The 72,089-nt window shown below is 45.5% G+C and overlaps 1 long non-coding RNA gene across 3 annotated transcripts; it reads right to left on the bottom strand.

Moving 5' to 3' along the window:
• Nucleotides 1-46,256: 46,256 nt before the first annotated feature.
• On the bottom strand, nt 46,257-62,338 carry LOC123370319. 3 transcript variants are annotated; one of them, XR_006579370.1, is made up of 5 exons: nt 62,133-62,338; nt 53,113-53,213; nt 51,814-51,993; nt 47,297-47,516; nt 46,257-46,377 (listed from the first exon to the last, which is right to left on the bottom strand). It is a non-coding gene; the product is annotated as an uncharacterized LOC123370319 (long non-coding RNA). The 3 variants fall into 3 exon arrangements; XR_006579369.1 differs by lacking the exon at nt 46,257-46,377 and having other exon boundaries at nt 46,735-47,516; XR_006579371.1 differs by lacking the exons at nt 46,257-46,377; nt 53,113-53,213; nt 62,133-62,338 and adding an exon at nt 52,967-53,046 and having other exon boundaries at nt 46,735-47,516.
• Between the last annotated feature and the right edge of the window lie 9,751 nt (nt 62,339-72,089).

Genomic DNA, 72,089 nt, shown 5'->3' with positions numbered 1-72,089 from the left:
ACAGCACTTTATAATAAGAAGAGGTTACACTACAAAAACAAGAGCCATATTCACACCAATGCAGGGAGCTTTAGCTTCACATCTAACCTCCCGTTAGCGTTAATGGAAGTTACTGACCCTTGTGACTTTATGATGGAGTTTGTTCACCATCCCTCTAACTCTCTCTCTATATAAACATTCATATGATTTCTTAATCCCGTGCTCTGTTTATTGTTCGGCTTCCATGTCTTTTGCAAATTGGGAGCTCTTCATGCTATGGCTCAGTGCCCTGCCATCCTCCACACATTTCTGTGTTACCTGAAGTCAGGAAACCTCTCTCTAAAGAGAGGGAGCAGTGAAGCAAAATGACTATGCAGAGAGCAGAGTTGCAAGCCACTTCCTTGTTCAGTGTCTCTGCCTCCTTCCACTGCAGGATGTACAGCCTACCTGAGTGCATGTCTATCACAGCAGTGGGAATCTTTGCAGACTGTTATGAAACTTTATACAAATCTGATGACCCCCAGCGCCCTAACCATAAATTGAATTAGAAAGCATCTGTAAACCAGATTGATGTAAGTAGATTTCCTGAGGAAACTGCCTATGCTCTCTTTCTTTCTTTCTTCAACACTAGAGATCCCTCACCTGTGTCTATTTAACTCATCGCTTTCCTGTTAATTATTCACATCTTCCCAGAAAGTCACTATTTTCATGAAACCATAGTAATAACCTTCAACAAATAATAATCCAGTTTCCATTCTAGACTTTCAGTGAAGTGAAGATGTTAGGATGCTGATCTCACTGATGGATGCATCTCAAAGTTCTCGCCTCTAATTTCATTAAGCAAGGAAGATGCCTTTTATAAGTTTTGGGCTGGGCTGAGTTTCCAATGAATTTGCAAATAATTTGCTAAAGGGGAGGAAATGATAGATAACATATGAGCATCTTTGTTCTTATACCACCTTTATTATCGGAGGATCTGACGGGGAGTAGGGGGAAAGGGTGAGGACCATTTCAATATACACTGAAGGGAATAGGAGAACTTCTGTTGACTTTGATCGGTGTGGATCAAGGACCTAATGGCTAGTGACATTATAAGGCTAGTGCAGCTGTGAGATAATACTACCAGAACCCTGCAAAGGAACCACAAGCATGTGCTGTTCTGAGTAACATATATGCATCTGATGACGTGGGTTGTAGCCCACGAAAGCTTATGCTCAAATCAATTTGTTAGTTTCTAAGGTGCCACAAGTACTCCTGTTCTTTTTATATATGGCCTTGCAAATCTGACTGAAGGTCACAGAAATAGCCTGGGAGGAAGAGGGAGCAGGGTGGATCCTTCATCAGAGGGGATGAAACACTGTAGAAAGCCCATCTCCAATCTGAGTGATGCCCAGAAAGAACTGACCAGCACATGAGGTGCTACATTTGGGAAAAATTGAAAAAAGAGTGAAAGTATGGAAAATATCTTAGAAGCAGGGGCGGCTCCAGGCACCAGTGCACCAAGCGCGTGCCTGGGGCGGCAAGCCGCGGGAGGCGGCCTGCCAGTCGCCGTGAGGGCGGCAATCAGGCTGCCTTCGGCGGTGCACCTGCGGGAGGTCTGCCGGACCTGTGGTTTTGGCCGCAATTGGGCAGCGGGTATGCTGAAGGTGCGGGACTGGTGGACCTCCCGCAGGCATGCCGCCGAATCCGCGTTAACAGCAGACTTCCCACAGGCGTGCCACCAAAAGCAAAATACGTAGAGCCGCCCCTGCTTAGAAGTAGCAATGATTGCACTGCACAAGACTGCCACTTTACCTGGACATGGAATACGGGCAGAATAGAGGAGGTGGTGCTGCGGGCTAGTGGCTAGGGCACTGGGTTGTAGTCTCAACTCTGGCATTTGTTAAGTCCTTGGGGCAGCCGGTGTAGGAAACAATCACTTGAGGCCAGAGAGCAGACAGCTAACCAAAACCTTCATTTTATTTACAGAAACAGAGAGCTCACTCAGCCGGTTGAAACTGGCTGAGCTATCCCTTAATAGTCTAACTCAGTTGCCATAGTAACAAAACCCATGACAACCAAATACACAACAGCATTGAACTACTATGTGATCTTGGGCAAGTCACTTCCCTCTCTGTGCCTCTTCTGTGCCCTCTGCATAGACTCGATGCTTTTGGAGGCAGGGCTTGTGTCTTGCTATGTGTTTGTTCAGGGCCTAGCACGGGGCCTCATCTCTAGGCACTCCCATAATACAAAGAATTTATAATGGTAAAAGGGCAAAGGCCTAGCCATCCAGAAAGGAAGATATTTAAACACAGATTTTTTTCCTTCTGGGAGCAGCCTCCCATGGTAGAAACAGAGAATTGGCCCAAAGGCTTTTTCTTTAAGAAAGCGCTTCTGCCGTATTTGGTATTTTTACTCCAGCAGAGTTGAAAAGATTGGTAGGTCCCCCCTTCCCCTCCCATAATGGAATACACAACTTCAGTAATTCAGCCAGGGAGTGATTCCCTGACAAGATATTTGAATGCGGTGGCCTTGATCTGGAAGAGAACTTTTTAGTCCATCACGAATGGCTGAGAGCATATTAAACTGGATTTATCTTGCTGGATAAACATCATGGTGGAAAGTTAGAGGATTTATTCAGTAACATCCCCACCTCCACCCGCCGCCTCATGGGCTATTTAGCTTTACTACATTTGATACAGGCTGATTTCCCTTAGTAAGAAGGAGTCTAAAACAAAGACAGAAGAGGCCACAACCTTTGGTTCAAAGGGCAAGGGTTTGGTGTCATTTGCCCTATTTTTAAACAAGGCTCCCAGGCTGTACATAACAGTTACAAAATATAGAGATGAGCCAATAACATCGTTAAACTCTAATGTACAAACATCAACCAAAACTAAAACCCCAGACAAACAAAATTCAACCCCTGCTCCTTTGCCACTCATTCATTCACACACACGCCTGCAGTCTCACGCACTTACAGCACATCTACATTGTCCTTTATAAATTCCTCACATAGCATGTGGGATGCTTCAGTTTTCACATTATAAATGACATGCTCATGGGATGCGATTTCCAACACATCAGCATACCAGTCTTTCAGCACATCCACGATTCCACTTTCACAGGATTAATCTCTTTGCAGAGCCAAGGGCAATTGCATCTCATTTTTAAAAGGGCTTTGCTACATGATTTCTCATCAATACACGGGAGTACAAATACAGTCTTGACTCAGCCAATTATTTGATCCCATATTATATCTATACTTAAGCAGAAATTTCTAATATTAGGATGCTGCCAGATAACCTGCTTGCCTCCCACACAGACAGCCATCACCCCAGATTTCAACCCTCCTCACCCTTTGAATGATTTTCAAATGGCTGTAGTTTCATTTCAGGCACACTGCTGGATCCCGCAGTTTTATCCTATGTATTTGACCATTGGCTTTCATCAGAGCAGATTGTACATTTAACATTGTGAGATGGAAAAGCATAAGCAGAATAAGATCACCCAAGGATCATCATAGCTAGAGGCTTGGGGCCAAATTTTCAGAAGCGCTCAGCTCCCATTTAGGCATCAGAATAAATGGCCAGATTTTCAGGAGCGCTCAGCCAAATGGGTGCCGAGATTCTTTGAAAATCTGTCCCCACAGGCCTGATCCAAAGCCGGTTTACTTCAGCGAGCTTTGAACCAAGCTCTATGGTGGCAGAAGGGAGCCCTCAACAGGCAGATGCTGAAGGATGGCCCCAGGGTTAGGGCACTAACCTGGGCCATGGAAGACCTTGCCTGGAATCCCTGGGCTGCCATGGACTTCTTGGGTAACTTACTAGACCTCTGTGCCTCAGGTCTCCATCTGTCTGTCCCCTGGGGAGTACAGCACAGACCTGCCCAGAGGGGGTGGGGGGTGGATAGAGATATTAAAGATTGCGAGGTCCTCAAATACTACAGTGAGAGGGACAAGGTAAGTACCTAACATAGACAGGCTCCAGCAATCATAGTTCCTCATCTCACTCATATCATAGACATCTGTAAATAGCTACCTACCTATCTTCACTTATTTGTAAGCTTACAACACAGGCACACACCCACCCACCCATACACACTCCCAGCTATGTATCTTAGCCTTTATGAAAACTAAGGTAGGCAAGTAAATACGTGCACACATCTGAATTCCCAAGGCCTTTCTCCAAGCCTTTGCGGTGTTCTGCCAGTTAGGCTGCATAGTTAAAGGGTTTCCTCAATTTGAGCCTCCCAGACCTTTATAAGTGCCAGTCTAAGCTCTAGGCATGTTTTTGCTTTTAATGATGGTGAAGGCAGAGAGTCGAGACAAATACGAATGGGAGACTAGTTTTGAAGCTGAGAGAAACTAATTCTGTAACCAAGTACTTAGAATACAGGACTTTATACTACTGGAACCAGATGGTGAAGAGCATGCTAGAGATATTTCCCTGCAGGAACACTTGTGCATCTGGAATGAGACCGTGATCTTGTGGGCAGAGGAAGGGAACTGGGAATCAGGACTCCTGGTTTCTATTGCAAGCCCTATAAGGGAGTATGTTGAAAGCCGGAGACACCTATGTGACTGAGGTAGGAATTTCTGTGCCTCAGTTACCCCATCCGTGCAAAGGGGAGAACAACTCTTCCCCTGTGCAACTGACTGCGTGTTTGCAACGTGCTTTCAGATCCTCAGATGGGCAGGGCAAAGTGTTTATCTCAATGCCGTTTACACTCACTCCAGGCAATGAGCACTTGGTGCCTGATAGCACCTGGCTGGTTATTTCAGACCTGGCCTGTATCTATTATTAATATGCAATGGTAAACAGCTCTTTATTATTGTCCACCTCTGACCTCCCAGCCCCCTCCCCTCTGTTGCTCCTCACTGCCCCTGCCTGGAAATGTTGACAGTAATAAATGGCTGGCAAAGCAATTATACACATTAAGCTGAAAACTATGGAGCTGAGGTCAAAACTATTTTCTTTCTATAATTACATGGAGAGTAAATTCGTTTTGCCAGGAATAAAAGCAACACAGAAGGTCATGGCAAGTAGAAAGGAATCAGGTGGCCACTCGGCCTGCTTTGCAATGTAATCAGGATCTGAATCTGAAGCCATTACCTTCTCTGTGTTGCCTCACCGGCTTTTACACAGGCATTTAATTTGTAAATATTGCTTTAACATTTAGCGGGCCTGGGGAATTGAAATGGAACAGCACTTAAGCCAAGCTTTCCTGATGGTATGAGATCATCCTATTTAGCCCCATCAGGAGCTTCCTGTTGCAAAGGAGAAACAGGCCATCCTGAGAGTGATGAACTGCTGATGCATTTGAACGGGGTGGCTGGACAGCCTGGGTTTTCCAGAACAGAACCATTTAAATTAAGTAAGTAAATAAACCCATTGATTCATGTCCAAATATTGGTGACATCATAGTAGAATTTCGGAAGCCATCCTTAGACTGCTCAGCAGCTGTCCAGCCCAAGATCTGTCACACACCATCCATCCATCTCCTCGCTGGTTGTCCCACACAAAGATGACCTGCCACCATTCCACCCATAAGAACTTTCTCAAGGTGATTTCCACTTCTACGCCTAATGTGACCAAAGGGCTTAAGTTTGGGTCTGTGGATTTCCAGTATCAGGGCTGCTTCTCTCCAATAATATTTTTAACATAGGCATTCATCTTTTTTTCCACCCAGGAGATATGAGAGAGTCTTCACTAGCACCTCATTTCAAAATCTCCAGTTTTCTTCATGTCAGCAGCATTAACTTCCCATGAGTCACATCCATAAATTGCTAAGCAAAAAGTTGTGCTTTTCACTAGTTGCACCTCAACACATTTCCAGATGCCATGGTTTTTCTTAAGGGAGGCCACAGCTTAGCAAGCCATCCCTCGTCTTCTTTCAATTTCTTTGGCACAGCCTCCTTGGTTGGATATATATGATCCCAAATAATTAAATTAATCTACTGCTTCTACAGCTTGTCTGTTAATCGTGATGTCTGCATGTATGCTGCTTTTGTTAGTCGTGTCAATATACGTGCATTTTATTTTCATCACATTCAGGAAGAGTCCATACTCCTCACTAACCATTTTTACACACTCCAGCATTTGCTGCATTGTATCACTGGCTGTAGCAAAGAACGGTCTGCCACCAACATACCTGAGGCAGGTTCAGAGGTGTCCACCAATGGAAATCCTAGCTCCCTCCACTTTGTCAAAACCTTCCAAGGTTTGTCTCTTAATACATTCAATGAATATGTTAAAGAGGCTTGGGGGCAAAATACCTCCTTGTTTCACACCCTGCCCAGTGGAAAACCACACACTGTCACCTCCTGTTTGCACCATGGGCTGCTGGTGTTGGTGGAGACTTGCAATGAATTCAGTGATGTGCTTTGAAATCCTTATGTCTGCCAGTCTCTTCCAAAGATGGACATGCCCTGCCGCGCCCACTGATGGCTTGAATGTGGGCCAGGATCCTGCCAGGCCTTTACTTCTTGTGTCCTCATTGACACCTGGGATAAAATGCAGCACTCACTTTGCATGGGTGTGGATGGCTGCTCTGTGTCAATGGAAGGGGAGGAGCAGGCTCATTTGCTGAGACTTCGGGTTCAGAGAAAGCCTTTCTCCCCAGCCCATAAGCTCCAGATACCATGTGGGTAGTGCTAGCTCCCACACCCTAGGTGTAGCCATTACATTGAGTGGGGAGGCCCATTCCTTGATGAAACTGCCAGTAAGGGGACCAGTGATGATGGTGGTGTCTGGACATTCACCCCTGACCTGTGGCCACCAGCTTTTTTAATCTAGACCCCCAAGGAGCCATCAAATCAGGCACTGAGTTTTCCACTGCTGAGAGTTTTTCTGCATAGCCACAAACCAAGGCAAAATGGCTGTCCCAGAATTCTCAGCAGCCTCCCTTTAAATTTGTGGGTTGCCCAGATGTGGCCAGAAGGCAATTAAATGCTGCCTGTGACCAATATCCACTTTCAATGCTGCCGTTTGTGATCAGAGCTGGAATCGAGGAGGAGTAATGGATTCTGGGACCCAGTGGGGCAGGTTCATCTCCGATTGGCTTCAATTGCTTGACTTGTGCCTGCTCATGTCAGGGATGAATTTGGTACCAAGAACCGCATCTTGTTAATTGCAAGTACCTGAAAACTAAGCCATGTAACATAAATGCTGAGAGTCCTGAGGAGTTATTCATGGCACCTTCTGCATCAACTGATCTCTGCTACAGAAACTGGCTCCTGAGGGCAAAGCCCATTGACGCTGCTTTATTCTTGCATTGATGGGAACAGAGGATCTGTTATCTATTCCAGACATACTGGGGCTGGAACTCAGATAAGCAGTTCAGGTGCAAGCCAGTTTACTCTCTCAAATAGTAATTAAATTCATTAATCAACATCATCATGCTTTCTTGGCATGAGGCTATTATTTGCTTTCATCCAGGAAGTCTCTCCCTAGCTGGAGCACACGCTACAGTGCACTAGGGAGCAGGCAAGCATGGGAATGCGAAGGAACCCTGGAGCAGATGTGCTCTGTACCTCCACAGCGTGGATGCACTCTGGGGATTACACACATGGGTGCTCTCCGGGGCACATGCCATCTCAAGCAGCTGATTCATGCTTATACTGTGTCTTAGTGATGTGTGTGACATTCTATACCTTGGGGGAGCATCCTGTAACCCCCATATTCCTCATTTTTATATAATTGTGATCTTACATATAAAGCATGCTTTGTAAGGTATCGGGGGAAAGGTTATGATCTGCTGAAAGTCATTTCTCTATCCATATATGTATATCATTAATGCACATGAAGTTATGAGAATTGTGTTGTAGGGTTGTCACTGAAACATGCTGGAAATTGGGGAATCAGCCAGATATTAGCTCCCCAGAGGCAACAGGAAGGAAAGTAACCAACGCCTGGGAGGGGTGTCAAACAACCATCGGCAGCCATTGTCCAGCAAGGGAGGTACAATTCAATGACTCACCTGCATGAGGCCACACCAGGGGGATTGTGCAACCTTGTCTGGAGACTCAGCAATGCCCCCAGACATGCCTGGACTTGTGCTCACCAAGCACATGGGACTGAGGGTATAAAACAGAACACAGGGGCCCCATTCTGGGCTTTTCTCCTGCCCCCACCGATGCTGCAAGCAACAAGGACACTCTGAAGACACCATCTGAGGGGACTAGCCCAGATTTCAAGGGTGAAATTTGTGTACTATGAACTGCAATATCCAGTGGGGTGCGAAAAACTGCTTAATCTAGATGTTGCCCTGTCTAGTAGGGTTGAGAGTTTAGACTGCGTGCTTATATTTTATTTTATTTTGGTAACTAACTCTGACTTTTTGCCTATCGCTTATAATCACTTAAAAACTATCTTTTGTAGCCAATAAATTTCTTTTACTTTTTACCTTTACCAGCGAGTTTGTATGAAGTGCGTGGCAAATCTGCTCAGGTTGGCATTGATGAAGTGGCGAACCAATTAATGAATTTGCACTGCCCATCTTGAGCAGTGCAAGACGGTATATTCCTGAGGTACAGTGCTGGGAGCTGGGGGGATTTGGCTGGTGCCTTTCTCTGTGTGATTCATGAGTGGCTCTGGGAGCAGTGATGCATCTAGCTGGGTGTGGGGCTCCACATTCTGTTGTGCTGAGTGATCACAGCGCCCGGAGGGGTTTGCTGCTGGTCACTAGCAAGGCATTGTGAGAGACAGCCCAGGCTGGGGAGAGTTAAGGGGGCACAGCGGTCCCACAGTCCCAGGCTGCATGCCGGAGATCCCGTCACAATGTGTTATTAGTTAGTGCTGCATGCAGGGATTTAACCAGGGACCCTGCACTTCTGTTGGGCTTGCTTGATCCTAAAGGCCCTGCACAGAGTTCAGGATTTAGGTCCTCATGGGATACTCATTCTGTTGCATCTAGGTGGCCATAGAAGAAAACATTATACTCTATTCATGGGCTTCTTACATGCCACATGCGCTACAATACTAAGAGTACATTATGTGACTGGACAGGTTAATCCAAACCTCTAGCTTTAGTGCCTGCCTGCCTGTATGAGTGTAGGGGTGTGCTCTGACCTGGGTAGGGTGGCCATATTTACCAAAGTAAAACCGGGGCACTGCATGGGGCTTGCCTGAGGCGCCTGGCATCACTGCTCACCTGAGCGCCCCCCCCCCATGGGGTTGTCCCAAGCCACCTGGCATGGCAGCTCACCCAGACTCCGCACCACCTGGCACTGGTGTTGACTGTGCAAGCTCCACGCTGCCCAGGAGTGGGGCTGGGGCTGTCCCCCTGAGCCTCACGCCACCCCGGGTTGACAGCCTCAACCCTATACTATTGGAGGCCTGCACTGCCCAGGGCTCACAGCCCAAACCTTACCACCCAGAACCTTGTGTCACTACTGGCCTCCCCAAAAGTTCCGCTGCGCCCCCCAAGGGAACGCAACCCACATTTTTGGCCAAATTGGACATTTGTTCCATTTGCTCTTGCCAACTGATCACAGCAACTTGCAACTGGCAAGAGCAAATGGGACAAATGCCCATTTTTGCCAAAAAATCAGGACATCAGTACAGGGCTTAAAAAAGGGGGCTGTCCCGGCCAAAACGGGATGTATGATCACCCTACACCTGGAGCTCAGTGGGAGTTGTTCCGAGCTTTCAGGAAGACACAACTTTAAAAAGCCCAGTCTTACAAATGCTCTTTAGCTTATGCTCCAATACATCTGTTAGTCTATAAGGTGCCACAGGACTCTTTGTTGCTTTTTCCTAGTGCACATTTCTCTTTTGCTTTCAGGTCACTCCCTGGCCTCTCGAGCGAATGCCCAAGCTGTCTCATTGATTTGAGCACAAGCCAACATTGCAACAAGGTTGTTCAGGCTGAAATAAGGTTTATTAAACTGTAACAAGGTTTGTTACTCTGCTAATGCGCCGTATAAAAAAAGCTATGAAAATCAACTGCAGGGTGTAATGAGTAGCTCATTCCCCAACTTAAATATCTCGGCCATTTTATTACTGATTTTATTCTCCACAGTGAAAAGAAAAGAGCCCAAAGCCCACATTACCTGAAACATTTAGCTTTCTTGAAGTTGGGTTGGTTCTTTCGCTCTGGTCCTGTGACACAGAGATAAGTCTGGCTGCTGCCTGCAGTAGCTCTGCAAAGGTTTCAGGGATTTCAAGCATTTTTGTTCTAAAGAGGATTTTGGAGGAAAGCTGAGAACCTTGACCACTCTCAATCCCCCCAAAAGCTCAGATGGGAATGCGCTGAGGAGAGACAGAAGGCAGCTAGTCATACTGCTGATGGCATCATCGGAAGGTGCCCAGATATCACGGTGATGGAAGTAGTATTCCAATCTGAACAGAATGGAAGCAAAACTCTATTTACCCAGCTGTAATGCCTAGGAAGCGAAGCCCCACATTGCTGAGCATTATCCCGAACTCTCTGGCCAGTCCGATTCCGAGTCCCCGTTTACAGCTCTATCAAGGGATTCACGCCTCTCCAGTGACATTCATTTTTCACTGTATGAAGCTAATTCTAGCGCAGTCGCTGATTCTGCTTGTGTCTGACAAGGGCTGTGGTGTGCCTGCTGGCTGCCCAAATCATCCTCAAATGATTCCTCCAATCCTGCTCTGACAGCGTGTGCTTATTCCCAGCCCTCCCGTAAACTCCAAGGGAAAGACAAAAGCAGCACTAATGCTTATCTTGAGGACCCATCAGAAACCATGGAGGATTCTCTGCAGCTTGAGGTCTCCAAACCACAAATTGAGGACTTCAGTAACTCAGACATAGGTTAGGTATTTGTTATAGAAGTGGATGGGTGAGATTCTGTGGCCTGCATTGTGCAGGAAGTCAGACTAGATGATCATAATGGTCCCTTCTGACCTTAAAGTCTATGAGTCTATAACCAAAACCCTTAGCTCAATTTGAATATCTAAATACCTGTTAACTCCCCTTCAGCTGCAATGATGGAGGAGTAAAGAAGCTCTGGAAAATGCAATGCCGTGATTCACTGGGCCAGGCTCAAAGACTACACCCAACAGTTGGTTTGTGATTGTGTGTCTGACTCTGCCAGGGAGATGGCGTCTTATACATGACTTGTCTGACCAGCAGCCACCTCACAAGGACAGCCTTGGCTGCAGTTGTGAGTGTGCACACAAGTGTGTGTGTGAGTGTTGCCATGACAATGAATTACTGCAAGATACAGACTATCCTTGAGAGGAGGTTGCAGAAGAAAAGGAGAAATGGAAAGATCCAGGTACAATAGTGGCAATAGTCCACATTCCAGATGTCCAACGACAACCCATTGATCACGTTACTCTTCTGTCCATACAATGGGAGCTCTGCTCATGCAACACAGGTGGTACGCGATTTCCTTTTGTTTGTGGTCCTGGATTGACATCCCTTCTGCACAGTGCCCATGCCACCACGTCACTCAGACAGAAGCCCTCTCCTCTGTCCTCCCTTTGGGATGTCTCCGCAGTTGGTGTCAGCCTGTCTTTCATCTGCACGTTCCCTCGGGTTGACACCTGAGAGAGCGAGTTGCTTTCCCCCTCCTCAGATCAGTTCTCAGCTTTCAAATGCTCTTTCTGCCCACAGTTCATGCTCCACTGACTCTCAGGAAAGTGTTTAGTAAGAACAAGGAAACAGATGGTGTGGTACAAGGACTCTGATCCTAAGGCTGGGGAGCTGAGGTGACTTAACCAGGGTCACACAGGGAGTCAGTGACAGAGCAGGAACTTGAACCCTGGTCTCCTGAGTCCCCTGGACCTGAACCTCAAGAAGATCCTTTGCCCATTGTGTGGGCTGGTCAAGATGAAATTCAGACTCCTGAGGTCGGCCGCCGCAGGGAAGCATAGAGATACTAACAGTGCACCAGCTGCCAGTGGTGGGACCAGCCTAGTGCCACTGTGTGATGTGGCCGGTGCTGTGCACTGACTGGGAAGGCAGGAGAAAAAACAGTGCTTCTTGCAGCCGATGCCCAGCACGCTCCGACCACGGGGTACGTCTACACGGGGAGAAAAGCTGCACGGCATGGCTGAGGCTGACTTGGGCTCCAGGGGCTTGGGCTGCAGGGGTACAAATGGCTGGGCAGACGCTCAGGCTTGGGCTGGCGTCTGAGCTCTGGGATCCTCCACCCTCTCAGGTTCCCAGAGCTCAGCTCTAAACTGAGCCTGAATGCCTAACACTGCCATTTTTCAGACCTGCAGCCCGAGCCCCTGGAGCTCGAGTCAGCTGACCCGGGCCAGCTGCTGGTGTTTTATCCCCATGTAGACATACCTAAAAAAGCTTTGGCTTGAGCTGTGTTTGGAGCACTTGTTTCCTTTGCTGTGCGAGCCAGCAGACCTTTACGTCACTACTGTGAGAGGGAGAATCACAGGCAGTTGTGTGAGGAAGGGAGGGTCCCTATTACTCCTTTCCAGGCTGCTTCTTAATGCTCTTTGCTCTTTCCTTAGCACCAGGGTAATTTCTATTGTTACCTTTTAAAATTCAGGTGGGAGACTCCCCCCAGCAAGCAGGAAAGATGACCTGCCAAATAGGGATGTCTCTCTCTTGGACCATGGAGGTCAGGGTGTAAGGTCAAGGTGTGTGTGTGTGTGTGTGTGTGACCACATTAGCCCTGTAAAGCTTTCTCTCAAATCACCAAGCACCAAAGCCGATTGTTGCAAAAACATATTTAAAAAATAGTCATTTAATGTAACTAAAAAAAGCACTGTGCTATTTTCCAACAAAGTCAATACATTAACTTGGATTAAAACTGGGAGAGGCTGGGGGATGCTCGCGTGCGGCACATGGGCTGGATATTGCAAATTGTTTAATCTACCTGAAAAAGGGAATTTCCTTAGACTAGACAGGAGGGCTGGAAATACACAGGGATTAGGTGATGTATTAAAAGTGCATCTCCAGCCCTGTGAATAGCTGCCCATGGACTCTTTCATACCACTCTGCCAGGAAGGCTCATTTTGTTCAGGGAATTAGAAACTTAACGAGTTTTCCTGCCGGTATCTATGCCCCTAAAACAATAGCCTCAAAATAGCCTCTAATTCACGAACACCAAATCCACCACTAAGCAACATGAAAGGAACAGTCCCACACAGAGATGGGCCTGACCCAAGCCCCAGATTCAAATCCTATTAGCCAGCACCTAAGCTGGTGTAAATCAGTGTAGCTCTAGCAGGATCCAGAATTTTTCTTGGGCCTCTTTTCCAGTCCCAGTTCTAACCCCCAAGGGGAGTACAGATGGTATTGGATAGGAGTGAAAACCCTGGCCTGGATTTGCAATGCACTGCTCCAATGAGGCCACTGACTAAAGAGACTGCAAAACGATGGTAAATATTAACCGCATGTGGACTGTGGCTTCTGGTGGGGCCAACACAAATCACAGGTACTGTCGGGTCAGAGACTGAACTGCATGCCAGGGAAACGGGCATCAGCAGTATGGATGGAGGAGTGGGCACATGACAGCAGGATTTCTGGATCCCCAGTTGACTTACCTTATTAGTGATCATTGAAGGGGTTTGTCGAACTGACATCTGCTCCCCTCTACAAGTGACTCCTCCAGGGGAAAGGGAGATGTGGCCAGGGCTTGCTGCAAAATGAGTTATTCTGATCCATGATTTCCATTTCTAAAACACTGTTAGTGATGGTATCGGAGGTGAACTTGAGCTTTCAAGACCTGAACTGATTACATTTTTCCTGGGCATTATGACGGCCTCCTGGGGGAAAGTGTGTAATTGCTTTTTCCAGGGTCTTGCAGGTACTTTTGTTGCCCTCGCTGATATCTCTGCTTATTGGGCCTTTCCATCATCAGGCCAATGCTCCTGCTATACTGAAGAGACTTCTTCAAAGAAAACCTGTCAGCACTTTGTAGCAATTCTTTGCCCTTCTCTAATTCCTGTCACCAAACGATCTCAGAGAGCATCACAAACATTAATGACCTTGCACAGCCCACTCATAAACTGGTAATATCCCCATTTTATAGTCAGATACACTATCGAACAGCAAAGTTCAATAGCTTGTCCCGGGTAACATAACAAGCTAGTGACAGAACCAAGACTAGAACCAGTGCATCCTGGTACCCGATTTGGTTGTTCTAATAATTGGAAAACAGCTTTTCCGGGCTCTTTCCCAAGTCAACGTTGAGACGTCTGGTTTTCATTATGAATCATCTGTCTTCTGTTAAAATAGGAATCCCACTTTTTAAATTAATGATGGCAAGTCTCTGTCTTCTCCAAATCAAAGCTTTGAAACAATTAATCATTGTCCAACTCCTGCTGGTACGTTTAAGTGCTCAGCTTGAAACAAGAGATCAGTAACTGAGATTAATCTCCCAGAAACAGGGGCTTCAAAATAATTATCATGATCTTGCAGCCACTTTGGAAGGAGTTATTGGGCCTACCTGCAAACAGAGTAGTTATCATTCCAGATGATGGGAGTGGTGAAAAAGCACAGTGACTCCAATGGCACGTCCCAGACTCAGACCGCCAACACTGCTGTGAATTGGCAAAGCATTTTTGGCCACAGCATGAAAATGAGGCACTCTGAGCATCCCAACTTTTCACCTGAGTCTTAGGGTGCAACATACCTTTTAGGGAATTTCTAATCTCAAACTGGAGGGGCCAAGCTTTTCTATCACTATGTTGGCTCCTGAAGGTGGCATACAATGTATAGCAAAAGTAAGTCATGTCCATGCCTCAGGCCTGCCCTAGATTACTGTGTGCGCCTTGGTCCTGACAAAGCTAAAAGCCAAGGACTGGAAAACTGAAATCAAAATATATTGGGTACAGAGTTACAATAATGAAGCATGAGATCAGTGTTCAAATCTATATTTTAACCCCCCACCCTCTTACTACGCAGTGGACCAAACTAAACACATGATACAAAAATAGATATTTCGATTATATTAGTGTGGTGTATACTGAAAACTGTTAAAATTACAAGCTATCACTTGATGTTTGAAGGGGTTACCTGCTGCTGCTTGCAGGCTAGGTGGCTCTTCAGGGAAGTGAGCGATCTGGGTATCCAGCAGTTTTTCTGCAAAGAGCCAATCTAGAGCAAGGTGGGGTGAACTGTGCCTCTCTGCCTTAGGGAGCAGCCTGTTTTCTCTCTTTCAGTTTTCAGGTTCTTGTGTGTTAGGTTTCTGGATCCTAAGCAAGGAAATAGCATTACGTCACAAGCTTCCAGAAAGAGTATTTATTTGGCATGATTTGTTTTTTATCTAACTCCTCTCTGTGTATGCTATGAATGTAACCATTAGATATTAAAATTATTGTTTTGCTTTGTAAGGAGCCTTTGGTCAGTTGTGTTTTGATCACTGGATACACCGTTCTGCAGTGATGTGCAAGTTTGGAAGGACTTTCCTTCAGACTAAGGAGCAATGTCCTTACCGGCTGGGTAGTGTTGCTGTGTACTCTACTGTCTGTGGTGTTCCATATCAAAGAAAGCTGCACTTCAGTAAAATCTTTTACCTACCTCACAGGGATATTGCGAGTGTAATTAAAGCACTTTGAGATCCTCAGATGAAAGGTGCTATATAAATGCAATGTATTATTTCCAGATTTTCAAAGTAGTGCCATAAAAAGCACATATAAAATGCTGCTGCTCAAACTGATGTCACTTCAGCCTGGAACTAGGCTATATCAGGCCCATTCTATAGCTGGAACACCGAGGGACCACAGGAGGGTCGGTATATATCTCTATAATTGAGGGTGCATTTTGTGAACCATTCTTTTGGAAAGTGCTTTTAAAACACAGTACAGTGATTTTAATCATGCTGCCCATAAACCCACTTGGTAACTGCCAATGGAGAAACAAGTTCTACAACTGTTGATTATACACCTGGATTGTGACCTCCAATTATTCTCATCATGCATTGGATTTAACATCTGGCAACATCTAATGAAACTCCAGGTTATTAATGACTTCCATTCAACATTTACAGTTAAAGGGCATTCCCTCTAGCGGTTTAGATTTCAGCTGAGACTTGTGCAACCTTTCTTTAAGATCCCAAGAGCCTAACTATAGTAACTGCGTTCAATAAGGCAAATTCAGATCGACTCTTTTTTTCCCTTTAGCTCACAAACCATGAAGAAAACAGATGGGAGTTGAAAAGAGATTGAAAATGAGAAAGTCCAAAGACATTAATTTCCACTCAGAACAAATAAATTAGAGTGTCTGGGGACACCTGATTAAAGTTCCTTACCAGAGACGGGGGAACTAAAATGTAGTTTCCTTCCCTTCACTGTGCACCAAGTGCTTTAGAGCACACACATGCTCACCTGAAATTGTCATTAGCTAGAGAAGGAAACGGAGAGGAGGTGGCTACATGAGGCTGCACTAGGATCTTAGTCCCAGCAATGGAAGTCTGGACAATCCACATGAAGGAGGAGCGTGCATGCACTGTGTGGCTCCTCGTGACGGCTGCGCCAGTCCTCCGTCCACTTTCAGGAACATCCATTCTTGAAGGCCATGCTCCTGGTAAGTGTTATTTGTTACAGAGAGGGTTGAAAAATGCTAGTCATTATTCATGAAACATTTTCAAAAATTCTAAAAAGTGTTTTTCACTCTGTAGCATTCCAAAAGGGACTATTCTGGGGTTTCTTGAAGTGTCTTGAATGATTTTTCTCTTTCTTTTTGTTTTTTTTCCCCTTTTCTTCCGCCCCCCTTCCCCCCCCCCCTTTTTCTTTTCCCTTTTCAATTTTGCAACTGAGAAAAGGGGAAGCTAGCAAAGTGTATGTGTGGGGAGAACAACTGAAAACAAAACCTCCACTTTTTTTTAGTGAAACAACTGAAAAATTAAAAAATAATCCCTGGGGTGATGCTGTGACTCCCCCTGGCCAGGAGTGATACGCTCAGCAACCTGCACCTTTTGTCTGACACCATTTTGTTCTGTTGCTGCATGTTCTGCATGCTGAGGGAAGGAGACAGGTTGCAGTAGAGAGGGCACTGAACTGGGACTCAGGAGTGCTGCGTGCCATTCCAGACCTGCCACTGACTTGGCGTGTGTCCTTGGGCAAGTTACTTCACCCCTCTGTGCCTGTTCCTTCTCCTGCTCTTTGGGGTAGGGACTGTTGCTGTGTATGTGCAGCTCCCAGCACAATGGTGTCCCTAGTCAGATGTGGCCTCTAGACACCACCATCATACAAACAATAATTGAATCCCAAAGGTAGCTACATTTCAGCAATGGGTGAAATAAGCTCTGACCGTCCTCATCTTGTCAGCAGGAGGCGCCCATCACTAATCAAGGCCAGACCCAGCCCAATGCTATATAAGCACAATACAGTTTACTCCACTTTATGGGGACTTGCTTAACCGGGATGGCTGCTTTATTAGGACATCGTCCAGGGAACAGATGTAGCCTCATGACAATTACGGATGACTGCTTAATTGGGACAGTATTATCATAAATGTCAGTTAATGGGGTCACAATGGGTGGGTGCAAGGTGACTGCATAGTGCTTAATCATGTGTTAAACGAGGATGAGATTCCAAGTTCTGGCCTGCTAATAACAGAAATCGCCAAGCCCATATACTAGGAGGAGAAGATAAAGATCAAAGGCAGATGAAATGCCTCAAGTAACATTGTTTGTTCCATGAGTCATTCAACACATTATTTTATGTCCTTTTTTTAGTCTTTTCAGGCAATTTCTCTTTAATGGCCTCTTCTCTTAATTGGGACAAACGCTTAATCAGGGTGGATAATTAGGACACCCAGTGGATTCTACTGCAATAGATTTCAGCATGCCGGAGAACCTGTGGCCCTGGGCAGCCAGAGTACATTCTGCACTCTTTCTTTCCCCTTGCCCTGCTAGATTTGGGAGTGACATATGTGGCATCTGGTTACGACTAGCTGATTGTGAGAAAGCTGGGGTGGCAGAGAGGTGACTCTATAAAATCCCAAGTACTCCTCTCCATTAAGGAAAGTAGGTAGCAGTTAATATGCATAATTCGATATCTTGCAAGCTATTGGCGTGTCATTACCTTCCGCTCCGAGCTTTCCAGGTACTGGCTCACGAAGAGGATGGCAACTAAATGGAGCAGAATGCTGTTAATAAGCCCCAGATGTTTTGGAACGAGCAGCCCATCCAAGAGGGTTCCCCTGGGTGTATTGGAAAGCTCATAACATTCCTAATTAACCCATTGGTTGTTTCGCTAAACTGTCCTTGAGCTGTTATCCCCAAGATTTACGTTTGCAGCTGGCCTTTCCAACAGTTGTATCACTAAATAATGCAAAACATGGGATTTCCAATTCTCTCTGTGCTTTTTGATGGAAGGCTGCTATTTAATCACAGGTGAAGGAATGTCTCACAGAGCAGCTGCATCTGGAGATGAGTTACAGAAACAGGACGGGGAGCCTGGGCTATCACTAATTGTGGAGTTTATTAACCTCCAGACAGTTGTACATCAAGAGAAATTTATTAAGGAACACTTTCCAGGTACCAGTGGGTAAACAGCAACTGATACGAGCAAATCAGCTTTGCCCTTCTCAGCCACCCCGGAAGGAACCTGGCTCCAAAGAACACTGCCGTCGACTGGGCCTGTTCTGTCCCCATCGCCTTTCAATGGGTTGGAAATACAGGCTGGTGAGAAGTGCGGGGCTGATGGCTCTGCAGGCAGACACCTCTATTTATCCCCAGTGAGGGGCTCTACTCTCTGCCAACATGGCTCAGCCCTGACCTGCAGGGGTGAGAGGGGAATCCAGGCACCATGGCCCATTTAGTCCTCAGTGTCTCCACTGAGGCCGACAATTAGGGGGTGCGGATTAGAGCTAGACAAATAACCAATTTTGTCTTTTAGTGGCAGTTCCGAACAATTGAAAAAAAAATTCAGTTCGGGTGGAACAAAGCTGAAATCTTTTGGAATTTTTGGTGCATTGAAAAAGTTTGTTGGGGTTTGCTTCAGAGTGGGGATTTGAATCTGGGACTCCCACAGCCCAGCTGAGTGCCCGAAACTGGGCTAAAGGTGGGCAATGGAGGCACTGGCACCACCTCCTCCGCCTGCCCAAGTGGTCCGTGAATGGCCAAAGCCATCGGTGCCAAATTTACAAATAGCTTTGGGTCGACTAAAATGGCCTGTCGGCGAATAAATTATACATCTGGGAAAGACCACCCAGCTCTAGAGCTGATGTGTGGCAGGTGTGGTGGATGGGGCTTTCTTTGATGGGGACAAAGATCAGGGCTGAGGTCAGTTAGGCCATTTCACATGTGCTGCTGAATAGTCAGACCTGCCTCTTCCATAATCTCCTGTAATCTGCCTTTTCTTGAAAGCATCATCTCAGTTTAGCCTCATCAGTTCCAGGGGTAATATGCTTTTCATATTTGCAGCATTTATCTCCTTAATTCCCTGGCATGGTGCGGGGTTGGGGTTGATAGATCAATTTGAGATTTTAAAGCCGGCTCCTTCTCCTTAGCTGAACAAACTTGAGCGTACCTCCAAATGGATGGGACCATTCATTTCTTCATAGTTCATTCCACATCTCCAGAGTCACAGATATTTAAGTTTAGCTTACACTCAGCAAGCTCCTCCCCAGTGCCATCAAAAAACAACAGCAAATAAAAATCTGCTGAGGAATAAGCCATGTGGAACACCAGTGTGTGCAAGGTGTGTGTCTGTGTCTGAGATCACTCAGGTCCCTGGTACAGCAGATATAGAATTGATCACACATCTATCCACCCAAACTTATTGTGATTGTGCTGATGGACATAGTCTTTGGGGCTGTGTGCAGGTTGAAGCAAGCTCTTGCCACTGTATGACTCAAGGCAGCTCAGTCATTTTCCATTTAAATATAGCCCATGCAATGGCTCAGCTAACTAAAGACTGAAATGTCTCTCTCATCATAGTATTCTCCATGCGGGGACCTCAGGTCAGGTTTACAAAGCACTGCTCTTCAGCTTACAGATAAGGGTTTGTGATGCTGCCATGGTGAAAAGAAAGAGCTCTTTTTCCATCGTGGAGGGAAGTAGGTCGTGTCATGAACTGTGATTACAGAGGACATATCACAAGAACACAGGCTTCCTGAGGCAGAGGGCACCGTCACAGCTCAGGGAACCTGGCAGCAAAGGTTCCTAGAAAATAATCTCAGCATCCCGGAGAGCAATGATACCTGGATGCAGGAGCAGAGCACTTTCCTCAGAGATTACAGACATCTGTCAGCACAGATGACCTTGATTTTCAGCTGATGGGGAAAATTATTACGTATTAATTTTTATTTACAATAACTCCGCCCCAGACGGTGCCACGGAGAGTTGCGCATGCTCTCGCCATACATAGTACTAGAGGAGTTTAGAGATAAATCATGCAGCCCTTCATCATTTCTCTTCCCCTCCTCTATCCCACTGACCTCACCCCCTCCAGCTGCTAACCTGCACACCAACAAAGGTGTCTTGGAAGGATCGTGGGACAAATGTGCCACCTCAGAGCTCATTACTGGAGCACATCTGCAGCCATTTCCTCTCCCTTCCCCCTAACACACCTTGCCCCAAGCTGACTTCAACCCCTACATGCTGCAGGTAACTTCTCTCTGGTCTCCATACTCCCTCTTTTGTAAGCTTCTCCCAGGATACTGTGTGACACCTCCAACCTTCCTGCAGGGAGCTGTGATATTTATGACCTTCTGCACTGTCCGCAGCAGATTCACCACACAGTGACACAAGCATTAACAAGCCAAGAGAGCCCCTTGTCTCTCACAGTAGATGGAGAGGGGAGGGCAAGATTGTTCCCTGTTGGAGCCTCCCTGGTGGCAGTGTCAGGCCAAGGTCTGGGTAACTTCAGCAATGGGGTCTCCATCCCTTCCCTTGGGCATTGCTTTTATGGCGAAGTGATCTTATGGCCAGGGAAGTTTTCTGATCTCCTGTGTCTATTTCCCCTAGCTCTAGCCCCACCCAGGAAGCATGGGATACTGTCAGAAAAAATGAGAGTCTGTCCTCAAGGGGAGAAAAGACCTGGAGACTGAGCGTTTTGCAACAGGATCATTGAGGTTCCATGTACGCTGATGAGCCTGTGCAGTGTGAAAGCATCAGCAAGGGGGAACGGGAGGGTGCTGGCACAGCACCAGCGTGATTTTACTTCCCCCCTTGACCGCAGTTATCAATTCTTCAGCTCTACACGTGTGTGTGCTTCTGGCAGAAATTCCCCAGGGCAGACAAGTGGAAAGGCAGCCTTGTGTTCACATGGCACCAGGAACCCACTCTCTGTGGAGCCACCCGTGAGAGTCAGCACAGAGACTCTCAAAGCAGCTGCACTTCAACCTGGCGGGGTGCAAAGCTCAGCCAGATGGAGTTTTACTGCTCAGTTCCGAGCACTCTGGGGAGACTGTTTTCCTTTCTTTCTGGGTGTAAATAATGGACAGATTTCTCTATCCACCTGCACATGAAAATCATCCTTATGCAGCAATGACCCCGTTTTACTCCCAGCATTTCTCTGTCTCCAAGCTTGTTCTAACTGGCTTTAAAAAATAACCAAAGAGTGAACCTAGGCTACTGTCCCATTGCAAAGTGGCTTGGTTTTATCTGCCTTACGTTTGCTAAATTCCGATGTGATGCAATGTAACCTCTTGTATTCCTTCAGGGAAATGACACGACAGCCCTTTGCCATTTGCTGCCTCCTGACCTCACCGGGGGCATCACAACACACGACAGCGAGATGCTACTTTTGAACCCTGCCATGAATTTTGACGCCGTTTCTAATTTAAATCAAGACGTGAGCATATACTTGCAGGGTAGAGAGTGATTGGTGTGATCCTACCTTATATCTTCTCTAAAAGAGAAGATCTGGGCCCTAAATATTTAATGGCTTCTTTAGGTAAATGCAGGTACCTAGTACTTTAACACTATCACCTTCATTTCAACCCTCACCCCCATTAGCTTAAAAAAAAATCACTAGGAATCGTCCAGAGGCTGTGCATGGTAAACAGTGGATGTGTATATAGGGCCTGATGCTGAGCCCCCCATGATCCATCCAAGTCAGCATATGGGACAAAGAGCACGGGGACATGGCATGAACTCTGCGCATCTCTGGCTTAGGCATTTCTGAACAGAACTGACCATCATAGAGTGCCTAAGTGCTGAACACAGGGACTACCTTTTAACTGGGACTCAATGCGCAATCTTGATGAATCAGTTTAATCCTTGCTAAATTCTGAAAAATTGATATCTGCAATGAATTGGTGTTTTCACTGTCTGTTTCAGACATGTCTATTCATTAATCTTTCCACTCATGCCAAAGAATATCTAATGAGCTGCTGCTGCTGCTGCTGGGAAGTGGTGTTTGCTGCACTTATCCTAATACCCCTGTTATTGTGTCTGCTGAGTGGGTGGATGAAAGATGTATCTAGGTGCTCATGCTTCCCTGTCTCCCCTCCAGCTTCTTATTTAGGATGACCAGATGCCCTGTTTTGGCCAGGACAGTCCCTTTTTTAAGCCCTGTCACGGCCGTCCTGACTTTTTTGGCAAAAGTGGGCATGTGTCCCATTTGCTCTTGCCAGCTTGATCGGTTGGCAAGGGCAAATAGGACAAATGCTCACTTTTGTCAAAAACGTGGGGTGCGGTGCGAAGGAACGTGCAGGGGGGTGAGTGGAGATGCCAGCCCTGTGCAGGGGGGCAGGCAGGGCTCTGGTGGATGGTTCCAGTGACCAACAATAGTCTTGCCAGGGGCTTGGGCCAGCCCCATGCAATGTCCTGTTTTCGCTTTGGGAAATACGGTCATCCTATTCTTATTCATGTTGTCCGAGATCTCATAGCAGGAGGGGAGGTTGCTTTATCCATCCCTCAATCCCTTTTCTTAGCAGAAAGATGCGCTTGTCTGAACAGAGAGTGAGCGCTAGCAAGCCAGAGCCTCGCACTAACATGCTTGAGCACCAGAGGAATAGAACATATTGTTCTGCTAGCTCCACTGCACCTTCTGCAGAGGGTTGAAAGCCAAGGGAAATATCTGCCAGGCCCATGAGTCTGTAATGGCCTTTCAACAGTTGGAGACAAAATCCTGCCGGGAGCCCCCGCTTCTCCGCCAAAATAAAATTTATTAACCTTAAAATCATGGCTGTATTTTCTCTCTCTCTCTCTCATCTCTGCTTTTTCCTCCAGGCCATTTTCTTTGTCCTCATTTCTATCCACCCCACCAGTCAGCTTCTCCCTTAAACGCCTCCGTGCTCCCTCCCACACTACCTCATATACACAGGAGAAAACTCCCTGATCCAATTCAAGCCAGCCACTACCACTGCCTCCTTCAGATCCTTCCGAAAGGCTCACCTCTGCCACAGCGCCTGCAGAACCAGCCTGCTGGGCCCGGCTAGAGAGGTGACCAGCCGTGACTATTCCTCTTCCCCTTCTGATAACAAACAAACCTACAGTTGCTGCTAAAGCCGGGCCGACTCTTCACCAGGCTCCTTTGCTTGGCCGCTCTACCCCCAGCCCTGCCCTTTGCCTGGGGCAGAGACCGTCTCTTTTCTGTGTTGGTCGGGCCCTGATCCCAGCTGGGGCCTTTGGGCGTATCAGTATTTACCAGTAATAAAGCTGCTCGCTCTCTCCTCTTCCCCTCATCTCACACCGAGCTCCCTCACAGCCTCCGGGGCCGTGCCACTGCGCCCGGCTCTGAGCAGCTCGGAGGCTGGCCATCATGGCTGTGAGCCATCAAGACCCTGACAACGCTAGTTATTTGTACTATGTTAGTGCCTGCAGCCCCCGCCGAGATCAGGACCCCGTTGTGATAGGCACCGCACAAACAATGGGTAAGAGCCGGGCCTTGCTCCAAAGTATCTGAAATCTCCGTATAGATGAAGGGCAGGAGAGAGGAGAATGACTAGCCCCATTGACAGATGAAGAACTAAGGCATAGGGAGGTTAAATAACTTGCCCAGGGTCACACGGGGAGTCTGTGGCTAAGCCAGGAGTTGAACCCAGCTCTCCAAAAAAACCAGTCAAGTGCCTTATGCACAAGACCAGCTTTGACTTCAGCCTTATCCCCCTTTAGTATTTATACGAATCACCCAGGGGCGAACGCAGCATAGCCCAGGACACAAGCACGGAGCCTTTAGCTCAAGGCTATTGCCCTCACCGGGCATCTTCTTTGCTTGCTTTAAACCAATGGACTTTTCTAGAGTTGTGTGAAACCCCTCAGTTTTGCTGAGCATTTGCATGTAAAACCAGAGGAGATATTCTACATTGCTGCCATCCTCTATTAAGGCAAATGGAATCCAAAATCTATTTGCTCTCTCCAGTGAAGCTTGGGGGTCCCATGGAACCCCCCTGCAAAACATGGGTGTGCTCTGGCTGTCCTTCATTGGCTTTGGTAACTGGATGTTCCTCACAGTTCAGGATACATGGAAGTCACGCAGGTACTTGGGGAATGTTTTGAAAGTGCTGGTCAGAGGCCCCCTCTGTTGAGTCATCTTTACTGGGTGAGGGATGGCGGCCTGGTCACTTAAAGCGGTTTATGTTATAGGCAATCCAGGGAGGAGCAGAGTGCCTCCTGCACCCCCGTCTCTATATTACCTTAGGGTTTTATTCTGCTGCCCAGCACTATAGCATCTGAGTACCTTCCCCTCAAGTCAGTGGCCGTTCTGGGTGCTCATTGCTCATGGGTCTCTTGTCTCTTATCCAAACTGAGAGCTTGACCCAAGCATGCTAGTCAGAGATCTCTGCTCCTGTCAGAGCCACAGAGGTCAGGACAATTTCATCTCATTGGGTCCCAATGTTTTTGCACAAGGCAGCCCAGCAGACTACACTGGCAGCTCAGTGTCCCAGCTAGCCTTGGGTAAGAGGTTTTTCGAGTGTGGCAGATGAGATCAATGAAGGGAATTTCTGAGAAAACCCTCACTCATTAAAAAAAGCATCTTGCATGGAGATGCCAGTCAGTCACACTTATTGCAAGTCTGTTAGTAACAGAGCTGAAGGTGTGTTTTCATTTCTAAAAGGGATCTGGCTATTCCCACTGTCTCCAAAGGAAAAAAACCTCGATATGTGTTAGCACTTGGTGAGTTTCTTGACTGGAGAATGAGATCAATATCCCACCTCAGAAATGCTCTGCTGGAGAGGAATGACCTGAAATGAAACTACAGGAGCAATCAGCGGAAAGAAGGCCACCAAGGAGGCATGGAAATTTCCTGCCAATGAACAGCAGCCGTTTGAGTTACTGTAACCAATATCTGTGGAAATGACAGACACACACATTTATTCTTCTGATTGTAAGTATGGGGGCAGCTCTATGCACGTTGGTCCCTCTGCAGCTGGGAGATAATGAATCTCACTCCTAAAATCTGGAGACTTGCACCTCTAGTCAAAGCTCTGCTAGCATCACAGACCACAGTAATTTGCACGTAGAGCAGAGGTGGCTAGTGGGGACAGGTGGGAAGAGGCGGGATAAGCAGGGCTGCAGGAAAAACTCGACTGAAACACCGAGCCCTTGGCAAGATACAAAACCCAAAGTGACCATTTTATTTCATTCCATCTGTGCGCTGCCTCATCCCAGCCAGGCCAGGAACCAGGAAGTGCCAAAAATACCAGTGCAGGAGCCTGGGTCCCAGACCAAAGCAGCTCCAATAAGTTTGCAGAGGCAGCTTTGGTTTTTTGACCCATCAAGCTCGCTCCTTTAACTAATGGTTTGCTTATGCTAAGCCTCCCAGTCTTGTTCAGACACAATTCTGCCATCCCAGGGTCCAAAAATGCACAAGAGATGTGTGGATCGGGGGTGGATGGGAAGAGGAGAGGAAGTTCCTACGTCATCACAGGACATCTCCCCTGAACACCCTGAGCTTTGCACTGTCTCTGAGTGACCTGCCTTAGCACTCAGTTCCCTTTTCCCCTTCAAGATGCTTCCTTTGCACTTCCTCCCTCCATCGGTCCAAGGCAAAAGGACCGAGCCTAGGACTCAGACTCTGCTAGCCCTGTCACCAGCTCGCTGCTCAGGGTTGAAAGGGTTCCTTTTAATTGGCACCCCAGTGAAGGTCTCCTGAAAGACGTTTACACTTTATTAGTGACTTATTAATGTCATAATTAGAAAAGGCAGAGCACACTACACAGCGCGGCTTTTGATGGATTAGCCTCGCATTAGGATAATTATCCATACTCCTGTAAAACAGCCGCCATCCTAAATAAGGCTCTGACAGAGGGGCCATCTCAGGGAGACATTTCTGGAGAGATTAGCCAAGTGGCACCTAGCATACGTTTGCAGAGCTCCTGGTCAGGTTTGCACAGCTCCTGGTCATATTTGGACAGAGCTGCTTTTCCCCCCACTCCGCTGACATGTATCGAATCCCTAGCGTTAAGTACCTCTCTGAGTGCAGTCTGGATAGAACAGTCTCTTTAAGGTTTGAGGTGTTACAAAAGGTCAAACTGAATTATCAAACAGAGGGGGCTGGAGCGGTTTCTCGATATGAAATCTCTGTGCACGGACTGAACAAGCCTGAGCACACGGCCCCCAGAAGGGACAAGACAGTGCCGCCGATGCTGGTAAAGTGTTAAAGGACTGGCTTACTCCTGCAACTTAACAGTAGTCTAGGAAGCCTAGGCTCGGGGTAATGCAAAGGGTTCCCATCCCGGGGGGATTTTTCGTTCCCATTTAAAAGGCCCTAATTTGGCTTTTATTCTTGAAAATGAAAACTAGAAAGAGAATCACTGGTGCTTTTTCTAGGTTTCAGTCCTGTTTTTAATTCATTCCAGGGGGACTCAGTCTAGCTCTCTGAGCAAAAGAACAAAACAGAAGAAGAACTGAGGGCCTTTAATTCTTCACTGCCCTGGTCAGGCACCTGACTAACAGCAAGTTTCCCCCCTCCCCCTCCAGGCTCCCTAAGGGCCTGCTAGGGCTGACTGCAAATCTTTTAAAGGGGCACCACAGCATGGGGCTAATGAGAAGCACCTGATACTACTGGAGCTGAAGTCTTCCCTTAGCCTAGGATTAGGCTGGGCTGGGAGGGGTGTTTCCTTAGGGCAGGTGTGGTGAGTATCCTAGTGGAGGATAAAAGAGATGAAAGGAGGTTTCACCTGTGGGGTTAGAGGTGGTTTGGGGGAGGGGAGGGGGGGTGTCTGTGTCTGTGTCTGTGTCTGTGTCTGTGTCTGTGTCTGTGTCTGTGTCTGTGTCTGTGTCTGTGTCTGTCCCTGTCCCTGCCTGTAGGAAATGGGCTGAATTGAAAGGAGGAAAAGAAACTAGGAGAAGGAGAGTGACTGATCTGTTTATGAGACTGTTCCCATTGCTCTCTCTGGTCTGCAGGCTCCCAAATTGCTGTGCAAACTCACACAAGGCTATGCAGGGGGGATGTTGGGAAATCTGCCCATCAGTATTACAGGGAGAGGTGGCAAGGCACTGATCACTTGCTGAAAGTCTGGTCCCTTATTTAGATGAATCTGGTTCTTAATGTCTCTGTGCCTCAGTTTCCCCTTACTATAAAATGGGGATAATGGTATCTGCCTAAGTCACATGAGTGTTGTGAGGTTACATACATGCTCACTTACTACAGGGATAAACATACCTTGCTAAGTATGAAAAATGTACACCAAGGTGGCTACCAAAATGCAGCCACCTCTAAGGTGCCACGGAGCTTTTTAACAGTGCTTGACAACCCAGGTCCATCCAGCAGGGCAATAAAATACAGCAGCATTTAGTAGAACCAGTGGGTGTTTCTCAGCAACCAAAAGGCACATGCCATGTGCCTGCCTGTGGTCCCATGTGGTTCAAGAGATTTTGCTTATTCCAGTGGCCTCTGCAGTATCACACATCTACTCCTGAGAGGAGCATCACCCTTCTTAGGAAAGCAAGCCAGCCAGCCACCAATGCTGCAAAGGAGTGGCTGTGGGCACGCGCACAATGCACACACGCACGCCTTGCTCTCCTCCCAGGGAGTACAGCTGACCTAGGACAGAAAGTTTCTCATGTATCAAGCTGCATAGGAAATGTCAGAGATGATCAAATTAGGAGAAGAAATTTGCTACTGATGTGCTGGAGACAAGGGGAAATGGCTGGAACCTGCATTAGAATGGGGGTGATACTGACAATGAGCCTTAGCGGTCTGAGGACTGTGTGCCCACCCTGGGACTGAATGCCCATGAGTGTGCTCACTCTGGGCTGGGGAGGTGCCCATCGGCTGGAGCTTACTGCGCATTTTAAATACAGAACCGAACGCCCCAAGACAGCAGAGGGCAGATTTTGTAAAAAGTCTCCACAATTGTTGATGTTTATAGTCCCTATTGTAAGGTATTCCAACTAGTTCTTTGAACTTAGATGGACAAACGGCAAGTGGTATAAGCTGCTCAGGGCAATCAGCACTTGGATATATTATATCCTTCAATGCCATTAACAAATACATGCTAATAACTTTCAGGACTTTCAGGGTTTTTTCCTCCTCCAGCCAATGACAGATCAGCATTGTGATGGAGGGTTCCCCTCTGGCTTCGATAATTCCCCCTCTGTACATGGGAAAATAAATGTATCGAAAGAGCTCAGTGTGTGGCAGTACCAGGGCAGGAAGAGGAAGGAGAAAATATTATGGGTGGTGGGAAGAAAAGTTTTTTTCATCGAGAATTTCTGCAGAAAATTTGATGAAACTCCATGAAATCAGGTTTTCTTATTTAACATACTGTGAACGAATGCAAGAAGGCTGTTCTGAGGCAAGTCTCCCAGTGGCTGCTGGAGCATCTTGTGGGGTGGCGGGAGAGGGGGAGTAAGCACCTTCTGCAGTTCTCTCTTCCTAAGGGGGTATGTTAGAGCCTGGCTCCGGCTCCCCAACACGGCTAAGTTAATAATGGAAGCTGCGAGTCTGTGGCTTTGACAGGAGTGATAAAACACCCTAGAGCTGATGCATACTAATGGCAGCAGTGGCTCCTTGGTGGAAGAGTCACAAACCCTAGAACCACCCAGAAAACACGCCTTCTGCTGCAGCTCTTCTAGCAAAGGCTAGGACCGTATGGACGCTGGATAGAGAGGGGCATGGGGGAGGCCAAAGGGAATTCTTGCTGGACCTGTTTTCAGTGAAACAAGGCTGAATCGGGGGGAGGGGGCAGTTTGTGTTTGGATTTGAAGGTGCCAAAATCTCAAACTGATCTCCTGAGGATTTCATCCCAGGTAGTGGAAAACTTGCAACGTAACCTGGTCTGGACTACCTTCTCATGAGATTTTTACTGCATCCTAAAGAGAAATTGGACAATAGACTCCTTCTGATTTTAGTTCACTTGGATCCTAATCTATACAGGCAGACAGGATTACAGAGATTTTAATTGGCTCTCTCTAAACAATCACCCATGGCAGGGCATTCATCTGACAAACTTCTCCTAGGGGAGAATCTTCTGTATCACCATCCACTTCCAGGATGGTGTAATCTGGTTACTGAACTCGCTGTGAATGGGTATCTTCTTGTACTGAGTTCATGTTTTTGATGGGATGAAAGAGATATGGGAGGATTAAAGTACTGAATTTATTTTGGAGAAGAGGATGTAGTCAGCAAGATAATTTTTAGGAGATATTTAAAGTTTAAATTTACCTTGTATTTCACCCTCAGTACAAATCTATTCCCTCCATTGCAGACTTACTATTGGGTTTTTTATTATTTATGTGGGAGTGCTGAGAGGCCTCATTTAGGACTGGCCCCCATTGTTTTGGCCCCAGACAAACCAATAACTAAACATGGTCCCTGGCTGGGTTTGGAAGCTGACTAACCTGCAGAAATCTTTCTGTATTTAAAAGTCACTGGTATATTTTTTCTTCTTGTGATAACATCAACAACTTAAAATTCACATGGCATCCTACAACCATGAACAGTGTGAGAGCATATTAGATCTAACCACTTTGAAGAGGAATCACATTTTTCTCCATGGGAAAATGGGGTACCTGAGGAGAACTGAAAATTCACAGCATATAAGTGTATTTTATTCACTGTATTTTGGGACTGAAGAGTAGTCAATAGCCCAATCGCTCACTGTTTAACGGGTATTAGAGAGGCAGCACTACTCAGCCATTGCAGCAAAGAATCCTGTGGCACCTTATAGACTAACAGACGTTTTGCAGCATGAGCTTTCGTGGGTGAATACCCACTTCTTCGGACTCAGCCATTGTAATCCCAGTCTGTAATTTGTGATTCTTTGGAGAGAATACTTTGAGATTCTTTGGAGGTACTTTGGCGTGATTGCTCTATGCAGCATCCCATCATTTGGGCTAAAGGTTTTGCAGCCTTCAGACCCCACCTGGAGAATGACTTGTGTCTGGAACGTGGAGCACAAAGGAAATGAGCTCTTATCCCAATGGTAGAGGAATTGTTCCCCCCAAATTTGGGGGCCTATCATCATGGAAGCATTAATGCATCAAGTACATATCCTGCAAAATAGAAAGAGGGCAAATAGACACTTGGCTATTGAGTTATTTATTCAGTGCAGAGAAATCTTGTCCCCACTGAAGTCAATGAGGTTAAGTCATCACAGAAGAGTTACCCCAGGCTCTGACTTGGTGTTGCCCCAACCCCTTTCTGTCCACACACACAACCTGCTCATCCAAGTTTGGTGGTGTTTTCAACCCGGGCTAGCTGGCTTGGCTGGGGGGGATGGGTAAGAGCCCGGATTCCACTTTCAGTGAGGCTGGTTACCTGCCCCCTTTGCAGTGAGGCTGCAAGCTAACCCATTCATGTGCTGATAGTCCTCCAGCACCTTCCCACAGTTCACCCCATGAGTTCAGTAGGGCAGACATGTTTTCCCACAGTTCACCGGGAAAGAATCCTAGAGCATCTCAGCTCATTGCAGCACAAAGACCCATGCGGTGTGCCCCCAGTGACATACATGGGGGAGTGCAGCACCAGTCTAGCACAGGGGTAGTCAAAAGGGAGCCCACAGGCCAAATCTGGACCGTCAGACACTTTTGAACAGACCCTGAAATCTTTTTATTTGCTGATCATTATTGTTTTTTTTTTTATTATTTTCTCTAGAGTCTGGACCTTGACAAAAAATAATCGATTGCTCCTGGTCTAGTAGCTAACACCCAGGCTAGACCATTTGGCCAGACCTGGGTGCCGTGAAGACCTACCTTGGAATTTTTGCCATGGATTTAAATGGGGCCAGAATTTACCTTCAGCGAGAGTGCATTCACCTGAAAAACAATTGTGTCTGACAAATCCTTTTGAACGTGAGTAAGTTTGATAGCTCTGCCTGAGTTTGTTAAGATGACTAAAGACAAAATTCTTAGCCTTGTATAGTGAGGATTTCTAAAAATGCTTAAATGACCACATTTTAAAAAAATCATCTTAATTGTAACATCAGTGCTGCTAAGCAGAGGATGGTCTTTTATTAATCAGACCCCTTTATTCCTGTCTATTCCCAACTCATTGGTTCCCAAACACACTCAGCAGCCCTTCCCAAGGAATCTCTTTGGTTGTGTCAGTAATCTGTACTGCAGTGTAATCTGACTTGGCACTCCTGATGTTACCTCCCTCCAGTCTCCTCTCCAACCAATTTTGTGGGTTGCCAAGGGAATTGTACACTTTTGTGTTGATCAGACCCAGGGAAGACAGATCTCTAATAAACAGTGTTTGATTAAAACATGCATGACAAGGTCTCAGATGAAATGGCTCAGGTGTATACAAACGTGCTGCAATCAGAGAACATTTCATGTGGGATGAATCAAGCCAGAAACAGGAAGGGAAGGCTGTGGTGCTTTTTGGGTGTAAAAGAATAACATCCTTTGGCTTCCCTCTACAAAAATGCAGTCACTAACTGTAATAAAACCATAGGCCCAGCTTTCCCTTTTGTCTATGTCTCTGCAAATCACAAGCAACTCCTTTGAAATCTGTGATGTAAAATTACATTGGTGTAAAATTATTAAAAGAGAGAGAGAGGAGAATCACAGGCCTTTGGCATCAAGCTGCTGCTCAGCACCAAACTGGTTTGGCATTGCTGCCTAGAAGAGCCATATTATATGCGTTTTTCTAGTCTCTGCTGTCACATTTGGAATCTGCTGAAGCCAAAACAATTGGCAAGTGTTCTTCCTATTCTTAATGCATAGTTTGCTATGTCAAATGGCAGCTAGTAGTGAATGGAGTGCAGTGTAGCCAACATTTGCGATTTTATCATGAGTCTCACAATATTAGGTGTTTTACTTAAAGTGCCAGCTCCAGAGACATGGGATTCGTGTCAGCCAGGTGCAACCTAAAGGCTCAGCATCCAGAAGACAAATAAAAGATCCCAGCTAGAGCTGGGCAGAGAAAGGCAATTCCGTTTCACAGCGGGTTTTGATATTTTTAACTTTAGTTTCGTTCTGACTTTGAATGAAAGCCAACAATTAAGAAATTCTCCATGAAAGAATGGAGGCCTGGCTCTGGGGCAGTCCACCTGGATGACTTGTCCAGAGTCAGGGACCTTAAAAGGGAGGATGAAGTGATTAAAGTGCTCACATAATCCCGGGATGGAGTTAGTATAAGTACATACAGAGATTTGTAGATTTTAAGATCAGAAGGGGCCATTATATCTTCTAGTCTGGCTTCCTGCCTAACATAGGCTAAAGAACCTCACCCAGTGATTCCTGCATCCAGCCCATTATTACTGATCTCTCCATAGACTGATGTCAAGTATCAGAGGGGTAGCCGTGTTAGTCTGGTTCTGTAGAAGCAGCAAAGAATCCTGTGGTACCTTATAGACTAACAGACATTTTGCAGCATGAGCTTTCGTGGGTGAATACATCCGAAGAAGTGGGTATTCACCCACGAAAGCTCATGCTGCAAAACGTCTGTTAGTCTATAAGGTGCCACAGGATTCTTTGCTGCTTCCATAGACTGAGATCATCTTCTGTCTTTAACTCTAACAGCTGTCACTACCTTCAACTTTAAACAATTGCCATTGTCCTGTTAGTAATAACATAAGAATGGCCATACTAGGGTGACCAGACGTCCCGATACAACCGGGACCATCCCGATAGAACCGGGACCGTCCTGATATTTAGGCATTTGTTCTGCATCCTGACTATCTTTGGTGGTATTTTGTGATTTTTTTTTTCCTCCACTGGCAGCACTCTGCTTTCTGTTTTTGTTCCGCCGGCAACCCTCCCTCCCCATGTGTCCCGATATTTTCTTCCTCTCATCTGGTCACCCTAGGACATACTGTGTGAGACCAATGGTCCATCTAGCCCATTATCCTGTCTGCTGAAGGGAGAAATTATCACAAATACTGACTCACTGAAGGCACTGGTTTGTGTTTCTCCTCCCATGCCTGCTATAGGGTGAAGCCAGAGTCAATCCTTTCAGCTGCAATTGTATGTGAATTAAATGCAACATTTTAGTGAACAATTACAGGAATGTTTAGTTACAGGATCGACCTACTTGTTGAGGGAAAAGATAGTTTGGCTCATGCTCAGTCACAAAAAGACTGTTCTCCTTCTATGCCTTTCTCTAACTGAACTGGTTAGAGCAATGCAAACTTCCAACTAATGAGGCAGTTCATGACTTCAAGGAAGAGGGTAGCTTTTGATTGTGTCCCCAGGGACCAGGAAGCAGATACTTTTCTTCTTTTGATGAATCCGGGCTTGGAGCCAGCCCTCGCTGGCAATAAATTGGGAATGGAGTATCTTCCACAATACAGCCCAGCCTCTCCCATTTTGGAATAATCAGTGTCTGCTTATACAGGTGTTTGTTTTGGGGGGAAGTGGAAAGGGGTGGGAAGTTGAAAGCAAGCTGAAGCTGAAAACAATCACAGTTTAGAATAAACATATTAAATGTCACTGGAGAATCTCAGCTGATCCCCCATCACCGTAACTACAGCAGAGTGGGATAGTGGTGCCTGCATTGCTCTTGCGTAGGGCAAAGCTAATATGGGTTGCAGACTGCACTACCAAATGTGCATTTGTCTGCATTCCTGGTCACTTTGCAGCACACTTAAAGAATTACCTTTAACTAGCAGGGCTTCTGAAATTCTCTGCATTTCGCTGCCTGAGGCTTGAGTGTGTACTGGGGAGATGGGGTTGGATAAGAAGTGGGGAACAGGAGTGAGAATACATGATGGCAAAATTTGGAGGAATGACTCTGCTCATCTTCCCCTTCCCAGTGGTTGCACTTGTGCTCAAGTAATAGTGTTTTCCCCTAGTCTCTGGGGAAGCTCTTCCACAGCTGAATAACCTAAACCCATAGGATGTTTTTCTTGCTGTTCAGACTAAATTTCCCTTTGCCTATTTTGACTTCCAAAAGCCATGTTCTCCTCATGGAAATGTCACCATTTCTCCTGATATTGAATCTCTGCCAGGACCTGGCACAGAGTTCACTTTTTGCATGCACATGTTTGCAAAGGGACACTGGAGAGTTTCCCCATCAGCAGTCTATCAGTTCCCCTAACTGCTATAGCCTCTGCAGTTAGAAAGCAGTGGTGATAGGGTAAGCATAAGGGAATCCCAGAACTGGCATCATGATTTTTTCAAAAGGGTATAATTTGGAAATAGAAAAGCTATTTCCACTTTATTGGTTATTTTTAGTTGAACAGCTGTTCTCTCTGTGTGTTGATATAAGCCTGTTTCTATCACTTCGAAAGAAAAAAAACCCTCTCTTCCTGTGGCTGTAGAATTCAACTTTAGAGGTCACATATTGTTTCCAAGTTCAATGTGCTCTGGAAAGAATCTATATTCTTCTCATATGGTTTCTAGGCATGAATGCAATCTCTAAATACTCAGAGGATAAAATGAGGTCAAACCTGCAATTCTGCAAGGCTGCTGTCTAGTGAAACCAACACTAAGACCTCCTGCTTTGTTTCTGTCAATGCAGTTTAGAAAACAGCACAGGGAAATTATTTCTCAATAAATAGAAACCTAAAAGCACAGATGATCCTGCAGCCTTGAGTTCTTTTGCGATATTCCCCTACGAAGAGGCCGAGAATTTCAATTGGCTGGACTAAATTTTCAGTTGAATAAAGAGCCATTTCAAATAGAAAATATTATAATTGCATCATTTTCAAAAAATCGCTCCTGTGGAGCAGAGACTCCTCATTGCAATCTTTCCCTCAACATAAGACTCCAGAAAGAAAGCTTACCTCTGCATATGGCTTAATACAGATGCTTAACAGATAAGGGTGGGCTACAATAGACAATATTGTGCAACCTGTACAGAGGGTGAGATCGTCTCTCTTTTCATTACCTATCAGTTAAGCAACAGAACAGGAGGAATAGCTCCAAAAATATCCCTGCAAATATTTGCTTATATAAAAGAAACAGTGGATCAGACCTTCATCTGGTTTCACATTGATTTCAAGCAGCAAAGAATCCTGTGGCACCTTATAGACTAACAGACGTTTTGCAGCATGAGCTTTCGTGGGTGAATACCCACTTCTTCGGATGCAAGCAGTGCACCCACGAAAGCTCATGCTGCAAAACGTCTGTTAGTCTATAAGGTGCCACAGGATTCTTTGCTGCTTCTACAGAACCAGACTAACACGGCTACCCCTCTGATAATTGATTTCAAGGGAGCTATACCAAAATACCCCAGCTGAGGATCTGGGCCAGCAACATTTAAGATAATATCAGAGACTATTTGTGGAAAGTGGATTTTGAACTTGAAAATGTGGCGATTTAAGAATTACACTTATCTAGTGAGAACAGGAACCAGACCATGAGCTGTATTTGCCCAGTCAGAAATAACCAACACATTTGGAACTGCAGACAGAGAACATTTGCAATCAGTTGCTCATGACTAAGGCTAAGAATTCAGCAAATGACTTCAAAGGGAAAATATTTTGGAGAAAACTAAGGAGAATTTGTGAAAAGAAAAAAGACAAAATATGTTGAATAAATTATTTGTTCTGTCTGAAAAAGGAAGCAGCAGCTTCTGGATATAAAGGGCCTTTGAAATGGAGGCTCTTGTATCTGCCAAGCTGTGTTGAAATAGCTAGTGAAGGGTAGGGTTGAGTGTGTGCACATGCAAGAGAAGAGCGTTTACATTGAGTGTGATGTCCCAGGAAAGATGTCAGGGCTCATTCTAGGCCCAGAAGGCCTCCATCAGCCATGGTATCTTTCTGACATTCCTTAGAAATGCACTGTAGCCTTTGCGGTGTATTCAGTCACATTTCACACTCCACTGTTTCATGTGTTTCCTTTAGGAAGAGATTGTAAACTATGGATAAATGCATTAAAGGGTGTAAAGTGCTTTGAGATCTACTGATGAAAAGCATTATATAAGAGCTAGGCACTGTTACAATTATTACAAGCCCAGACACATTATTTCAATCACTGAGTTATTTAAATTAAGTAGAGTAGTTGTATCTGACAGTGCTTACAAAGATGTGACTGTCACATGTCATGTCACAGTTGTGCTAAGGAGATTGCAGGGAATGTGCAACCAGACACTGTATCCACACTGAGAATCTCCTTTAGATTTACAGTCTTCCCTGTGATTTTGAACATTTATAGTAGGTGAGGTTTCCCTCCCATGATAGAAATCCAGATTTGGCACTCTCTATCTAGGCAAGTAGAGGAGCCAGGAGTTTATCTGGCTTGATATATTAACACTTTTTGTCCGATAGCTAGGCACCAGCACAACAACTCAGCAGACCCAGAGCAGCTCAGCGGTATGTCATGGTAGGGAATAGCCTTACATGTACTAAAGGTCTGCCAGACTGTCATAGTAACTGATTAAACAAAAGTATTTAAACTAAACTGAGAATCACAGACCGGTATATAACAGAAATAGTGGGGAGGTGAGGAAAGAAGGGAATATGCTACCACCATAGAATATATATTCTATATGCAACCACTACAGAAATTCTGTTCAAGGGCCAGGAATAGAACCATGCTGCTTTATACCAGCTGAGAATCTGGCCCCAAATCTCTCCTTGATCTCTGTTTTGCCATTTGACCCGCCCTGGTCTACAACTAACAAGCACAGGACTTGGTAGTGAGGGGCACCTAGCTACCCAGACCTCTACTGGGGAAAGAACACAGCCAGACACAGATTATCCAACAAGTTCTTCGACTCCATCGGAGACAATGTTTAATTACAGAGGGTGGAGAAAGTGACTAGAGGAGAGGCTGTTCTAGATTTGATTCTGACAAACAGGAAGGAACTGGTTGAGAATTTGAAGGTAGAAGGCGGCTTGGGTGAAAGTGATCATAAAAAGACAGAGTTCATGATGCTAAGGAATGGTAAGAAGTAGGGTTACTAGACAGCAACTGTGAAAAAACAGGACAAGGGGTGGGGGCAATAGGGGCCTATATAAGAACAAGTCCCAAAAAACGGGACTGTCCCTTTAAAAATGGGACATTTAGTCACCCTAGTAAGAAAGAAAACAGCAGAATAAAGACAATGGACTTCCAAAAGGAAGACTTCAGCAAACTCAGAGAACTGGTAGGTAAGATCCCATGAGAAGGGGGGAAAGAGTTCCGGAGAACTGGCAGTTTTTTAAAGAGACATTTTTAAGTGCACAAGAGCACACTAACCCAACGCATACAGGAAAGATAGGAAGTATGGTAAGAGACCACCTTGGCTTAACCAGAAGATTTTCAGCGACCTGAAACTCAAAAAACAATCATACAGAAAGTGGAAACTAGCTAAAATTCTGAAGGATGAATATATATTAATCCCCTGCCCCCCAAACATGTAGGGACAAAGCTAGAAAAGCCAATAACCAATCAACTTGTAAGCCCCTAAAAATAATAAGGCAATAAGTAACAGTCAACGTGGATATGCCAAGATCATGTCAGACCAACCTGATATCCTTCTTTGACAGGGTAACAGCCTTGTGGATGGGGGAAGGGGGAAGACGTAGATGTGGTATATCTTGGCTTTAGTAAGGCTTTTGATATGGTCTCCCATGATCTTCTCATAAACAAAGTAGGGAAATATACTCTAGAGCAGGGGTGGGCAAACTTTTTGGGGCGAGGGCCACATCTGGGTGAGGAAATTGTATGCAGGGCCGGGGCAGGGCGGGTGGAGTGCGGGATGTGGAGGAAGGGGCTCAGGACAAGGGATTGGGGCAGAGAAGGGGTGCAGAGTGTAAGAGGGGGCTCAGGGAAGGGGGTTGGGGTACAGGAGGGGTGCGGAGGGCAGGATGGGGCTCAGGGCAGGGAGTTGGGGTGCACGGGGTGCAGGGTGCAGCAGGGAGCTCAGGGCAGGTGGTTGGAATGCACAGGAGTGCAGAAAGGGGCTCAGGGCAGGGAGCTGGGTGCAGGAGGGGTGCGAGGTACAGGCAGAGGGCTTAGGGCAGGAAGTTGGGGGGCGGGGGGCAGGAGGGGTTTGAGCTCCAGCCCGGTGCCGCTTACCTAAAGTGGCTCCGGGGTGGCAGTGGCGCACACCAGGGCCAGGGCAGGCTCCCTGCATGCCTGCCCTGTCCCCACGCCACTCCAGGAAGTGCTGCGGCCCCTGGGGGGGGGCGGGGGGAGGCAGAGGGCTCTGCGTGCGCACATGGAGCCCTTTGCCTCCCGGCCCGGGGGCTGCTTCTGAGAGCAGCGCCGGGCCCGCAGCACCACCAGGGGTAATCCCGCGGGCCGGATCCAAAGCCCTGAAGGGCCGGATCCGGCCCGCGGGCCATAGTTTGCCCATCCCTGCTCTAGAGGAACCTACTGTAAGGTGGGTGCACAACTGGTTGGAAGACTGGAGTCAGAGAATGCATACCAATGGTTTAAGTTTAAGATCTATAAAATGAGGGCTGCTTCTCCCTCGCAAGTGCAGGTGATCAGAGGGGAAGAAAGTGCCATACATGTAGGAGGATGCAGAGTGCTAGATCTCCAGGCAAATACACATTGGTCTCCACACACATTTCAGCTGGGTTTTTGGGCAGTTTCTCAAGCCCCTTAGCTCCGGGCCATTCCTTTCCCAGTTCAGAAGCAGGAGCGCCCCAGTTGCGGTGTCAGTAGTCATGCAGAAAATAAAAGTGACAGGCTCAGCCTCAAACTTTAATAAGCCATGATGCTGGGGATTAAATGCCTGATTACTACAGATAACAGCATTAGTGCCCTCTGGAAGCCCTGTGACCATCGCTAATTATTGAGGACATTTCTGATACGGGGGATTGTGCCCCGCATCCTTTTCCTTAACCCTTTCTGTGCTGCACAAGCACAGCACTCAGTGGGCCACGCTGTTTTAAGGGAGCAGAATCCCGTCTGCAGTGGGACAGTAACTATATTTTTGTCCAGTCTTCTTCTTTAACGGCTGGCAGTGGGGACGGCTGTTGGCATGAAGCCTCACACATTCTCATTGCTCCTTCAAAATGGCAGCAGTACTGACCTGACCCTCAACAGGCACAGCCAGTAAGTGTACGCAGACTGTCAGCGGCTCAGACCCTGGGTGTTCCAGAGGTTAAGTGCTGGGAGAACAAACTCATTCCTGCTTGGGAGGCCCTGGGCCATATGTTTAGGGGCCACAGCTGTACCTAGATAGGCCCTTTGTCTTATCCTCTAAATAACTTCATTTTGCTTCAAAAGAGGAAAGGGCTGTGAAGGGCCCTCTGCCAACCCTCTGAGAGTCAGTACACGGGATCTGAGAGACATCACTGGCTGGCAGCCATGGCTGGAGAGAGACCTGGCAGATCCAGGGGTGAAATAGAGGAACACCCTCCTCCCATCCACAAGATACTCATAGACAGCAGTGCAGATGGAGAGCGTGTGCCTTCCAGAGAGCCCAAGCATTGGGCACTGGCTTGAGGATGGCGATATGGCGCTGTGAACTGGAGGAGCCTCAGTCTGCAGAGAGGTGCAGAAGGAAATTGTGGACCCAAGTAAGTGACCGTCATCAATGCAGAGAGCCATAATGAGGATGCTGGGGCAGCTTATTGCTAGGGCTTTGCAAAAGGTCCTGTGTGAAGCCCATGAGCTGAAACCACTAAGGGTGTGGGGCTGGGCTCGACGCTGGAGTGCGGTACCTGGGGCTGGGAGGTCATGTTCCCTGCACAGAGCCATTACAGAGGAATTTCTTTTTAAAAGCACACTTGGGTGATTATTGCATTTCTCCTTCTGCCCCCCTCAGTGTGGGGATGGGGACTTGAGTCGAAAGCAAGTGGGTGTGTTAAGCCAGCCAAGCGCAGGGAAGGTGCGTGTTTATAAACCTGAAAGCATCGATTAACTAGGGCGGTGAAGGGAAGGGGCTGTACCAGCTGCTCTACCACCACTCTGCAATGGTGCTGACCCCAGCCTTCCTGCCCCAGCATCCTGCGGGGTGTGTAGTACCAAAGACCTGCTCATTTCACTGGTGGGGCTCCTTTCCCTCAGTCAGGGTTTTAATCTCCCATTCATTAACTTCTCTCTGGCCCTTCAGGGCTTTCCAATGTGCCCTCACTATTCTAAAAGTACTGCAAGTTCTTTCTTGGAGGGAAGAAAGCCAAGATATTTCCATGTCTTTCTTTGCTGTGGCAGACCCACACAAGCCATCTCCTCCCAGTTTACTGGGAGTTAATTGGCAGAGCCATGTGAGGGCTCTCAGGGCTGACACAGAAGGGCCATTTCAGGTGAGGATAGAGTTGCACTGTTAGGTGGGTGGGAGGCAGGACTGTAAAACTGGGATGTTGCTGTTCTGGAGTGTGATGCAGCAACAGAAGGGATGTATTGTGATGCAGAGGGAGGGGAGCCGACATTAAAATGGCTGATATTGCCTCTGGCTCAGGCCGATAATATGAATGCCTCATTTTCATGAGCACCGAATTCCACTCATCAGTTTAAAACAGAGCCATGGATGGGCTAGAGGCATGATGAAAAAAATGGTTTTCTGCAGTGAAACAGATGCAAAGACATTCTGTTCTGTATTCCTTTCTATTCAGGTTTTTATACTGTGCCCATTGTCATGGTATCATCGTATATGGTGTGTATCAGGAAACAGCTGCGGAAGTAGCATAAGTGAGGTAGGACCAGCTTTAACTATGGTTAAACAACTTGGGAGCTGTGGAGAAAGCTCCAAGTGGGTGGCAGATGAATGGCTGAAATGAACTTCAGGAAGAGTTATTAGCAAGTACACTACAGCTCCCACATGATACTCAGAGAGGCTGTACGGTGAGAGGTTTGTGCGCAGGGCTCTAATAAAGCACTAATTGCCAGATCGAGGCATTTAGCTTTATTCCATGTGCACTTCATCTTGGAAACCTCCATTGTGTCTGAGGCTAAGTAGCGGTTTTAATTACACCACTCTCGTTTCCAAGGTGGATATTACAATGGATATCCTGTTGCAGCTAGAGGAATAAAAAAATCATTAATGTTCCATTTGGAGAAAATAAAGCATTTTCAGCTCCCCCCCAAAAGTACTTAAAATTGTACACCGTTCAGCATTTGCAAAAGCTGCAGTTAGCTAAGCTAATGCCTTGCTTGGCTGAAAGAGCTGACTTGTCTCCTTGCCTATACTCATCATGAGGCTGTGAGTGCTGTTCTGTCCAATTACCTGATTGATTTGCTTCAATTCATACAGTAGGGAGCTTAAAATCCCAGAGTTTTTCCTTTAACCCCATCTAATGGGTCTCCCCTCTACCTGCCTCTTGCTTTCTTCCCGCTTCCTTGATTTCAACTAGCCAGAAATGCCATAAAAAGCAGCTCCCCCCACAGCGTTTTGCTGACTCTAGTCCTGGCTCCAATCAGGAATTGCAGAGACAGCAGGAGCATTTGTAAAATGAAAAAGTTGAGTGAACTTTTCCACTCTCTAAAAGAGCTCAGTTCCATTTCCAGCTTTGGATAAGGGCTGATGCCAGTACTTATTTGACCCAAAAGAGTTTTCCCCACACTGATTTATGATGATACCTGATCGATAAGATGCTTGGCAGGCAATGAACTTCTGGGTGATTAAAGCATGCTTTATAAGTGGTTTATAAAACATGGGATCAGATCCTTTGGTGGAGTAAATCAGCATATTTCCATTGATGTAAATGCAGCCACACTAATTTATACCAGCTAGGGATCTGGCCTATGAGATTAGTGACTCAGTGACGTTAATCACTTGAGGTGCAATAATTCCCTACAGATAGGAATTTACATATAAACAAGGGAAAGTCAGATTACTGCATTTCCTGGAAACTGATACCCCTGGAGCAGGCAGAGATGACTGATGGAGTGAATAGGATATTATTTCTGCAGTTGTCAGTCATCCTGGATGTGCTCAGAGCTTTCCTGATCCATTCAGAATCAATGCAGACCAGAGCAGCAGTTTTTCTCCTTACTGCAATATAAAAAGACGGATGTTCTTTGGATTTTGTGTAAAGAAGCCCTAGGAGATCCAGGAGCAATGGAATTCCTACGTTCTGTGGTGTTTCTGCTATAGCACATCTTCTCTCTCCTCTGAAAGTGTGGAGCATACCCCTCTTCCATTCAAATAGCATATACCAGCCAGAGGTGCACGCTCCCCTCCTCTCTGGAGCACACGCTTCCCTGCCTCGCAGCTTTATTATTGCGCACACAGGAAATACATAAGTAATTTTAAAAGCCCCAAATAGCCCAAGAAAATCTGTGTGTTCACCCTGGTGAGCTGTCCGATTCCACTTCTACATTCATTCCACTAATGAGGCAGAAGGGAATGTGGGCTGGCAGACTTCATCTGGCTCGATACCTACTTTAACCTAACACTTGTAAAGTCAGTTGTATAATACTCTGAAGATAGACGTTATGCTTGATTTCTCCCTAGTGACTGTAACGCTGATCAATTGCTATCAGAAATGTATGACAGGAAAGCAATGTAGCTGCCACTCAGCAACTGCAGCCTACCACTCTATATGCTTAAAAACCAGCCGCACAATCCAATAGAAAGCCTGGAGCTCTCATACAGGAGCGAATTCATGTACTGTTCTTTTGGGTAACAAGTGTATGAATTGCATACAATGTGCTGAAGTGACTTAGACAGGTATTAGGTGTCGTGGGGTCCACTCATCGCTGGGGCGCCTACTCCACTCAGGTCTGATGCACCTATTCTGCTCGTTGCTCATACCACATTCCTGGCCCCCCCCAGGATTCGGGGTGCTCTCTCTTTGTGACTCAGCCCTCTGGCCAGATCGCTATAGTGCTCCCCTTCTGGGGTATCAAAGGCCTGGTCTACACTGGGGGGGGGGTTCGATCTAAGGTACGCAACTTCAGCTACGCGAATAGCGTAGCTGAAGTCGAAGTACCTTAGTTTGAATTACTTACCCGTCCTCACAGCGCGGGATCGACGTCCGCGGCTCCCCCGTCAACTCCGCCACCGCCGTTCGCGGTGGTGGAGTTCCGGAGTCGACGGGAGCGCGTTCGGAGTTCGATATATCGCGTCTAGATGAGATGTGATATATCGAACTCCGAGAAATCGATTGCTACCCGCCGATATGGCGGGTAGTGAAGACGTACCCAAAGTGACAGTGCCATGGGATCAGCTGTCTCATCCGCTCCAGTCCTGGGCCAGGTTCTGTGCTATGTTTCCAGTGGCTGGCAGGGGAACCCAGGCCCGCCCACTACTCAGGGTTCCCATCCAGGTACCCTATGTCTAGCAACTATGGTCTGTTTCCTCCCAGACCCTGAAGATATTTCCCTGGACTCTTTCCTACTACATTGCTCTGTCCTCTGGCTGCCCCACCCTGGCTTTACCAGCTGACACTCCCTCTCCTGGGGGGGAAACTCTAGGCTACTTCCCTCTCTGATGTCTCACCAGAGTCGGTAACCCCAAACACCTCTCCCAGGAAACAACCACAGACTATTTGCCCTGCAGCCCCCTGCTGTGCTCAGCTTGCTGGTTTCATCCAGGCTCAGCCTGCCCCTGCCCAGCTGGGCTTCATCATCAATTAGCCTCCCAAACCCTGGCTCGCCCCCAGGTGCAGCCTGTCAGATTTCTTGACCCTAATTTAACTAACGTGCTCTGCCTTGTGTGAGGCGGACACCCCACCACAGTTACATGTTAGGAAAAACTGTCTAACTATAAGGATAGTTAAGCACTGAAATGGGTTTCTTCAGGAGGCTGTGAAATCCCCATCGTTGGTGGATTTTCAGACGAGGTTACACAAACATCTGTCAGGCATGGCCTATCCTGCCTTATTGCAGGGGGCTGGGGCCAGATGACCTCTTGTGGCCCCTTCCAGCCCTAAATGTCTATGATTATGTACCTCTCCAGGAAACATTTCAGGTGCATGATCTTTAATGACATTGTGCTGTTATATTGTGCCGTTCATCCCACAGAACCTAATAAAGTTAAACTGATATGCTATCTATAGAAACTAGATACACCCACCATAAAAATACAGGTACCTCTGGTATGAAATGCAGTAGCTGTTTAACTGTTCATTACAACTTTACAAATTCATTATGGACATGAAGTGAAGAAGAGTACTTTGTCCTATTGTAATTTCAAGGGGAATTTAGAGGTGCAGTAGGAGGTATTGGTAACGAAGTTACAGTATGGCCGGGACTGTGGGATTAAATCATAGGATCTAGAGATGTGAATGACCATGACCATTCTCCTGCCATAGCAGATCCTGCAAAAAAGGCCATAACACCTTCAGTGAGACAAGTACCCAGGTCCTTATCTCACTTGGAAAATGACATCTGGTTTGGCACAGCGCCCCTCAGCGTGCTGCTGAGCCGTTGGTTCTACGTGGATATGGCTGGAAAAGTGCCATGTACCAAATCACCAATAGCACTGCTTGGGGTCCCTAGGTAAACAGATCATGCCTGGAGTTATACCACCTCTTCTGATCCTTCTTAGCTTGTGGGACCTGATAGGATCATGACTAAGGTGGTGCTGCTGCAGCCAGGGCCGGCTCTAGTTTTTTTGCCGCCCCAAGCAAAAAATTTTTTGGCTGCCCCCCACCTCAGCGTTGGGCCCTCCCCCCTACCCGCACCCTCTGCCGCCCCTACCCTGGGCTCTCCCCCCCACCCCACCCGCACCCCCTGCCACCCCAACTGTGGGCTCTCCCCCCACCCCACCCGCACCCCCTGCCACCCCTACCCTGGGCACTCCCCCCCACCCCACCCGCACCCCCTGCCACCCCAACTGTGGGCTCTCCCCCCACCCCACCCGCACCGCCTGCTGCCCCAGTGCTGGACTCCCCCCCCACCAGCTCTGACTCCGCCCGCTCCCCCCTCACCTCCAGCTGGTCCAGCGCTGGCAGGGTCGGGGTAAGCAGCGGGGCTCCCGGGCCACGCCTCAGCCCAGGGTCCCTCCAGCTGGGGCTCCTGCCTCCAGGACCGGCCAGGACTGGGGAGGACAGAGCCAGGGGACCACCCCGGCAAGGGGCTGAGGAGCTGGGGCAGGGCAGCCCCAGAGGGAGCAGAGCCCCGGAGAGCGGGACGTGAGCCCCACACAGCAGCGCCCTGCCCTCTATGGCCCCGCTCCTGCTGCTGCTCCTGGCCACCCTGCCGCAGTCCCTGGGTGGCTCTGGCCGCTTCGCCCAGCCCCGGCTGCGGCGCTGGGGGGCGGCCGCCCTGCGGCACCTGCAGGCGGCTCCGTGTGCCCCGAGGGGTGGCCCCCAGCCCAGCGCTTGGAGCCCGCCCGGCCATAAGGTGCGGGCGCTGCTCCCTGATGCAAACCGCAGTGGCCCCAGGGTGCCCCCAGTGCAGGACGTGCTGCTGCTGCCAGGGCCGGCTCTAGGCTTTTGCCGCCCAAGCACCAAAAAAAAAAGAAAAAAAAAAAAAGAGAGGCTGGCTGGAATGCCGCCCCTGAAAATGTGCCGCCCCAAGCACCTGCTTGGTTTGCTGGTGCCGGGAGCCGGCCCTGGCTGCAGCCTACCTTAACGTCAGCATACCCAGGCCATCCCCATTAATTAGATGAAGGGAAGACTCATCTTCTAAAAGGGTGATATTCACCCCTAGGAAGAGGATCAGTACAAAGTTTATGCATCGTTTAAGCCCTCAAACTAGGTCTAACGTGGGACTAAAGTGGTGCATAGCTCTTGTGCTCAGTAAATACCCCCACAGTGAGGTTTAAAATTCCCCTTGTTAAAGACATGCCAAGCATTTCTCCTCAGCTCTGCATGTATACAAAAGAAAAATGCAAGAACTCTCATAATGTTACTGTTTTATCAGCTGGCAATAATTATAATTTTTCAGAATTGGGCAAAGGATTAAAGTTTCTCAGACTAAATGTTTGCATGTATAAAAAGAGCTCGTCACTAATGTTCTGCCTCATGTTTGCTCAAGTTTAGCATTCTACTTGTTCTACCCTGTTCAAAGCCTATAAATCAATATTTTTAACAACACAGGAGCAATGATTAATTATATGAATTTATTTGTTGCTTTCTCTCCATGTTCTTGGGCTTATTTTAGGAGGTGTTTTTCGTCTCCTAAATAATCTGAACAAAACTCCAACAGACAACTGCCCCAAAAGTCCAGGTGAAACAGTCTTTCATACAGCTCTGGACATTACTGGGGTTAGAAACCCATATGTTTCATTATCCCAGATGGAGAGATTACAGGTGACTGAACAGGTTTAAAAGTCATGACTTTCTAATCAAAATATAAAATCCTTCACCATCACTTCTGTGTTTGCAGTTGCATTTATTTTTATCAATTCTCTAATCCAAATACAGTAAAAACGTCTATCTTATCCAAATCAGAGACTTGTTCCTCTCAACTCCCATAGACCTCTGCAATGGAAGATATAACATTATGTGCAATGTCCCTGACAAAAAGAAACAATCCGTAGAGTTTGAATTTAACATAGAGAGCTGTTGTATTGATTTTAAATATTTGCCACTGATGCACTCACATGTGCATTCTGTAAAAGCAGCAAAGAATCCTGTGGCACCTTATAGACTAACTGACGTTTTGCAGCATGAGCTTTCGTAGGTGAATACCCACTTCTTCGGATGCAACATCTTCTTGCATCCGAAGAAGTGGGTATTCACCCACGAAAGCTCATGCTGCAAAACGTCAGTTAGTCTATAAGGTGCCACAGGATTCTTTGCTGCTTTTACAGATCCAGACTAACACGGCTACCCCTCTGATACATGTGCATTCTGGAAAGTTGTGTGTGTTACCTTTTAGTTGCTGGAGGGGTGGGATTCAGATTTCTCATGTGACCTTGGGACAACACTTAGGTCCATGATTTTAAAACTGCCCAGTAATTTTGGGTGCTCGACTTTAGAAATCTAGAGCCCAGTTTCTCAGCGGTGATGAGCTCCCCTGGTCTCCACTGGGAGTAGTGGACGCTCTGCCCTTCTGAATCTCAGTGGCCATTTTTTTCCCAAAATTGGCCTTAAACCTCTCTGTGCCACAGTTTATCCATCTCTAAAATAGGTATAATATTTCTTGCACGCCACTCGGGGAGGTGCTGGGATGCTTAATGAATTAACAATGATCATATTAAAGGATTCCAAGACCAGAAGGGATCACTTTGATCATCCAGTCTGAACTCTTGTAGAACAGAGGCCAGAGAATTTCCTCACAATAGTTCCCAAAGCAGATCTCTTAGGCTAGGTCTACACTGGGGTGGGGGTGGGGGTGGGGTGTCAACCTAAGATACGGAACTTCAGCTAGAAGTCGGCGTATCTTAAGTTGATTTACCTGGCTGTGAGGATGGCGGTGAGTCGACCGCTGCTGCTCCCCCATCAACTCCGCTTCTGCCTCTCGCTGCGGTGGCGTTCCGGAGTCAACAGCAGAGCGATCAATTTTATTGCATCTACACTCGACGCGATAAATCGAACCCCCATAGATGGATCACTACCCGCCAATCTGGATTGCGTTCTGCCTTTCTGTCCACTGGATAGTGTTCTGCCTTTCTCTGCTAGATTGAAGATCGCATTATTAGATATTTGTTCCCCATGTAGATACTTATAGATTGTAATCCAGTCACCTCTTAACCTTCCCTTTGTTAAGCTAAATAGATTGAGCTCTTTGAGTCTATCACTATAAGGCAATATAATCACCATAATGTATATAAATGCAAAGTATCCTACTCTGTATATACAGAGTTGCTGTAGTCATGCTGGTCTTAGGATATTAGAGAGACAAGATGGATGAGGTAATATTTTTTATTGGACCAACTTCTGTTAGTGAGAGAGACAAGCTTCAAACTTACTCAGACCTGAAGAAGAGCTCTGTGTGGCTCTCAAACTTGTCTCTCTCACCAACAGAAGTTGGTCCAGTAAAAGATATTATTACCTCACCCACCTTGTCTACTTTGTATGTGAGTAATGAATGATTGTGGATTAACTCTGAAGTCTGCAAAAAGACATTCAAAGCACAAGATTTAAAGTGTAAATTACATTTGACAAAATCTATTTAAGATAATTTCTAAGGCTGATTTACCAGCCTGCCATTCCATACCCTTTTCAGGAAAGTTGGATACATTTGCTCTATCCTTCTGACCATTAAGGCATCTGTTATGTTTGAATGCCCTTTTGTAGTTTGGAAGCCAAAGACCTGGGGCAGTGTCTCTTGCAGAACACTGATTTCCACTGTGGTACAGTTAACGCAAGGCTGAGGAACAGAATAGCAAGATTGGGAAGCTGTTATAACCGCCACCCCTTTTTTGGTTTTGGTTACACTGAGCTATGGTCAACATCTGACGTGCATTGCGCTTAAAAATTGAAGTAACTCAGTACAAGGGGTTCATTGTAGTAAAATTCCCTCAGAATGGCTTTTTCAGATCTGCATAGTTGATACACATAAGTGATTGATTGACCTCAAAACTTTGTGGCAGGAAATCTATCCCCTTGTCAATCAGCACAGCAGAGTTGCTGTTTTAAAAGGACTAAGACAGATGGAGCCAATGAATGGTGGAGCAGTGAAATGAAGTTAGGAACATAACTTCAATTTTTCACTGTAATCTATACCAAAATGTCACTGTGCCCATTTGCAGTATTCACATACAATGCCACATACCACGTATATAAGGTCTGTCTATCTGCAGGCTTAAAGCAGGGGTATAAGTTAGTTATAAAGCTTTCATGAGACGTGTGTGGAATTTTAATATTATTTACCCTAAATTTCGTTAGATTAGATTGCACTGGATACCAACTAGAATTGAACTAAGCTATTCTATAAAGAAACATGTGTGAAAGTCAGGCATCTGCCTGTGCTGCTTGTTCTGGGCAGGAACAGACTCCGCTCTTAGCCAGAAGCACATGGAATTTGGCTTTCTATAGAGGTCAGCAAATGTTGCCAACTACTGAGCGGAGCTGGGCAATGATGCAAAACTCTTCACCAATTATTTTTACATGATTTTGAACCTCTTGATATATCAATGTTTGTCAAATTTCTAAAAGCAGCACCTGAAAACTCACCATTTTCACATGAAAGTTGGTGTTTGTGAATTTTTGACAAGCTGCCAATGGAGAATGATGGCACATACCCATAGTCCACATGGTTTAGAAGAGGATAAAGCCGAGATCTGGGCAACATTGGTTCCTGTGGTCCATTCCTATCTCTGCCACTGTCTGGTCGTAACACTTTGCATTATAAACACTGGGCCTGAATGCAACTCTTATGTGTGTTGAAATCAGTTGCAGTACTCCCATGATAGCTACAGAGGAATGTTACTGTTGATAAGTTAGCATAAGTCTGTATGAGTGACTGCCAGTGTGTCAAACTCACCCCTAATATAAAGCAGTTTCATGCTAATGAAATGTATTTAAAAGCTAGCTATATGATGGAGAGAGGGCTGAGTTCTAAATCTTTTGAACTTGTACCATTACTAAAGCACTGTGTTGCCCAATCTCTATCCTATTACTTTCTGTGAATGAAATTCCCTTCTTTGTACAAGACCTATATACCACTTATGTCCTATTTTGAGTGCTTAATTGATACCAGGGAATTGTGCTGGCCCTCTGCGCAATACTTTTTCTTCCTTAAGGCAAACAAACAACTCACTAGCAGAGATTTTGCTTTACTTCACCTAAACTCCTTTAAGAAAAATTTGATCTGCAACACCAGGAAGAAAAGAATATTAAAACATGCTTTTTTCATTATTTGAAAAGAGTTTTGCTAATACAGATGGTGTGCTCACCTGGCAACTGTGCTAAAATTTATATATTTTGGAGGAGCGGGGAGAAACAGCACAGAACACAATCATCTTTTTGCAGAAAGCTACTCAACCCCCCCCCCCTCAAAAAAGAAAAACACAAAACAAAAACACCAAAAACCAACAACCAGTTAAATAAAGAGAAGGTACTTCCCATGTGATGCTCATCTGTGATTTTTTGATTGCCTCCCCGCCCACGCTTTAGTCCATTAAAGCAAACATTGCACACCAACAAATAATTAAAGTTCCACAAATTAAGGTTGTTTACAAAAAGGTTTTCCAACATTTCAAAGGGCAACATATGTGAAATCCTTCTTCAAAGGACCCCAACTCACAGAATACACAAGAATCACATTCTGCTACTTGCTATTGAGCCAGATATGGAGGGAAGGATATATTTTAAAACATCATTTTGTATTGGGTAGGAGAAAGCCCATTACGTCTGTAATTCCTTCCTTCTCATGAGGAAAGGGAAAAAAGCTTAAATGAAAATGTGCAGCGTTAATTTCTCTTGATTTAGTGGGATTCCAACTCTGTTTATACTGACTCAATGTTTCCTAATTTAAACTCAGGGCATTTGCAATTTCAGGTTTATTTGCAACTGTTAAGACTTTAATATATTGGCTTGAACATTTTTGTAGAAATATGCTGACCGCTATTTTCATTATAATTAGTGCTGCAAAACAATTTTTGTTCCTGTCAGCTTCACTTTTAATATTTGATAATCAATTGCTCTATAAATCTCCTATTATAACAATGCAGCAGAGGGACCCTGTGCCAGTGAAACAAGGATGAAATTATTCTGAAACCCAAGTGGTGCAGTTAACATTTTCTTTTAATTTCTTTATGCCAGAAAATAACTTGGACTGTCAACAATTCTGTATATAACATTTATAAAACATTTACATAACTCGAATCTCCTTGTGACATCACTGTTCAGGGCCCTGCCACAAGTGATCGATGCCCATTACAGCTTTTTAAGTTGCAGACAGTCTGTCAGCCCTTGACTGTTTTTTTGCAGAGGGGAAGATTAATTGTATCTGACACCTTTCCTCCAGGTTGTCCCAAGGCTCTCAACAGTCATTCACATTCGCAGCCCTCCCCCAGGTAGGTCAGTGTTATCCTGATTGGACAGAGAGGGCAATTGTGGCCCAGAAGTGTCTTGCCAAAGGATGCACAGTGAGTCAGTGGCAGAGTTGGGTCTGGAACCCTATGAGTGCTGATTCCCACTTCCCTCCCATAACTGCCAGCTACATAATAAGGCTGAAGCCAAATGCCTTGAATAGCAAAAAGCATTTCTTGTTCCCTTTGATAGGAGGGGCTAGAGTTCATCAGAGAAGGATGAAGGCAGAATCAGCCCCATAGTGATTGGTGTGGCCCAGGGATCTCTCTGGTTGCAACCTGAAGCTCATTGCCAGTTCCTGTTGGAACTGTCCAAACAGCTTCAGCTGAAATGCCACAAAAACTGTTTTCTGCTGTAGCAACTCATTCATTTATAACCCATCATTCCTTTCTTCCCATTCGCACACTGCAGCACTTGGATTCTCCATGCCTTGTAACCACTGTCAATGCAGCTGGTCATTGAACAGTTCTGCTGCCTTGCAATAATCACTGGCGGAGATAGAGTCCCTCTTTCAGAGAGATGAGTTTCTGGGACGTTTTTCCCCACTGCCCTGTTCACTACAGGGTTTGGATAAAGGGTCCCTGTCACTAGGCACATGAAAGTTACATTCTCTCTCTAATGGATTGGACAAGCAGAGTAATACCAGTCTCTGATCTACCATTAATTAAAGAGACAATTACTCTAAGAATCCACAGGCTACATTCCCCATGATTAGTGTGAAATCATTATCTGCACTTCTAGGAACTTCAGTTATACTAATAGGAAAGTATGACTGGAACTATTACCATTGTGTTAGTGGGATAGACAGAACATTTCAATAATTGTCCCCCCACATTGTTAGACCCTCTTCACAGAAGAAATATTTACTGGCTGGCCTGTAACTTTGCCCAGCACTATGTGATCATGCAGTTAAAGACTATCTCAGGGTGCACTCACTGCCAGTGGTGCCTCCTCCTGGCTGCTCTGGGGATTAGCTCCTTCCTGGTGCAGCTGCCTCCTCTGGGGATTTGTCCACCGGTCTCTGCAACTCCAAGGTGCTTCTTCTTTGACACCTGGCCCTTGCTGTGCATGGCTCCCCCTTCCAGGTTTCAGAGTAGCAGCCGTGTTAGTCTGTATCTGCAAAAAGAGCAGGAGTACTTGTGGCACCTTAGAGATTAACACATTTATTTCAGCATAAGCTTTCGTGGGCTACAGCTCACTTCTTCGGATGCATAGAATGGAACACACAGACAGGAGATATTTATACATACAGAGAACATGAGAAGGTGGAAGTATGCATACCAACTGGAAGAGTCTAATCCATTGAGATGAGCTATCCTCAGCAGGAGAAAAAAAACCTTTGAAGTGATAATTGAGATGACCCATAGAAGGTGTGAGGAGAATTTAACATAGGGAAATAGATTCTGTTTAAAGAGACTGGGAATGATTGGGTCATTACACTAATTGAATCTATTTCCCGGTGTTAAGTTCTCCTCACACCTTCTATGGGTCATCTCAATTATCACGTCAAAAGTTTTTTTTCTCCTGCTGAGGATAGCTCATCTCAATGGATTAGACTCTTCCAGTTGGTATGCATACTTCCACCTTCTCATGTTCTCGTATGTATAAATATCTCCTGTCTGTGTGTTCCATTCTATGCATCCGAAGAAGTGAGCTGTAGCCCACGAAGCTTATGCTGAAATAAATTTGTTAGTCTCTAAGGTGCCACAGGTACTCCTGTTCCCTCTTCCAGGGTATCACAGTCTTTCGAGGCAAACTGTCCCAGGCAGACTGCTCTCCAATGCCTGTTACTTCCCCAGGACTGGCAGGGGAACCTGGGCCTGCCCCCTACTCCGGGTTCCAGCTCAGGAGCCTTCCGCTCAACAGCCAAGGCCTCCACTGTCATGCCTTCCTGCTTTCCTCCTTTCAGGGAGCGACTGCAGCCTGCCTTCCGGCAGCCCCTTCTGTCGCCAGCTTCCTGGCTTATATAGGCCCTGCCCAGATGAGCCTGTTCTAGTAAATCCCTGCTCCCTGTCTCCTTCTCCAGGTGCAGCCTGGGCAGTTAATTGGCCTCCCAGGCCCTGTGTAAGGTGAACATCTCATTACACACAGACAGGGCCAGATTTAGGGGCAGGCGACCGCCTGAGATGCTGGGCTCGGAGGGTGCCAGGCTCGGGCTGCTGTTCTTGTTGTTAGCGACAAAAGGGAAAATAGAATGTTTCAGGTATTCCGTATGTGGAGTCATTTTTCACTAACCTCCTAGAATGTTCTGGACCTCTGCAGAATCTCGTGGAACCTTCCAGACTTTCTGAGAACTACCTTTTCCTCCAGCCTCCTATAATGTTGTCAGCCATGCCCTGTACATTTTAAAATGAAAAAGTTTCTATAAGTTTAGAGGAAACTATTTTTTTTATTTGCTTATATATGGCATGAATAAATACAGATTCACAGATCCTAGTGTGCAAATGTATTGTCTTCTATGACAGGGATAACTTATGCATGCAAATCGTGCATCAAAGGTATTCAAAAATTTAACCAATGGAGGGGGGGTGCCATTTGGCCCTGCACATACATACGAGTAGGGTGACCAGATAGCAAATGTGAAAAATTGGGACGGGGTTGGGGGGTAATAGGTGCCTATATAAGAAAAAGCCCCAAAAATCGGGACTGTCCCTACAAAATCGGGACATCTGGTCACCCTACATATGAGGGAGCTGAATTATGTTTGTCATAAGAACTATAATCTGAAATCTCCCACTTGTTGTGGATTTGAATTCTCTCACAGAAGGTTGCACTAATTAATTTTATATTTGGCATTAAAAAGGATAAAATTTCAGTCTTAAAAATAAGCAGGTTCAGTACAGTCAAATGAGAAAAAGCAACCTGCAAGAAACCTGACTGTAGAGTTCACATGACTGCAATGCCACTACTATATGCAGGTGGCTTGGGCATATATGAATTCCCCTGGGGAAAACACCACTTGCCTTTAAAAATAATTAAACAGCAAGTTTTGATCAAATATGCACCAAATAATCAAAGTCCGTGTAAGTCACCAGGGAGGGAGGGAGAAAGCTGTCTGACTTTCAGGGAGGAGGTGGTCAGTTTTACGGACACTGCTGCTTTGACCACTTACTTAGGGCTAGTCTACACTGGCAAACAAAGTGTTGCCACGACAGCGCTTTAACGTGGCTTGTGTGGTCATGGCGCAGCGCAGGGAGAGAGCTCTCTCAGCGCTCTAAAAACCCACCTCCATGAGGGGCGTGGCTCCCAGCGCTGGTGCACTGTCTACACTGGTGCTTTACAGCGCTAAAACTCGCAGCGCTCAGGGGGGTGTTTTTTCACACCCCTGAGCAAGAAAGTTGCAGCGCTGTAAAGCGCCAGTGTAGACAAGCCCTTAGTGGGGCAAAAGTGATGCACAGATTTGTGCTGGGCCTCTGCATAGCAGGGGCACTGAGGGAGGCGCTGTGGAATATTTAGGGCTATGTCTCATAAGCATTTCTGAGTACGCGCTTTTGCTGGGGCAGTGGTCTCTGTCAGATATAGGTATGTAAGCTAGTCAGGCATCTGTATAAACTGAGCAAAACACAATGAGTTCACAATGTCAGTCTTGGGACTCAACAATTAGAGGAAAACACACAGGGATAAGGCAAATACAACTGTGATCAATACAAACATTCTGTGAATGAGACAAATAGAGAAGTGAACCCAGCAGTGACAAGCCAGGAGTCAGACTGGGTGGGAATAACAGCAAAAATGCTGCAATTACTGCCTGCAACAAGGCCAATGTGACAGACAAGATAATCAATGCTATAAAACTGTCACAATTACACATCCTCTTGCAGTAAACAAAAGAAAGAGTCTAAACAAACACAGGCTTTAAACGCAGTATGTTAACAAAACAGAAGAGCTTGGTGCAAACGCTACGGAGTTCTTTGTGTGAGACTAAATACCAGAGCAATGACCCTCCGGGTTGGGGGCAGCCGGGACAGGAACATTTGAATCTGGAAAGTTTTGCACAGCTCTTGCTAAGTAGGCTGTTTCATGCTCTTTCCATTGCCCTGACCTTCATCCCGGTGCTCTTAACTGCCTCAGAAGCAGAGCAGCAATTTCTTCAAAGGTGAAACTTCATTTGCAGAACACGGGCTTCTGTTTAGCTAGAAAAAACATGGACTTTTTTTTTTAATTTACTCTGGAAACAATGGTTTAAAAACAAAAAGGAAAAATATTACGGGGACTTGAAGGTTTGTGAAAGTCAGCAGAGAGTTGAGTGAAATCCTAACCCCAATCCTAATAGCTTGCTCTGTCCCTGCTCAGAAATGCCCTGAAATGGACCCCGGCAGGCAGGGTGAGGCTTAGGTACAGCATCTTCCACAAATCTCTTTGCCACCAGCTTGCTCCCCCATGCCTCCTATCGGAGCTGCTGGCAGGGCATTCTCCTTGATTCTGGAGCTCCATCCACCCACCCTTTCTGCCCCGTGGTCTGCTGGAGCCCAGATTTGTCAGCTTTTTGGGCACCCTACAAAGCTCATCATCTCTTTTTCTCTCCTCTAAGGCTATTCAGGAGGTTGTGGGGAATCTATGGACAGTCCTGTGGAGGCGAGGGGGAGTTTGTACACTCACTGGGCACCTACACATGTTAGACATTTGAATTAATTAATTATGGAGAAGCCTGGGCTACAGTGGCTCTCCTTCCGTTGCTGAATGCCCAAGCTGCAGTGTTCTTCGTGCTCCATCCATCGCTCACTTTGCAGTATTGGGCTCTCATTCTGGTGCTGAATGCTGGGGACTTATTACAGTGCTTGGGCTTCCTGCCGTCAGGGTGATGTTCAGACCTACATAGAGGACCCAGGCCAGTTTTGCCCCACTAAACCCTCAAAATATTTGTTAAGGTCAAAATAGGACATAAGCAGGCCTCCTCTGCACAGTGAATTCCACCTTCTGTGATTATGCCAAAATTTTGATGCACATGCTTCAGGTGCCAGCTCAAGTTATATATAGTTACATCCCTCTAGATTATTCTTAGGTTATTATTCCCTAGCCGTTAACACTGTAGATGCTTTCCCCCACCCAGCTGAAAGTAGATTAAAAAGAGATCCTGGCGCTTCTGTGAGAAAAGTTCTTGGTGGCGGATAACGAGACAAACAGGAAATAAAGTGCAACAATGGCCTTCAATAGACATTAAAGTCAGTGGTGCTAAGACAATTGACACCAGCTGAGATCTCCCCCTTTGTGTCAAAAATATGACTTGGTAACTTCAAGTATAATTAAAACACGAATCTCTCAGCACAGTAATTGTACTTAGGTAGACAGTAATTATTGCTGAACCCAAGAGAAGTTCCTTCCTGTAGATGTAAAATAGCTTCCACCAGGTAATAGCCATCAATACTTTCCTGCCTCAGTGTTTCCCCTGAGTTTGTGTTAATCTCTTGATGGCTTAAATAAAACAGAGGCAGACACAGCTGTAAAATGAGTTGTGATGATAAATTCATTAATGTTTGCCAAGGGTTTTTATATCCTTCGATGGTAGGGGCCATAGAAATGCAAATCATTATTATTGCCCGCCTAGTTAAAGGTCTGTGTGTGTGAATCATAGCAACAGGCATTCAGTAGCTCAGGATGCATGATGCTAAGACTACGTGTGTGCAAATCCCTGATCTGTGTGCATACACTGGGGTCCATTTGAGTGCACAAAAGGGTGCATGAATATTTTCATCCAGACTTTTTAAAATGTGAGATTTCCTTTGTAAGCAAAACTCAAGCATGAATTTGCTAAAACACTGTCCCAGTGTTCAGAATCAGAAAAATCACCCAGGACAAACAATTGTAGCCATAGAGAAGTTCCATGGAAGAATAAAGTCCTATTTCAATGAGCAGTTATGACCAAATAACCTTATCACTCGTTGGACAGAAAATTCATAGCTTGTCCTATGAAACTCTGATGAGATGAAGAAAAAGAACCCAAACCTTTTAAATATACCATAGATCTGGACACATTCCAGCTCCTAGCACACTATTTTAAATGCTTGCATTTCAATTATCTTTGAGGCTAGAGTAGGTAGAATATTTACTATAGATGGTGTGCCTCTACTGTTCCAGTCGGTGTTTACAAGAGGCTGTTTAACATTCAGAGCTCATACTTCTGTTTCAAAGTTGATCTTCCCAGGGAAGTGTCTGTTTGAGCAGAAGTTCCTAAGCAAAATAAACTTCTTATGTAGGATCTGTGCCTTTGCCTCAAACTAAACCTCCTTTGAAGACTCTCATGACCTGACATAAAGATTTATAGCAATTTGTATGCAGATGTGTTTATTTAAACTGAAGTTATTTATGCAACTGCATTGTAATAAGATGAGAAACTCAAGGTAACTTTCCCAGTTGATATCCTTTCCATTAGCAACAAATCTCAACCAGACTTCCCAGGCAGGGGTTAGTCCTGCTTTTCTGAAGGTCTGTGCACATAACCTAAAAACATGGCTTTGCACACCTAAGCAGAGCAGAAAGTTTTACTGGGGATTCTGCTTTTTTGCTTAATGATGATCCCTGTGCACCAGCCTGGTGGTAAAAGGGGCTGTCAGATCCATGCTTTGGCAAAATATGATCACTGGGATTTGATTTTTAATCTGTTTCCCTCATGGGGAGGAGGTGGTATGTTTGGATGTAATGGCAGATAATGCCCATACTAAAGCATTCTCAGTGGAGTGTGGTTACATTATGAAAGTTTGGGCTGCATTGCAAGATCTGAATGATAGATCTATGGAGAAATGAAGACCTGTTCCCACCTCACACAAGCTGGCATTTTCCCCTTTGCTATTCTAACCACTTCCATATCTATCTCATTCCTCACTAATTAAGTGCAAAGTAATAATCAGCATGGGAGATTCTGAACTCATTCAATTGACGGTATTGTACAGCACTGAACATGGAAAGGTCAGGCTGCTTTTCATAGAATTCCAATCACAGCAGATAAAGCGAGAGTTGCCCAGGAAATTAACAGCTAGGCCCCTTTGGAAGTAGGTACCTTTTTAAAGCGGTTCAGACAACTAGAAAGAGAAGTGAAAGGAGATCAGAGAGTTACCAGATTGGAAAAATACTCATTTCTAATCACATCACAACAAACACCCGCTTCTCTCCTGAATGCGATAACAACCACTGCCTATAGAGTAGCCTACAACCATGTGGAAGTGCAGCTTATTAACAAAATTCAGTGGCTAGCCAATAAAGAATGCTAACATTCCCTTATCATAAGAATCAGAAATGAAATTGTATTAATCTAGTGCTGGTGAGATCTTGGAGATTAAGCATCTCAGAGGCTAAACTCCTCTCTCTCCACCATGTAGTCTTCCTTTCTGCCTTCCCAAAGTAGGTACAACACTGACACTGGAGCTCCCCCACTGTGCCTCAAAACCACAAATAGACTCGTTGCTTGCAAGGCCAGAAGGCCCCATTGTGGCCCTCTGGTCAGACCTCCTGTGAGACACAGGGCAGAGAACCACCCAGAAGTCCCGGCATCCGGCCCCTAATGGCTGTTGAAGCTGCAATGTCTCTTTTAGCGGGACAGCCAGCGCTTGTTTCAATTTGAATCACTATAGAAAAAACCATTAAAAAGTCCAAACAAAATGAAATCGTTCTACTTTATTCAAAACTTTCCCCAGAAAATAATGCCTGGTTTTGACCATCCCTACCTGAAACCTACCAACTTTTTGCAAATAAACTATCCAGGATCTTCCAGGGGGTGATGACTTTCAGAATGCCAAACACTTTCCCCCAGGCACCTCTCAGGAAGAAGACAGGACAGCACGACTTTCACACAGAAAGGAGCAGGAATGTACCCTGCGTATTGTATGGGCCATCTGCAGTAGGGGATCATCAGTTAGAAGAGACCAGAGAGCTCTGAGGATGACAGGATGGAGATCCTATTATGGAGAGAAGACGGGGTGTGACTAGGAGATCAGACAATAGTGGGGAGAGAGAGAATATCCAGAGAGGAAATATCAAGGCACTGGGACAGGTACTGGAGAAAGTCTGATCTAGAGATGGGCTGGTGAAGAGGAAGCATAAACAGAGTTATTCAGTGTCATGGCAGTGAAATGGCATGAAGCTATTATAATTCATCACACTGCAATTGCAGCATGTTGGAAATGTTATTGTGTTTGAGGGACAGCATTTCTAGTGAGCTTAAAGGCTCTGGGAAATGACCTGAGGCTCTTGCCATCTCCTGCCACGGCCCCCAATAACAATGCACACTCACTAATCATCTCCAGAGCAGCTTGCACAGGAGAAGTGGATAATGTTAAGTAGCCACTTGGATACGCACATCATATCTCAAGTGCACAGCAGCAGATGCCTGTGACCTGAAAAGTCACCAGGAACTATTACAGAGAAAGAAGTTTGTCAATCACATTTTAATCAGGCAATCCTGAGAAATCATTGGATAAAACAAAAGAGAACCCAAGAAAAAAATAAATGAAAAATAGATGAGATGTAATGGAAGAAAAGCTGAGATAAAGTGCTGTCTGGAGAGAAGGGTGAGGAAAAATGCTCCACAAAATAAATTGAGAAACATGAGAAGATGAGGAGATCTCATTTATCTCTCGTGCGTTTCTCTTTCAATGATTGAGCAATAACCGAGGAATAAAAGGGCTGCTTTGAAATCTCCTCTCTTGTTCGGGATTCACAAGAGCACCCAGTGAGGAGCAAGTGTTTGGCTGCAGCTATGCATTTTTTAAAAGGCTTTCCTGAAACAATGGGCCGTGGCAACATCAATTAGCGTGTCAGGCTCAGAAACATCCTCTGCCTGAGTTTGGGCAGCTGAATGAAGCAGGATGTACTGAATTTGGCCAGTGGAAGCATTTCAGATAGTATCACTAACAGTGATGGAGGAGAAAGGTCCTTGGTCAGAGGAATGACAAGTTTTTGTGAAATAAACATATGCACCAACTGAGCTCCTGAATCAGCAGCAATAGATGCAGGCTAGCTTACAATTATGCATTCATATGGCCACAAATCAGTGTCACTTTCAGTACGGTGATAGCAATTATTATTATTACTTCTTATTTTATTGTAGTAGCACCTGGGGGCCCCAGGTCATGGATCGGGGCCCCGCTGCAAAAGACACTGCACGCACACATAGGACATGGCAGGACCTGCCCCAAAGTTTGTATTCTAAAAAATGCTGGACCACTCCCCAGCAGCCAGGTCTCTGCCTCCTGCCTAGATGGGAACTCTCCTGGCATAAACGAAGCCACTCACCTGTCTCTTTTCAAGAGCTGCAACTTGCTTAGCGTTATTCATGGGCCCCCAAACAACCAGCGTTTTCCACAAGCCATTGCACTAAATTAATTAGGGATGAATCTGGTTGCAAAGTAGCTAAATGTATCTTATCTTCCACTCTCCTAGGAACACAGCTGCCTGGCCTCTCCCTCGTGAATCCTGGTCCATTCAGCTGGGTGAGTAACTCTTGAAAGGGGTTTGCCAAGGCCCTGGGGTGTTTGCATTAATGATGGGTTTGAAATCAATAGCAGGAAGCATTAAAGAAAATGTTACCAGCATGGGCCTACCAGAAAGGGCTCCATGGTTATCTGCAATATTGACATTAATTTAATGGAATCCAGTGAAGATCCAGAAGATACAATATAATTAGTCATGTTTGCAAAGGGAATATCTGGCATTCCAAAAGATGTCTTCTTAAACGTGATGGAATCTCTTCAGGCCATGGTTAGCAGGAGGATGAGGTGTCACTAGCTACCAGGGCCTTCTCTAGATATAATGGTGTAAATGGAACACTTCAAAGCTTCACTCTTACAGCTCAGAGTCAGAGGCGCTGTACGTTCGATTTATCAAACTGTTTCCTCAGCTCCACTGAAAAACCAACCACCCTGATGAGTGTGATTTCTCCTACAAGTGACAAGTCTTGTAATGTATTCTGAAAGGATCAATATTCATTGATCCAGCAGGACTGACTGCTGCAACTGTGTCTTGCCTGACACATACATGTCATTAGGGGATTTGCTAGCATGGACTTGGGCTTTGTTTTCCTGTTCAAAAGCCAGTCCATGGAGACAATCAGTCTCTAATCTGTCTCTCACTTATGACTACTCTTTGTCCACGCTCGCTGATGTCTGCTCAGAAAGCACCCTGCACAGAGCTAACTTAAATCTGAAAAATAGGGACGCTGTGATTTGTCAGTGGATGTGGTCCTTAGCAGAGGTGCTCCAAATGTTTGAAGCAAAATGTTTCCTCATCCAAAAATGCAGTTTCATCACAATTAATATGTTTTGTAAAAGCAGCTCAATTTGACATTTTTAATTTTTTCCAGTGAAAACAAGAATTGAAATGAAAAATGTTATTTAGTTTCTAATAAATTTTTTGTTTTGGTTTGGATTTCAAAAATGACCTAAGAAGTTCAGTTCTTTTTGTTTTGTTTTGAAATTTTTCATAGAAAAAAAAATCAAAATTTTCCACAACATTTCTTGAACAGAATCTTTTTGGTCAAAAATGTTCACAAAAATAATATTGGCTATTTTGAGCCTTGCACTGGGCTCTGCACAGAGGCCATCTTCCACCGGAGAGACTGGAGGGTTTGGGATTATGTCTCAAATACTTTGCCCTGCTCGCATTTCTCTTTGTCACTATGTGCACAGCTCCAGCTAGGGGTCTTTTCTCAAGCATTTACTATTGGGTCTGATATTTCTGAGTCTCCCATTAAAAACATACACAAGCAATCTTTCCACTGTCTGCAATAGAACAAGCACAAGTCCACCCCAGACAAAACCATCACCATTTAGACCTATTTTTTGTGCAAAATAAACAGTTTCCAACCAAAACATTCCTTTTGTTTTTACCTCAAGTGTGACACAAGAACAACTCATGCTCTGCTTTCTCACAAATGCTTGGAAACATGATCTACTACTACTACTATTACCATTCCCACACATCTTGGTTTTGCTGGTGCTGTTAGTGTATTCACAACTCTCTAGCTATGACCTCCAATGGGAGAAGTAACATACATCTCCCTATGTGAGAGCACTGGAGAAAATGAAAAGGTTCTGAATTGAGGAAGCATTGTCTCTGAGCTGTGAAGAATGAAGATTACTGAACTTTGACCCCATTAGTCAAAGATCTCTTTTTTTTAAAGAGAAAAAGAAACCAAGACAATGGGCAGAAATGGAAACACACTGTGCATTGCCCATAAGCACCAAAGGGAAGAGAGGAAAGGAAGAGGTTAGATGGCAGCTCATAGTACCCAAAGTCATGACTGCCACAGCATAAAGAATCTTTACCTTGAAAATTCAGGCTGGGCGATCTGCAAGTGTCAATGATGTACAGCTGTGACATCTGAGCTAGTAGTCGGAGTGGGAGTCAGGGGCCAGGTCTGGATACCAAGACATCAGAAACTGAGGTAGGCCAGAGGGCAGCCCAGGAGTCAGGGTGAATAGATGGGCAGGCTACCAGGAGCTCAGAGTCAGGGAGCTGGTAATGTAGGGGAGGCAGTTCCAAGCAGGGAAAAACCCAGTTACAACAGATGACTTCCTGTTCCTCTGCTTGGTTTAAATAGACACCGGGAACCAATCAGGGCCCTTGGAGTTTCACCAATCAGAGTCCAGGACTGGAGTCTTCTGCCAAGTTGAGCTTCAAGTTCTGACAGCTGTTAACAGGTTGCTGGGTGGGGGTCAGAACATGCTCTGTGGGCCAAGGTTCAATCCCCGCAGTCTTTGACAACAGCAATGGGCAGGGTCTGACATGACTGATGCATAGAGATCCCCACTCCATTGGCTCTAAGGCAGGTGCATAGAACATTAAGAAAGAAAAAAAAACCTCAGGGATGTTTAGCTACTATATTATTATAATTTATCATCTGTATGGCTGTAGTGTCCGCAGGTCCCAGTCCATATCAGGAGCCCATTTTGCTGGGTGTTGTACAAACTCTTGTTAAAGGTAGTCCCTACCGCAGTGAGCTTATAAGTGAGAGTTATAAGAAGTGGCTCCAAGACCTCTGAAGCTAGTGGGAGTGGGGCAACTTCTCAATTCACACGGGGCCTCGTGCAGCTCCCATCGAAGTCCATGGGAGTTTTGCCATTGGCTGCAATGGAAGCAGGAGAACGTCCATCATCATTTTTGTAGCTTTGGTTTGAATCGCTGTTACTTTGCCTGCAGCACTGAGCCCTCTTCCAAGTGGAGCCCCGTTTAATCTAGAAACCACCTCAGAGCACTGGGAAAGTTCTGGCCTGAATGATTCCAGTGACGGGCCCAGTTTTTCTAACTTTGTCAAAGAGTTTCACCTGACATTAGCAGATCCAGCTTCTGAGGTATAAAATGCCAGAGGGACATTGTTCTTCCACTTCATCAGCTCTTTAAGCAAATTAAACCTTTTCAGAAGAAGTTAGGGGAGGCAAGGCTCTGAGGAAAGTTCAGGGCAGCATAATAAACTTAAATGAGGCCAGAAAGTAAATCACCCATTGCACAGACTGAAGCTAGCAGGCATTTCATGCATCACACGAGTAGGCTCCATCAAGGAGGCTGGGGGGGCTTCTCCAAATGCAGAGAGTGAATTGCAAGCTCCTGGGATGGATTTAGAGCTCTGTCATACAAAAATCAGTCTGCATTTTCTCCTAAAATGCTATAGAATTCATAGATCTGGCAGTATAATCCCATGGGGGAAAGAACTAATAAAAAATTATCGTTGTCCAAAGCTTGGTTTCTATTGCTGGAGACCTACCCTGCTGCTGGTTTGCCATTCCATTGCAGCTGATAATCTGGGAGTCTGACAGTCTCTCCGCTAATAGGGGGTTGACTATTGTGAAAGAAAGCAATTGATTCTGGGGCTGTGGTGGGATACCAAGGGGTTAAATTCTGAGCGCTGATAATGTTCAATTTAGACAGGGTTGTTTTTTTTTTTTTTGTGGGGCCAGGTTTCTGGATGTTTAAGAAGCATTTTGAGCAAAGTCAAAAAACCCAAACTGCTTAACGATATATGCAACACAGAGTGTAAAACTTTACAGGCTCAGAGGAAAGCAAAGAAGATTTATACACCCGGTGATTAACTCCTGCAGTACATATGGCACCAAGACATCACTAGAACCTCACTGCTCCATGGCAAGTCCAGACTTCCAGTCATTTCCAGTTTCCTTCCATTTATTTTATTCATTAAATGGAATAAAAATTGCTGTGACTGTAATTTAATTTGGTTGCTCCCAGTAGCTAATGCTTTCTGACTGCTGATTAATTATTACAGTTTTTCAACCTTCTTTTGAGGACAAAATAAAAAGCTGATTTGGAGACTGAATTCTCCAAGGCTGCCTGTACAAACACTATGGATACAGCTTGCCTTGGAAATATGATTAGGATATGTGGAACTGAATATATTCATAGCAGGTGATTAGAATGTCTTATAAAAATAGATGAGCTCTTTCAGGCCATAAATGGGTCCACTTCCCCCAGCAAAGGCCAAAGTAGCTCAAGATTGCCAGACAAAAGCTGCATTTCCCTTTCCATGCTGCTCACAGACACTCTGGGAAAGGACCCAGAAGGGGCCAGACGTTCATTCCTGTGCTAATAGAATGTGAAAGTTTGATCTGAGTAGAAATTTTCCATCACGTCATATTAGTCCTTGCTTCCCTTGATGTGGTCTGAACAGCTCTCATCACAATTACACTTCAGACATGTTAAAGGAAGCCAGTACTGATACCACAGTAATGCAACATAATCAACATAGCAAAACTGCTAATAGCACAGGAGTTTGCTAAAGGGATATGCATCCTTCAAGAAAGGCATGGAGAGCTTTTTATGGGCTCTTAGATACCTGCTAACTGAGGCCTTGGCTACACTTACAAATTTGCAGCGCTGCAGCAGGGTGTGAAAACACACCCTCTGCAGCGCTGCAAATTGCGGCGCTACAAAGCGCCAGTGTAGTCAAAGCCCCAGCGCTGGGAGCCGCGCTCCCAGCGCTGTCCGTTATTCCCCAAAGGGAGGTGGAGTACGGACAGCGCTGGGAGAGCTCTCTCCCAGCGCTGGCGCTTTGACTACACTTAGCGCTTCAAAGCGCTGCCGCGGCAGCGCTTTGAAGTGTAAGTGTAGCCAAGCCCTCAGTGCTAGACTCTAATGGCACTGGCATGACAAGGTTGTATGCCATTTCACAGGTACAGTGAAGCTGTAGTTTCTGAACCTTCTGCCACAGAGAAGTTATGGGCAGTAAAACCCTCTCCAGCTCTATCTACTCCACTGTTCACGGGCTGCTGCAGGAGTCTCCTCTACAGTATATTCCCCAGTGACTGGTCCAGTCCAGGTACAATTGTGGGTGACACATTTGTTTATAGTTTAAAATACAGCCAAACCAGGGGCTGGACTTTGAATTTTTGACTTCTCCTCAGGCAGGCCTCAGACTGATACCTGCTGAACTTTAAGCACGTGCAAAGTTGCGTTGAAGTCAAGAGGCCAACTCCACAAATAACAGCATGGCGGCACGGGCAAAGGGTTCACTATTTGGCCATTCTAGTAATAACTATAGTAAAAAGAGTTACAGGGATGACAAACGCAAATGTTTCTGTGTCATCCATTACAGGAACAGCCTTGGAAATGATTATTCCTGTGTTCATTCAACAAGGAAAAATGCCTTAAATTTGTACTTGTAAAGGGGATGATTGTGTTAGGGCTTGGAACGCACTAATCCCCACAATGTCATCTAGCCTGTTGTTCTTTTGTAGCGAATAATCAGAATTAATTCTTTAAAGTCCTCTTCCCCCTCCCTTCCCTTACTCCAATAAATGTCACAAAATCCTTTATTAGTCAGAGACGACAGGCTGTAGACTCTAATTTGATTCCCCTACGTGCACGCTGCTGATGTCCCTTGGGAGACGGAGTAATTTTTGCCACTTATTTTTAGAAAATGACATTGCTCTAAATGCCAACAAAGGGGGGTTAAAAAAAACCCTTCTGCCTGTCACTGGTAATAACAGCGAGAGAAGATTTTACGCCTGAGCTTCTGCCTTATCCCTTTTAACAGTTAATAGCGCTCTGGTGGAGCCTGGAAAGCCTGTCTGCCGGGTAAGCACATTGCAAGGGAAGCAATCTCTCCAGCCTTTACTCCTTGCAATGATCCCAGGGCTGGATGGATCAGCTGTTTTTTCTTCAAATCTCTCTGGAGACCTTTGCCATCCTTACTGATGCTCTGGTTCTTTATATTACTCTGCAGTGTTCAAACGAATGAGGAAGAGAGCAATGCAGGGAGATGGCAATGCATTAGAGCTGGCTGAATCTTAAGATGTTCAAAGCTCCAACTTCTAATAAGCCCTGAAAGGTCTGGATGCTGATCCAAACTTTTTAGCCAGACACATCAGAGTTGTCTTTTCATTCTCTTCCTGACCCAGTCAGATTCCTTCAGAGCAGAACCATTGGGGGGGGAGGGAGGGGGGAGGAGAGGAGAGGCTCCTGCGTAACAAGTTGCTATGGTAACACTCTGCAATGTGGCAGGCAGCTAATCTCACAAGGGGTCAAGAGACATTTCTACGCCTTTAAACTTTCTGTATGCTGTGATGCTGGGAGTACTTTTCCCAGGCTAGAGGAAGAGCTCTGTGTGGCTCGAAAGCTTGTCTCCCTCACCAACAGAAATTGGTCCAGTAAAAGATATTACTTCCCCCACCTTGTCTCTTTAAACTTTCTGGTAACTTTGGATTATCAAAAACAAAAACGAATGCTACCACAAAGGAGAATGGAGTTACCAAAGCAATGATATATGGACACCAAATTAAGCCCATCTCCACAATAAGCATAATATCCCCCTGAAATCTAGGATGCTTTGCTTCCTAGTATTTAGGTTATTTTCAAAATATTTATATAAATACTATAATATACTATTTGATTTCCCAAAATGTGAGTGCTCAGTTTTCTCTTCTATGAGTATAACCATCAATGACATGTAAATATTCAAATTGCATTGGCTTTAGCATGCTCAAGAGCTTGAGGAATTACTACATATGGCCATTGCCTTTAACTAAGAGTCATGCATGCATGCAACAATGTCCAGTATGGCAGAGATTTAATTTTAAACCTTGAATAAACAAACCATATAGGACCCTACATCTCTGTGTATTTATCTTCAGCCTCCACAGCCCCAGGAGTTTTATTTAAATTAAATGTTTTTAGTGCTTCCCAATATGCTGCCAAATAATGAAAAAGGATTTTTGTAGCTTTGTTTAGCTCCACTTTTATAGCAGTAGTCTGATTCAGTCTGAAAGAGATAGTAAACTCTAGCAGAGATTTAAATGACTTAACAAGGTCCTAAGGTGCTTTTAACCTTTTGGAGATGGATGCTCTAGGACAGAGTGATATAAACTCTTTGGACTCTGGGAGTTTTTTTCTGTCTCGGGATTCAGTAGGTTTCATGATGACACTGCAAATACTTTAGTTTTAGTATCTTCTACCTGAACATTCTATGTTAGCACTGTAAGTCCTGTGTATTTCTTCTCTCCCCCAGAAATCTTGACTGCACATTTGGCTTGTGCAGAAATCCTCTGTTGTCAACAAAAAAAGGTTCACTTGGAAATTGATCTGGGTGGTACAAAGCCTTCAGCGGGAGCTGTAAGGGGAATCAATTCTGAAATAATGCACATTGGCTGCCTCCAAAACATGCCACTAAATTGCTTTCCATCTCCTCTTCCTGAGTGATATGCTCCTTTGGTTTTTGTTCAGAAGTTTACATTAGAAACTAGAAATAATATAAGCCTGATAGTGAACTAGAATGAATCTAAATGCTCACAACTGACCACATGGTACTCATATGACTCAAGACAAGATGATTCCTATTTCAAAGGAAAACTAGATAATACCAACCCCAACCCCCTCAAAAAACAAGACAAAAAAAATAATTCTGAACCTTGAAACCTCTTAATGTTTCTATAGCCTGCAGCGTTTTCAGATTTCAGTTACACGGTTCTATATTTTTGGAAATGATAGTAATGCTGCTGATGAAACTTTGGAAGACCACACTTATATGCATTTGATTTAACATGTCCCGGTCTCTCAACATTACCTGGTTACTATAGCAAGATTCTGATTTGTGTCACACTTGCCTTTAAATGAGACAGGAAAATTAAAAAAAGATACATTTGTAAATGAAGGGCCCTGTTCCTTGTCTATAATGGATTTAAGGTTCTTACATTCCTACAAACAGAAGTCACTGACATTAATCAATTTCTAAAATAGCAACAGATTGTATCAATCAAGAGAAGAAGAGAAATGGAAAATGGCAAGTAAAAATAAACTCTTTATAGCCTTTCAGAGACAGCAAAGGATGGTCAAAGATAGCTCCTTTCTGCAGAGAATGTTATTTGTCACCACCTGTATCTGTAATGTACACAAACCTTCCTTCTCCTGGGTGATACAGGTGGTACAAAGGAGAAGTTCAATGTATTTCCAGGGTTATGGGTAGAGGTCCCTTTCAAGACAAATGCAAGGTTTGGCTTAAGTTCCTATCTAGAATGTACTTACACTTATAGTTCTAGGAGAATTAAAAGAAAGCCCTGGTCACCTTTGATGGTATTTTGGGGATATTACCAGACAAAAGCTTATGGGGCAAGGTCTAAGTAAGAAACCAACATACAGATTCAGTTTGAGGGAATGAGGACTTGCTTCTGTTGACCCATTTCAGCTGCAATAGTAGGGCCCTCCTCTTCTAGTTTATTTAACACAATGTTATACTGTTAATGGCACAGTGCAAAGGTAAGAAGTTATTTACTGCTATGATTGCAGAGCTGAATGTAATTAGCAATGCATCTCAAAAAAGCAGCCCTTTCGGTGTGAATGAAACTCCAGGAGTTATAAAAAAGGCAGGCCCAGAGTTCTGAACATTTGATCTTGAGCAACTTACCGTACTTGTTTTTTTTATTGAGTCACCTTATTCACAGTCTATTTACTGTTGGACGATCTAATCTCAGCCCTCTCTTGTTCTTAAATTTCAGGCTTCGGTCATTGCATGGCTCTGAACTCCTCTGTATTATTTTTCATCTTCATTCAATTTATTTGTCCTTTTGGGCTGTTTTACAGGATTAGTGAGAGAGCTTTCCCACCCCTTCTGCCTCCTTCTCTGGTGGCTTTTTCCCTGAGCCTCATTTGCATTCAGAAACATATTCTTTAGGGTTCTGTTTTCAAGGTTAAAACATTCTGATGGCAAGTAGGATTCCTGGTCTAAAGTTTTCCTTTGAAGTCTTTTTACAAGCCATTGGGGAAGTAACTAGGCAGCAAGGCACTGCCTGGAATACTGACACTAGGACTTAGCTCATGAACTAATGCCCAGTAAAATTTTGCAGTGATTTCTGGAAGGGTATTTGGCTAATGCTACAGAACTTTAATTCTGAGAGAGAGAAAGAGAGAGAGAGAGAATGAAACCATCAAATAATGAACACCCAGGTAAATTAATCATTAGCATTTTGTTTTCAAAACTGTACCTGTTCAATCAGTTAATATTCATGAAATATCCTATGTACATTACATTAAAGCCATTTTTCTTCAGAGTCTTTCCATTGTGCTAGGAGAGTGCATGCTATATATTGTAAAACTGAAAGAATAATTAGAATGCATTACTAGGCAAGGAAGCTAAGTAATTACCATTAGTAAAAAATCCTTGAGCCATTTTCTATCAAGTGGGCAATTCAGATAAGGTATACTTCAATAATCAATAACAATGTGCTTCAATAACCAATGATAGAACCAGTGCCAGCAGGTTACCCTTCCAGTATGATCCACCTCTATGTAACAAAACAGGTTACAAAGCCTCCTTGAACATAGTTATGTCACTAATGAATACGTAGATCCAAAAGGAGGGCGGTAATGCCTAGCTATCACAGACAAGACTCCCTCTCGCTGGAGGCAGGGGGTAACAAGGTGACTCTCAGTCCCAGGTACCTTGAGAACCATCACAGGAGCTTTGTGCAAAATGTCACAATCTGTCACAAAGATCTGGCCTCTCTTCAATCACTCATTAGATTCAAAGGCAGTGTTGAATCCACGTCACCAGACCAAAGCCCCCAACACACAGTGCTCTCAAACTCTCCATCAGCATGCAAAGGGGTGCATGTCCTCACCATGCCTGGTGCCACTTGCAGGGTCTCCCCAAAGATCTGTGGATTTGCAGGATTGAGCCAGATCTGAGAGCTGTACTACACAATGCCTGGTGCGACACCATCAACCATCACAATAGTCCCAGTAGCCTATACATGTTTGATTGATTTGTGGTCAGCATGGCTGGTGGATCTGCAGCTTCTCAGCCTAGGCCCATGGCAAAAGAAGAGAGACTGTATTTAAGGGGACTTGCTTCTCTGTGTAGGGTCTGTTGCTATTTGCAGACAACTGGCTGCAGAGAGAGGAAGCAGGAGGGACTTTGCCTGACCTGAAATGCTGAGAAGACCTTGGCTCACAGAGGGGTTGAGGTCTGACTAGGGTGAGGTGCTTCTCAGGACGTGAGTTATTTTGCAAAGATCTGTAACTTCCTAGTGCTCTTAAAAAGCAATAAGAATTCCTTTGCTAACCCTAAATTCTTTTCCTGACATGTTGTCCCTGAAGGGGTTAAATTAGGATCTGAAGAAAAACCAGAGTGACCACAACCTAGTGGGACTCAAAAGGAGCGTGTGTAAATAAAAGGGGGAACTCAGGAGGTCTGAGGCACTGGTTCCAGTGTCGGGGGCAGCTGGATTGCAGTGACCCATGGAAGGGCTTAGTCAAGGGATCTGAGCCTGGAAATGTGTCTTAGAGACCCTTAGCTAACAACAGTGACTAGACTCTGCCTAGACCCTATTGGCTTAAAAGCACATGGGACCCAAGAGTTGGGTCCACTCAGAACAGTGGTGTCTGTCTAAAGCGGGGACTGGGCCGGTTTGTGAGGGTGGGCTCTTCACCTCTTATGGCATTGCACATTTGGATTAATAAAAGCAAACCAGGACTTCTGCAGCCAGGTACTCACCTGAAATTCACCCCTGGGCAGAGAGTCATCACAGAGCCAATGGGACAATGAAGTCTGGTTTAAACTCGCAAAATAGGACTCAGATGGGAGTTAAGAAGTGCATAAGCTCTGTGCTTGCCTTCTGCAGAGGGGTGAATTTCACCCAGTATGGTTAGAGGTGGGAAAGTGAGTGACTCCTTTGCCCAGACTGACTCTCACAGCTTAAGCTCTCGCTATGCCAGCTGGCATGGGACCACGCAGGGAAACCTGCCAGTGTCTATATGCAATTTTAGAAAAATAATTTTAAAAGGTTAGAATAAGGGGGAAAACATTGGTATTGTCATGTGGGGAAAAAAAAGAAAAGAAAGAAACAAGCCACCACAACAACCACCTTTATAATGTCGAACAGCAACCCAAATCCACTCACCTAGCCGATTAATATTCCAGGTAGGAAATACAGATCTGTTGCGTCTCATCTCCTTCATCAGCTGTTAATTGTCAGTGCCCTGAATCAACAAATGGTGGAAGGTGTCAGTTATATTGTAAAAGACAGAGCAGCAGCCATTACCTTAGCAAAATATCACAATTTCCTTACTCCCTTCAGCAAAAATATCAAGAGAGTTACTGGGAATCTCCATAAAGATTATTGACGGGACAACTTTCCTAACTGATCAATCATTCAGCAGTCTGAAAGGGAAATAACCCTACAGGAGCTGATTAAGGATTGATGCAGGCTGCTGCAATTTAATTCTTCAGTGATGCTTTTTTGTAAGTAGAACCAATACTGATTATCATGAGAGTAGCATCCCGAGGGCACATCGAGTGCTAACACATAGGAAGACATGACCCCAGTCCAGAAGAGTTGTTGAGGTACTTATCTGGGCCTCCCTTCACCATACTCTGTGAGTATCTCACTGGGTTTTATCCTCCCGGCCCCCTGAGGCAGGGATGTGGGATTATCTCTATTGCACAGATCAGCAGTTGGGTCACACGGGAAATTAAGTAACCAATATCACACAGAAAACCAGGAGTTTAGCCCACGTTCCCTACGTCCCAGGACAGTTCCTGTCCAGTACACCAGCCTCCCTACAGTTATGTATGTGCTTGGCTTTTTGCATGTGCATAATTCCATTCAGCTCAATAGGAGTACGGGTACCCGGGAGTGGGGCCTAATTTAAGATAAGCAGTGGTAACAAACATGAGGAGGGAGGGGTGAGGGAGAATGAGGGTGATAGGAAGTTTGTACAGGCTGGGTGTGTGCACAGCTTGATGGTGCTGAGATGTTTACATTTCTAAAATGATATAAATC

This window comes from Mauremys mutica, chromosome 4, assembly GCF_020497125.1.
Source record: "Mauremys mutica isolate MM-2020 ecotype Southern chromosome 4, ASM2049712v1, whole genome shotgun sequence".
NCBI lineage: Eukaryota > Metazoa > Chordata > Testudines > Geoemydidae > Mauremys > Mauremys mutica.
The sequence above is the reverse complement of the archived record's forward strand: the minus strand, read 5'-3'. Positions and strand labels throughout refer to the sequence as shown.